Raw genomic sequence first — 72,089 nt, forward strand, 5'->3', positions numbered from 1 at the left:
AAGAAGAAGAAGAAGAAGAAGAAGATGATGATGATGATGATGATGATGATGATGATGATGATGATGATGATGATATTGGATTTATATCCCGCCCTCCACTCCGAAGAGTCTCAGAGCGGCTCACACTCTCCTTTACCTTCCTCCCCCACAACAGACAACCTGTGAGGTAGATGAAGATATTGGATTTATATCCCGCCCTCCACTCCGAAGAGTCTCAGAGCGGCTCACACTCTCCTTTACCTTCCCCTCCCCACAACAGACACCCTGTGAGGTAGATGAAGATATTGGATTTATATCCCGCCCTCCACTCCGAAGAGTCTCAGAGCGGCTCACAATCTCCTTTCCCTTCCTCCCCCACCACAGTCACCCTGTGAGGTAGGTGAAGATACAGGATTTATATCCCGCCCTCCACTCCGAAGAGTCTCAGAGCGGCTCACAATCTCCTTTACCTTCCTCCCCCACAACAGACAACCTGTGAGGTAGATGAAGATATTGGATTTATATCCCGCCCTCCACTCCGAAGAGTCTCAGAGCAGCTCACAATCTCCTTCACCTTCCTCCCCCACAACAGACACCCTGTGAGGTAGATGAAGATATTGGATTTATATCCCGCCCTCCACGCTGAAGAGTCTCAGAGCGGCTCACAATCTCCTTTACCTTCCTCCCCCACAACAGACACCCTGTGAGGTGGGCGGGGCTGGAGAGGGCTCCCACAGCAGCTGCCCTTTCAAGGACAACCTCTGCCAGAGCTATGGCTGACCCAAGGCCATCTCAGCAGGTGCAAGTGGAGGAGCGGGGAATCAAACCCGGTTCTCCCAGATAAGAGTCCGCACACTTCACCACTACACCAAACTGGCTCTCCTATAGACTAGAATACAACATTGGAGGCAAGGGCACATTGTACAGATTAAAGCAGCTATCGGTCCAAGAATGGAATAATGATGATAATAATAAAATAGCATAGTGTTACAGAAAAGGAAGCCCAGCAAATGGAATAGCAGACGGAATAGGACACTCACTACCTCAACCAAAGGGCCGATGGAATGGCTCCGTCTTTCAGGCCCTGTAGCAAGGGTGTTGAACTCATTTGTTATGAGGGCCAAATCTGACATCAATGTTGGGCAAGGTCGCATGTGTACCTGTTTAAAATTAGGTAGCAGAGCTATAACTTTATAAAGGACACAGGCAAAGATTTTTTTAAAAAAAAAACGCATTGAAATAAAACATGGTTAAAACATTAGCACTCGTTGGGAAGAAGAAGAAGGTGATGATGATGATGATTGATGATAATCAATGGTTGATGATTGTAGATTAATGATTGATGATGATGATACTGGATTTATATCCTGCCCTTCACTCTGCATCTCAGAGCAGTCACAATCTCCTTCTACTTTCCTCTCCCACAACAAACACCCTATGATGTGGGTGGGGCTGAGAGAGCTCTCCCAGAAGCTGCCCTTTCAAGGACAACTCCTGTGAGAACTGTGGCTGACCCAAGATCAATCCAGCAGCTGCAAGTGGAGGAGCAGGGAATCAAACCCAGTCCTCCCAGCTAAGAGTCTGCACACTTAACCACTACACCAAACTGGCTCTCAAAGGTTCTTTCTTTGTATTTCTCCTATGGGATCCAGGGGACTGGGCAAAGGACTGGCTGGCTCAGCAAGGGCACCCAATCTGAATGCCGCTGCAAGGAGCCTCTCAAACAATGAGCTTAACTCAAATGGATATTACCGGATTGGCTGGCTCAGCAAGGGCAGCCAATCCAAATGCAGCTGCAAGGAGCCTCTCAAGCAATGGGCTTAATTCAAATGCATATTACTGGATTGGCTGGCTCAGCAAGGGCAGCCAATCCTAATGCAGCTGCAGGGAGCCACTCCAACAAAGGGCCTTCATTTGAAGCTCCCAGAACACTACAACCACTAAGTTTACAACAGTGGTATAATGGATAGAGTGCTGGAATGCGATTTGTGAGACAGGTTTAAATCGCCACTCTGACATGGAAGCTTCTTGGGTGTGGGGGTAGGCACACACTCTCTGCCTGATCAGCCCCATGTGGTTGTTGGGAGGATAACATGAAAAAGGGGAGGAGGTTGTAAGCCACTTTGGGTCCCCAATGGGGGAAAAGGTAGAGTATATATGAAGTAAAAACCAACAATTCGGCTTATCAGTGGGTAGATGGAGATGTATCCAATATGTGTGTTTCTGCGTGTAAATCCATGCTGAACCCCATCAGAAGAACCATTTCCATGGATTTCTGCTCTCAGCTTTGATTTCTTCCTTGCATATTTTTAAAACTGTCTCCAAAGCTGGCTTTAAGTATCTCATAGAGCAGGGGTGTCAAACAGGCGGCCTGGGGGGCAAACGAGGCCCCCAGAGGGCTCCTATCAGGCCCCTGAGCAACTAGCTGTCATCTGCTTCCTTCTCCCTCTCTCTTGGTTCACTGAAATTCACCTGGTGGGGAAGGGAGGCTGGTGAACAGGCAAACTGGGCGTTTGCCTAGGGAGGAGGTGGGAAGGCCGAATTCAGTGCCCCTGCCCTGCCAGAGTCCTAGGCAACCATCTAGTTTGCCTAGTGGGTGAACCAGCTCTGGATATAATTGCTTAACACACCGCATGAGACTGCCAAGAAAAGTTGGGGAAAGCCAGTGGGTGGTTTTTCTCGTGAAATTTCTGAGTGTATGATCCTTACATCACTCAGGAATAAGTGGCAACATCATACAGAAACAAAGAAAAAGGTGTTGGTCTCTGGTTAGTCTACTACTGATTTCACAACTTTTATGTTTCTTATTTTTGTAGGCTTATAGAATCATAGAGTTGGAAGTGACCTAAAGGGTCATCTAGTCCAACCCCTGCACATGCAGGAAACTCACAAACACCTTACCCTAAATTCTGCCCTTTCCCATAGGTGGGCACAGGGCGGATCACAGCGTAAATTAAATAACAATTAAAAACCTACAGAGTAAAACCAGAAATAATACAATGAAATTAACATACGAGGAAACAACAGAATAGAATACATCACAGGTGACAAGGGCACATTCTACAGATTAAAACAGCTATCAGCCCAAGAATGGAATAATGATGATAATCAGGGCTTTTTTTTTTTAGCAGGAACGCACAGGAACGTAGTTCCGGCTGGCTTGGCTAGAGTTCCAGCTGGCTTGGGCAGGGTTCAAAGGGTGTGATGTTTATCCATGTTAGTTGTCACATTTGCATTCCTGCTTGGCTTGAGGACAATGGCATGGCAGAGTGTCTGTCCCAAAGGGCCAGCAAACACTATGCTTCGATGATAAAAAAAAAAATTCAAATGCTTCAACTGGGGGGGGAGGAGGCAGGGGGGAGATTTATAAAAATCCTTGTTTCTAGGGCTTTTTCTGGGCAGGAACGCACAGGAACGTAATTCCAGCTGGCTTGCTGTGAGGGATGTGTATGCTAACATGCAAATGAGTTCCTGCTGGGCGTTTTCTACAAAAAAAGCCCTGATTATAATAATAAAATAGCATATTGTTACAAGAAGAAGAAGATATTGGATTTATATCCCGCCCTCCACTCCGAAGAGTCTCAGAGAGACTCACAATCTCCTTTCCCTTCCTCCCCCACAACAGACACCCTGTGAGGTAAATGAAGATATTGCATTAATATCCTGCCCTCCACTCCAAAGAGTCTCAGAGCAGCTCACAATCTCCTTTCCCTTCCTCCCCCACAACAGACACCCTGCGAGGTGGGTGGGGCTGGAGAGGGCTCTCACAGTAGCTGCCCTTTCAGGGACAACCTCTGCCAGAGCTATGGCTGACCCAAGGCCATTCCAGCAGTTGCGAGTGGAGGAGTGGGGAATCAAACCCGGTTCTCCCAGAGAAGAGAGCTATGGCTGACCCAAGGCCATTCCAGCAGCTGCGAGTGGAGGAGTGGGGAATCAAACCCGGTTCTCCCAGATAAGTGTCCGTACACTTAACCACTACACCAAACTGGCTCTCCAAACATGGCAACCATTATATGGTTGGTTAAAAATGACAGAATAATTTATTCTTAGAGATAGATTATAATAAGGGTAAAATATTTATGTGAAAATAAGAATATGATGGAAATAATAAGGGGAAAGTCCATAATATGGGATATGGGAAAGAACAGAAGATTAGTAGTAAATACACTGTATCATATCATAGATTAATTTAGTTTTATGGTAACAATATTGGGACTAAGGTACTTTAACCATTATTCTACAATATATTGTTATGTCTATTTACTGTATTGTATAGTTTGTTTTTGTTTCTGCATATAGTGGTATTTGATTTGATTGTATTGTCATTTGAATTGATAATAAAACTTTAAAACCTGAAAAAACAAAAAACAAAAAACAAAGTGTGTGTTTCTGTGTATAAATCCATGCTAAACCCCATCAGAAGAACAATTGCCATGTATTTCTGCCCTCAGTTTTGATTTTCTTATTACATATTTTACAACTGTCTTCGAAGCTGGCTTTAAGTACCTCATAGAGCAAGGGTGTCAAACATGTGGCCCGGGGGCCAAATCAGGCCTCCAGAGGGCTCCAGGTTTGATTCCCCACTCCTCCACTTGCAGCTGCTGGGATGGCCTTGGGTCAGCCATAGCTCTGGCAGAGGTTGTCCTTGAAAGGGCAGCTGCTGTGAGAGCCCTCTCCAGCCCCACCCACCTCACAGGGTGTCTGTTGTGGGGGGAGGAAGGGAAAGGAGATTGTGAGCCGCTCTGAGACTCTGTCCTTGAAAGGGCAGCTACTGTGAGAGCCCTCTCCAGCCCCACCCACCTCACAGGCTGTCTGTTGTGGGGGAGGAAGGTAAAGGAGATTGTGAGCCGCTCTGAGACTCTTCGGAGTGGAGGGCAGGATATAAATCCAATATCATCTTCATCTTCCTATCAGGCCCCCGAGCTACTGGCTGTCATCTGCTTCCTTTTCCCTCTCTCTTGCTTCCTTCTGCATCACAGCTTGTTTTGCCGGGCTTGCTCAATCACACGGAAGCTACAGAGCAAAGCCTCTGTTTTCTCCATTGGCTGAGGCTCCTCTGTTGAGGAGGACGGGGGGAGAGAGGGCTTGTTTTTCCAGGCTCTCTCAATTGCACAGCAGGGCTACTAAGTCAAGCCTCTCTTCTTTTTTATTGGCTGAGGCTCCTTCCCCCCAGTCCCCTGGGGAAGGAAGGAAAGAGCCACAGCTTCCTTTGCCCTGTTCCCTGGATTGCATAGGAGAAATACAAAGAAAGCACCTTTAAGACCAATGAGTGCTAATGTTTTAAGCATGTTTTAAGGGGTTTTTTGTTTTTTCTTGACATGCGTTAAGTGTCCTTTATAAAGTTTATCTCTCTGCTACTTAATCTTAAATAGGTATACACATGGCTTGGCTTGGCCTGGCCCAACCTGACATGGCCGGCCCAACAAGGTCTCATTTACGTCAGATCCGGCCCTCATAACAAATGAGTTTGACGCCCCTGCAATGTAGAGCATGAAACTTATGTCAGTGTTTTTAGGATACCAAAGATATCCAGTTTGGAGTAGTGGTGAAGTGTGCGGACTCTTCTCTGGGTAGAACCGGGTTTGATTCCCCACTCCTCCACTTGCACCTGCTAGCATGACCTTGGGTCAGCCATAGCTCTGGCAGAGGTTGTCCTTGAAAGGGCAGCTGCTGGGAGAGCCCTCTCCAGCCCCACCCACCTCACAGGGTGTCTGTTGTGGGGGAGGAAAGGAAAGGAGATTGTAGGCCGCTCTGAGACTCTGTCCTTGAAAGGGCAGCTGCTGGGAGAGCCCTCTCAGCCTCACCCACCTCACAGGGTGTCTGTTGTGCGGGAGGAAGGGAAAGGAGATTGTGAGCCGCTCTGAGACTCTTCCGAGTGGAGGGCGGGATATAAATCCAATATCTTCATCTACCTCACAGGGTGTCTGTTGTGGGGGAGGAAGGGAAAGGAGATTGTGAGCCGCTCTGAGACTCTTCCGAGTGGAGGGCGGGATATAAATCCAATATCTTCATCTACCTCACAGGGTGTCTGTTGTGGGGGAGGAAGGGAAAGGAGATTGTGAGCCGCTCTGAGACTCTTCCGAGTGGAGGGCGGGATATAAATCCAATATCTTCATCTACCTCACAGGGTGTCTGTTGTGGGGGAGGAAGGGGAAGGAGATTGTAGGCCGCTCCGAGACTCTGTCCTTGAAAGGGCAGCTGCTGTGAGAGCCCTCTCAGCCTCACCCACCTCACAGGGTGTCTGTTGTGGGGGAGGAAGGGAAAGGAGATTGTAGGCCGCTCCGAGACTCTGTCCTTGAAAGGGCAGCTGCTGTGAGAGCCCTCTCAGCCTCACCCACCTCACAGGGTGTCTGTTGTGGGGGAGGAAGGGAAAGGAGATTGTGAGCCGCTCTTCGGAGTGGAGGGCGGGATATAAATCCAATATCATCATCAAAGATAACTCATCAAGGGAAGCGAGCCAAAGACTCTTGGAACGATGTATATATAAAATGAAAGGAAAACGCTAAACGACTTTTCTTTTAATGTTTTTTTTTTTATTAAGCTGGGTAGCCATTGCCAAAAAGGAAATAAGCAAGCCGGTTTTGATCTTCAAAAGAACATTCTGTTCTTTCTTGGACCAAATGGAAGAGAGAGGTGTCGATGGAAATCGTCAGAGCAAGACATTGGAGAATTTCTCCCTGCAACAGGGTGCATCCAAGGGTTCACAGGTAGATGGTGTGCACAATAAAGTGGTGACCTTCTTGGATCTTTTCTTTCTTGCTAACTCCAATAAGAGAATGGTTTTTGTGGTATTCCTTCTTGCTCTTGGTAGTTATACTCTGACCCCTCAGGCTTCCCAGAACCACAGCATCCTCCTCGGTTCCTCCCATCAGGGCACCAGGTACTTTGCTTCTCATCGCAGGAAGGTTTCTTTTTCTCCTCCTTGTGCCTGCGAACCGTCTCCTGTCGAGAACTCATCCTTTCTGGTTGCAGATCTGAAGGAAAGAAAGAACTAACATTAACGTGAGCGAGGGTGCATTTCTATCCCACCTTCCTTTGAGGAACTCTCCTACGTTAACCTCACAATGGGGCCGGATCTAGGGGAAGGCAAGTGGGTGTACCTGCCCCGGGCACCGTCGTGGGGGGGGGAGAGGCACCAAATTGGCCACCCCACACAAATCCGGGGAGGAGAAAATGAGGGCGTCCCGGTGGTCTTTGTGCGTCCTCAAAGCCGAGGCATGGCTGGTTCTTGGGAATAGGCAATTGCCTCCAATGGCAACCTTTTATGTTCCGGCCATGGTCACGCAAGGTCTTGTGCGCCTGCACTTCAATGCTTCCTGCTGACTCCCGCCTCCCACTAGGGTTGCCAAGTCCAATTCAAGAAATATCTGGGGACTTTGGGGGTGGAGCCAGGAGACTTTGGGGGTGGAGCCAGGAGCAAGGTTGTGACAAGCACAATTGAACTCCAAAGGGAGGGGTGGTGGCTCAGTGGTAGAGCATCTGCTTGGGAAGCAGAAGGTCCCAGGTTCAATCCCCGGCATCTCCAACTAAAAAAAAAAAAAGTCCAGGCAAATAGCCGTGAAAAACCTCAGCTGGAGACCCTGGAGAGCCGCTGCCAGTCTGAGTAGACAATACTGACTGTGATGGACCGAGGGTCTGATTCAGTAGAAGGTAGCTTCATATGCTCATATGTCCATTGCATTTCAAGGGACTGAACACCTTTTAAATGCCTTCCTTCCATTGGAAATAATGAAGGATAGGGGCACCTTCTTTTGGAGCACATAGAATTGGACCCCCTGGTCCAATCTTTTTGAAACTTGTAAGGTATTTTGGGGAGAGGCACCAGATGCTACACTGCAAATTTGGGGCCTCTATCTCAAAAAACAGCCCTCCCAGAGCCTCAGATACCCGCAGATCCATTCTCCATTATTTCCTATGAGAATACATCTCAATAGGGAATAATAAAGTTCACAGAAGACATTTCCCTCCCCTCCCCCCACTTTCTGATGACCCTGAAGCGGGGGAAGGGCTTCCAAACTAGGGGATCCCCTGCCCCCACCTGGGGATTGGCAACCCTACCCCCCACTGCAATTTGGCTGTGGAGGGGGTAGGCTTGCAATCCCCAGGTCCCAGTGGGAGTTCTTCCGCTTTCCCAGGCTCCTTCCCACCCCCAGTCAGATGGCCAGTGGGGGGAAGCCCCACCCCCAGAGGACCATGTGCATTTCTACCTCCGGAGGCTTCAGTCTCCGATTGAAAGGCTTCCTCTTGGGATGGTGTGTCTGTGTTGCTGTGAAGAAGTTGGCATCAACTTGTGAGTAGAGAGGCCAGTCCCCTGCTTCAGACTCTTCAGAAACTGGGGCGGGGGGAACGTCTGCTGAGCACTTCATTATTCTCTATGTGGAGATTGATTCTCATAGGGTATAATGGGGAATTGATCTGGAGGTTTCAGGGGCTCTGGGGGAGCTGTTTTTTGAGGTGGAGGGACCAAATTTTCAGTATAGTATCTAGTGACTCTCCCCAAAGTACCCCCCAAGTTTGAAAACTATTGGACCAGGGGGTTCCATTCTATGAGCCCCAAAAGAAGGTGCCCCTATCCATTATTTCCTATGGAAGGAAGACATTTAAAAAGGTGTGCTGTCCCTTTAAATGTGATGGCCAGCACTCCCTTGGAGTTCATTTATGCTCGTCACACCCTTGTTCCTGGCTCCGCCCCCAAAGTCCCCAGATATTTCTTGAATTGGACTTGGCAACCCTAGGAGGGGGCGGAGACGGGCGACCTGCAGGCTGTTCCAATCACCTGGCCCTGGAGGAGTCCACTACTGCCTCCTTCTCTTTCTCTTCCTGGAGGGGCTGGGAGGACCAGCTTGAGCTGGGACTACTGCAGCTCAGCCCATGGTGAGTGCCGCTGCTGCTGCTCTCAAGTTGCCTCACCTCCCCAGTGGCAGGTGGGGAGAAAGCACCCAGGCGGGGCGGGAGAACTGGATACCTTTTGTGTCAAGCCGACTATTTCAGTATAAGGTGGCTGAGCAAATGTCAACCCCCATGCTCTCCGGTTCCTCGCCGTTATTTACAACCCATCCACTGTGTCTGCCCTGCCGTCTGACCAAGTATGTTTTTGTTACTGGGAACGGCATGCTGTGTCTGAAGGGCGTACTCCCTAAAATTCACAGGCCTGTTATCAGTTCGCGAGTTAGCGGCGGAATGCTTTTGTAGAGTAAAAGAAAGTTACTGCTGTACCCTTTGAACTTTAGATTTAAAGGAAGCTGCTTTTCTGTAACGGTTTATGATACCCGATATAGCACCATGTAACCTCTGATATCCCATTACCAGATAATGTTACTTCACTGTCATTGGTTCTTAGAAGATATTGAAGAAGATATTGGATTTATATCCTGCCCTCCACTCCGAAGAGTCTCAGAGCGACTCACAATCTCCTTTACCTTCCTCCCCCACAACAGACACCCTGTGAGGTAGATGAAGATATTGGATTTATATCCCGCCCTCCACTCCGAAGAGTCTCAGAGCGGCTCACAATCTCCTTTACCTTCCCCCTCACAACAGACACCCTGTGAGGTAGATGAAGATATTGGATTTATATCCCGCCCTCCACTCCAAAGAGTCCCAGAGCGGCTCATAATCTCCTTTCCCTTCCTCCCCTACAACAGACACCCTGTGAGGTGGGTGGGGCTGAGAGGGCTCTCACAGCAGCTGCCCTTTCAAGGACAACCTCTGCCAGAGCTATGGCTGACCCAAGGCCATTCTAGCAGGTGCAAGTGGAGGAGTGGGGACTCAAACCTGGTTCTCCCAGATAAGAGTCCGCACACTTAACCACTGGCTCTTAAATCTGTACCGTGTTGCATTCTGGGCCACTGCCTACCAGCTATGTATGGCTCTGCTCAGCTACATATGGCTTTGCTCCCTGTGCTGGATTCCTCATCGGATGAAGTGTGCTTAAGAGCACGCGAAAGCTGACGTTCTAAATAAAAATGGGTTGGTCTTAAAGATGAAACTTGACTCCTGCTTTGTTCATCTGATATCTCAGACTTTCCAAGGACCGTGTTCCTTGGGCACCTTTGAGTTCCTGAATAAACTAGTCTATTTGAAACACAACAAAGGACTTCATTATTGGGAATATCGGGGCTTGACACTTTGTCCATGGCTACTTAGTGAGTTCCACATCCTGGAGAGCCATTTGAGCCCAGGTCCTTCTCCTTAGCTTGCCAGCAATCAACCCAACGACAACAAGTTGCAGGGATAATCTCCAAGCAAAAGCTTCAAGAGCCATATTCCCTTGCAAAGTTTTAAACAGTACTTTTTTTCTGGACAATATGGTACACCTAGGGTTCCATGACGCCAGATGTCTCCATGCATTGATATTTTAGCATTTTGAATGGCAGTTAATCCTTTAAATTGCATGGGTTTTTCTAGGCAGAAATTCTGGCATTGCCTTTCTGGATCAGGCTTAAAGTCCATCCAGTCCAGCTTTCTATCTCAAGTAAAGGCCAGCGTAGTGCCTTTGAGATGCTCAGAAGCAGAGCACAACGGTGGGAGACATCTCCTGAGTTTTGTTCTCACTATCATATCATTCATTCAATCTTCAGCCCGTCCAAATAGTTCCCCCCAAACAGACTTGATTCATATGAAGAAGAAGATGAAGATATTGGATTTATATCCCGCCCTATACTCTGGATCTCAGAGCGGCTCACAATCTCCTTTTACCTTCCTGATGTGATACTAGGGGAGGGACGGTGGCTCAGTGGTAGAGCATCTCCTTGGGAAGCAGAATGTCATGGGTGCTGGGGACCCTGCAGAAGAAGCTGAGCCTGCAGAAGAAACTGTGCCCCTGCCACCTGCACCAGTGCCCCTGCCTTCTGCTGGAGAAGATCCAAGCCCCCCTGCCTCGCCCACTCGGGTGGCTCGTGTGCATGACCGCCTTTGTCGGGACCTCAGGGATCGGAGGAGGGCGGCACGCTCACGAGCAAGACGCTCCCTGAGCCCTGAGTTTTAAAAGGATTCTGGCCCTTCTGGGAGTGAGGATGCTTGAGTCTCAGCAGGATCCTGGCCACCTCTCTGGGTTAGCAATCAGCCCAAATAGGCAACAGACAGCAGAGGGCTATATAGGTGTGGGCTTTGGGAGGAGGCTTTGTGGAAGCAACTAGTCACCTACCTGATGTTCTAGCATCCACTGCGGCTTCTGACTTTGACTTCTGGACCCCCTGACTTTGGCATTGACTTCTGGACCCCCTGACTTCGGCTTCTGAACCTCTGACCTGCGGTACCTGGACTGTGATTCGGTTTTGGCGCTTTGGACCCTCTTGTCTCACCAGCTGCAGGCCTTGGGCTGCCCCTGGACTCCACCTGACCTGGCCCCAGCCCGTGACACAGAAGGTCCCAGGTTCAATCCCCGGCATCTCCAACTAAAAAGGGTCCAGGCAAGTAGGTGTGAAAAACCTCAGCTGGAGACCCTGGAGAGCCGCTGCCAGTCTGAGTAGACAATACTGACTTTGATGGACCGAGGGTCTGATTCAGTAGAAGGCAGCGTCATATGTTCATATGTTCACTAAGAACAAAAATCAGCTAATGTTTACCGCTTCTGAGCATCTTAAAGGGATCCCACTCACTATAGCTTGAGACATAAAGCTGGACTGGATGGACTTTAGGCTCGATCCAGAAAGGGAATTCCAGAACTTCCACATAGCATAATCTATGCAATTTAAGGAATTTACTACCATCCAAAATGGTAGTTTTTAGAAGAAGAGGGTGATATTGGATTCATATCTCACCATTCATTCTGAATCTCAGAGCGGAACACAATCTCCTTTCCCTTCCTCCCCCACAACAGACACCCTGTGAGCTGGGTGGGGCTGAGAGGGATCTCCCAGAAGCTGCCCTTTCAGGGACAATTCCTGCAATAGCTGTGGCTAACCAACGTCCATTCCAGCAGCTGCAAGTTGGAGGAGTGGGGAATCAAACTCAGTTCTCCCAGATAAGGATCTGCGCACTTCACCACTACACCAAACTAGCTCTCATTTATTGACAATTATAGAGTCAAGAGGATACACTTACCTGGTTCCTTGAGAAGTACTCTGGAAGAGAAGGAGAGCTGTTCTGAATGTCACACTCCCATCTGGAAGACGTCTTATGCAGTTTTTTTTTTTTTAATTGTGCAACCTTCTCAAAATGCAAAGCAAGCTCCTGCTATATATGTTCATTTACCTTTGCCTTTGTTCATTTACCTATGCCTTTGTTGCTGTTCTGAGTTCTGCAACCTTTGGTATGACTCATAGTACTGGAACCGAGTTGCAAAACTTTCCATCTCTCCCCCTTGGTTCTTCTTCATTCCGTGCTCATTGTATGGATATGATTGCTTGAGGCACCTCATGCAACCGGCAAGAAAAGATGGGGAAAAACAAGTGGGAAGTTTTTCTCATGAAATTTCTGTGTACATGATCCTTGCATCACTCAGGAATAAGTGGCAACGTCATTCTGAACAAAGGAAAATGTGTTGGTCTCTGGTTAGTCTGGGGTAGCGGTTAAGTGTGCGGACTCTTATCTGGGAGAACCGGGTTCGATTCCCCACTCCTCCACTTGCAGCTGCTGGAATGCCCTCGGGTTAGCCATAGCTCTGGCAGGAGAGGAGCCCTCTCAGCCCCATCCGCCTCAAAAGTTGTCTGTTGCAGGGGGAGAAGGTATAGGAGGTTGTAAGCCACTCTGAGTCTGATTCAGAGAGAAGGGAGGGGTATAAATCTGCTCTCGTCTTCTTCTACTGGTTTCACCACTTGTATTTTTATTTATTTATTAATAATAAGGCCCGTTGTGAAGAAAAATGCAATGGGCTCTAGAAAAAGGTTCCGGGTGAGTGCCCCCCGCACGCTTTCAGTCTTCCACCCGCCCAAGTGAAGAAATGCACTTCCCCCACACACATCTGGAAGGGAGCTTATGCCTGTCATCTTTAGAGCAGTAGTAATTCTGAATGATCTCCAGCCAGCCCACACCTGGAGATTGGCAACAATGGTTCCCAAGGAGGAAATGGCATTGTATCTGCCTGAGGTCTCATCCCTCCTCACTCCACCCCTTCAATCTCCAGGTATTTTCTAACCTGGAGCTGGCAACCAGATCTCCTTCCCTTTATCTGCCCTTCTTTCAGCTTTCCATTGCCTTCACCCTCCATTTGATCCACCACTCCTCCACTTGCAGCTTCTGGAATGGCCTTTGGGTCAGCCATAGCTCTCACAGAGTTGTCCTTGAAAGGGCAGTTTGTGGGAGAGCTCTCTTAGCCCCACCTACCTCACAGGATATCTGTTTTGGGGGAGGAAGATAAAGGCGATTATAAGCCGCTGTATGATTCAGAGAGAAGGGTGGGGCATTAATCTGCAGTCTTCTTCTTCATTCAAATAGATATTACCTGATTGGCTGGCTCAGCAAGGGTGGCCAATCTGAATGCAGCTGCAAGGAGCCTCTCCAACAAAGGGTTTTCGTTTGAAGCTCCCAGAACGCTACACCAACCAAGTTTACCACTGTGGTATAATGGATATTACCAGATTGGCTGGCTCAGCAAGGGCAGCCTCCACTCTGACAAGGAAGCTCCCTGGATGACCTGGGACAGTCATACACTCTCAGCTTGATCAGCCTCATATGGTTCTTGGGAGGCTAAAATGAAGAAGGGGAGGAGGTTGTAAGCCACGTTGGGTACCCACTGGGAAAAAAAAAGTAGAGTATATAGGAAGTAAAAATCAACCATTTGGCTTGTCAGAGGTTAGATGGAGAGATATCCAATATGTGTGTTTCTGTGTGTAAATCCACATTGAACCCCATCAGAAGAACAATTTCCATGGATTTCCGCCCTCAGCATTGATTTCCTTGTTACATCCCATTTCAAAGCTGTCTCCAAAGCTGCTTTTAAGTACCTGACAGAGCATGAAACTTGCGTCAGTGTTTATAATATACCAGAGATTCACCCATCGAGTGAAGCGAACCAAAGACTGAGGAATGAGGTGAATATAAGACCAAGGAATGAACCAAAGACCAAGGAATGAGGTGAATATAAATGAAAGGAAAGTGCTAAACGACTTTTTTTTAAAACGGGTTCTTTTATTAAACTGGGTAGCCATTGTCAAGCAGGAAATGAACAGCCGGATTTTGATGATGATGATGATGATGATATTGGATTTCTATCCCGCCCTCCACTCCGAAGAGTCTCAGAGCGGCTCACAATCTCCTTTACCTTCCTCCCCCACAACAGACACCCTGTGAGGTGGGTGGGGCTGGAGAGGGCTCTCACAGCAGCTGCCCTTTCAAGGACAACCTCTGCCAGAGCTATGGCGGACCCAAGGCCATGCTAGCAGGTGCAAGTGGAGGAGTGGGGAATCAAACCCGGTTCTCCCAGATAAGAGTCCGCACACTTAACCATTACACCAAACTGGCTCTCCAAAAGATCGTGGGGTTCTCTCTTGGACCCAGTGGAAGAGAGGAGGTGTAGATGGAAATCCTCAAAGCAAGACATCTGACAATTTCCCTGTGCGACAGGATATGCATTCAAGGGGTGGCAAGTAGACGGTCTGCATGATGAAGTGGTGTCCTGGGAATTGGTGACCTTTTTGGAGCTCTTTGGAGTCTTGCTACTTCAGCTGCTGGCACGGGACCTGGAAGACTTGCTGTTTCTGCTGTTGTTGGTGCTGCTGTGGCAGTTGAGGCTTCCCAGGAGTGCAGCAAGAAGACTCCCGGTTACTGTGGCATCCTCCGCTGTTCCTGCGACCCAGGCAGCAGGAACTTTCCTTCTCATCACAGGAAGGTTTCCGGCGGCTGCAGCAGGAACTGTCCTCTTTCTCTTGCTTGTGGCAGTGGTCCTTCTCCTGACGGGAACACATCCTTTCTGGTTGCAGATCTGAAGGAAAGAAGGAACAATCTAACATTAACTTGAGCTAGGGTGCATTTCTATCCCACCTTTCTCTGACGAACTCTCCTACTTTCACCTCACAATGTTGCTTTGGAGTTGTTTGGACTAAAACAGGGGTTGGTCCATGGCTGCTTAGTGAGTTCCACATCCTGAAGAGCAATCTGAATCCAGGCCTTTCTCCTTAGCATGCCAACGATCAACCCGACAACAACAAATTGCAGGGACTGTCTCCAAGCAAAAGCCCCAAGAGCCAAATTCCCTTGCAAAGTTTTAAACATTACTGTTCTGGGAAACATGGCAGTCTCCCATGATGCCCACAGATGTCGCCACACATCAGTCAAATACAGCATGAATTGATGTCCACCCATCTCTTTCTTATTATCTAATAAGGATCCTGACTTGAGCCAGTTTATACACTTTTAACCGGTGACGGACGTCCCTGTTTCATAAAGTTAGCCATTCATTAGCATATATCTTAGCATTTTGGATGGTAGTAAGATCTTTAAATTGCATAGATATTTGTATGTGACAGTTCTGGAATTGCCTTTTGAATTGTAGTAAATTCTTTAAATCGCATCAATTTTTGTATGTAGAAATTCTGGAATTGCCTTTCTGGATCAGGCTTAAAGTCCATCCAGTCCAGCTTTCTATCTCAAGTAAAGGCCAGCGTAGTGCCTTTGAGATGCTCAGAAGCAGAGCACAATGGTGGGAGACATCTCCTGAGTTTTGTTCTCACTATCAAATCTTCCATCCATCCATCCATCCATCCATCCATCCATCCATCCATCCATCCATCCATTCTTCAACCAGTCCAAATAGGTCCTCCCAAAAAGACTTTTTATATATATATGACAATCTGGTAAAACCAAAAATTATAGAAAATCAGGTATGCTGCCTCTCAGCCGGCAGACACTATGATACTATGAAGGCTAAATGCCACTGAGTGATCTGTCCTTGAAAGCCAACTCCTAAGCAATGTTCCCTCTAAGCTGCAGAAATTCTACTTTGTGAGCTACTGGCATTAAAATTGTGATCTACTCCATAAATTAGTGTGCTCTGGGGTCATCCTTCCTGAGCGAAGACAAAAATGTGTGAGCTGGAGGCTAAAAAGCTGTGAGCTAGCTCACACTAACTCAGCTTAGAGGGAACACTGCTCCTACGTATCAGTGGCACCTACAAGATCCTCAGAAAAGCTACCGAAGGGGGAGAGTTCATGGGGCTTTTGTCTTGATACAAGGCATTTATTAATTGTTTAAAGCTTCTCTACCACTTTTAAATTCGTGTCTGTTAAATAGTTCCACGTACAGAAAAGCAGTCCCATGTCTCTGTCACCAGGTCAAAGAGGTCAAAGAGGTATCTATGTTCTTTCTAGAAAGACAAAAGGCCTCTAAGACTAAGAACAGATCTTCCAGAGTGCATATGTCTTCTAATGCTACCTGAGCACGTCTGGATCTTATAGGTAGCCAAATGAGAATAAACCACCCTTACTCTGAAGACTGAAGGAGCAAAACTCCACATCATATAAAAGGAAGGAGAATGGATACACTTACCTCGTTCCTTGAGGACTCTGGAAGGGAAGCAGAGCTGTTCTGAATATCACACTCCCATCGGGAAGACTTTTTATACAGCCTTTTTGAAAATTGTGCAACCTTCTCAAAGTGTGAATCGTGATCCTGCTATGTCCATTCGTTTATTTTTCCTGTGCCTTTGTCACTATTCCGAGATTTGCAACCTTTGGTTTGACTCACAGTATTGGAACCAAGTTGCAAAACGTTCCATGTCTCCCCCTTGGTTCGTCTTCATTCTATTCTCATTGCATGGATATAATTGCTTGACACGCCTCATGCAACTGGCGAGAAAAGATGGGGACAGCCAGTGGGTGGTTTTCCTCATGAGATTTCTGTGTGTATGATCCATACATCACTCAGGAATAAGTGGGAACGTCACACTGAAACCAAGAAAAAGGTGTTGGTCTCTGGCTAGTCTACGACTGGTTTCGCAACTTCTACTTCAGGCCCACATGGCTGACCTCTGAAACCTCTGAGGATTAATTTGCACAGGAAATTAAAAGGGATAGGTCTAGGAATTTTCAGAAATTCTATTGTTTGATCATAGAGCTTCCAGTGATCCCTAGAGTTACTTGTGTCATTTTTTAAAGAAAAAACTTAAATTAAAAGGGATACAAAAGAAAAGAGGGTAAAGGGAAATATAGATCAAAAAGTTATATAAACGTATTTACACTAATCAAAGACATTCATATTGTATATCATGTATATATCAAAATATAATCTCAAATGCATCATTTTTTAGTTTCCATTTTACAGTTAAAAATAACAATTAAGATGTGCATTAAATCTATTCCAAATATAAATGTGTGTATGCAATCTTACGTTAGGATGGGTGAAACAAAATTCGAACATTACTATTAATAATAATACTATAATAAAAATATTGAAAAGCTATTGTTGATTAATAATTATAATAAATTCCTAATACCAGAGTTGATCTAGGTATAATTGACTGTAATCACAAACTATGTTCAAAGAGGGGGAAAAAATTGTCATAGAGTAAGCATGATCATAGATAATTTAAACATTATACACCCTGTATGTGTAGATCAGAGATCACAGAATCATAGAATCACAGAGTTGGAAGAGACATAAGAGAAGCCATGTTGGATCAGGCCAATGGCCCATCCATTCCAACACTCTGTGTCACATAAGAACATAAGAAAAGCCATGTTGGATCAGGCCAATGGCCCCTCCAGTCCAACACCCTGTGTCACATAAGAACATAAGAGAAGCCATGTTGAATCAGGCCAATGGCCCCTCCAATCCAACACCCTGTGTCACATAAGAACATAAGAGAAGCCATGTTGGATCAGGCCAATAGCCCATCCAGTCCAACACTCTGTGTCACACAGTGGCCAAAAAAAAGGAGGTTTACAAGTGGGGCAAGAAGCCCTTCCACTTTGCCCCACCCCCCAGCACCAAGTACCTCTAGGATCATCTACTCCAAACCCCTGCACAATGCAGGAAACTCACAAACACGTCCCCCTAAATTCTTCATCGCTGTCAGATGGCCATCTAGCCTCTGTTTAAAACCCTCCAAGGAAGGAGAGCCCACCACCTCCCGAGGAAGCCTGTTCCACTGAGGAATCGCTCTAACGGTCAGGAAGTTCTTCCTAATGTTAAGCCAGAAACTCTTTTGATTTAATTTCAACCATTGGTTCTGGTCCTGCCTTCCACAGCCACAGAAAACAATTCCACATCATCCTGTAGATGACAGCCCTTCAAGTACTTGAAGATAGTGATCATATCACCTCTCAGCCACCTCTTCTCCAGGCTAAACATCCCCAGCTCCTTTAACTGTTCCTCATAGGATTTGGTCTCCAGACCCCTTACCATCTTCGTCACCCTCCTCTGAACCCATTCCACTTTGTCTATATCCTTCTTAAAATGTGGTGCCCCAAACTGAACACAATACTCCAGGTGAGGTCTTACCAGAGCAGAGTAAAGTGATACCATCACATCACGTGATCTGGACACTATACTTCTGTTGATACAGCCCAAAATTGCATTTGCCTTTTTAGCCACTGCATCACACTGTTGACTCATGTTCAGCGTATTATCCACTAAGACCCCTAGATCCTTTTCGTACATACTACTGCTAAGACAAGCTGTTTGCTGGGAAATCTAAGAAAGAAGCAAGGACCGACTGTTTAATGATGTGTTCTAAAACTTTTCCAGGTATAGATGTCAAGCTGACAGGTCAGTAGTTACCCAGATCCTCTTTTTTCCCTTACTTGAAGATAGGAACAACATTCGCCCGCCTCCAATCTTCCGGCACCTTTTCTGTTCTCCAAGAATTCTCAAAGATAATAGCTAGAGGCTCAGAAATTACATCAGCAAGCTCTTTTAGAACCCTTGGATGCAATTCATCTGGCCCTGAGGTCTTAGATTCATTTAAAGAAACTAGGTGTTTGTGTACTACTATTATGCTGATCCTAGATTGGAACTTCATACCCTCCTTATATGTTCTGCTTTTGCCATGTTGAGCACCGTTTCCCTCAGAAGAGAAGCCTGAGGAAAAGTAGGAATTGAGCAGTTCCACCCTCTCTTCATTACCTGTTACAATTTCACTTTCTTGCCCTTGCAGTAGGCCTACCATGTCCTTGCTCTTTTTCTTACTCTGAACATAAGAAAAGAACCCTTTTTTATTGTTTTTAGCATCTTTGGCCTGCCTAAGCTCATACCGAGCTTTAGCTTTCCTAACTTTTTCTCTACAAGCACTGGTGATTTGTTTATATTCATCCTTGGTTATAAGGCCCTCCTTCCAATTCCTAAAGGAGTCTTTTTTATTTCTCAAGTCTTTAGAAAGCTGTTTATGGAGCCACTTTGGCTTCTTTAGGCGTTTTCCATTTTTTCTTCTCATTGTGTTTTGTTGTTTTGTTTGTATTTTGTGTGTGTGTAAATATATATATATATATATATATATTTCTGCTGGTATGCTATGCTTATACACAAAGAATGATTGCAGATACAGTCATTGATTGCTTTATTTGTATGTTTATTAAGTTCAATAAAAAGTTTTTGGACAAAAAAAAAAAGAAATCATCTGTGATTGCGCTTTCAGTATTTCGCTTTTAAGAAACTCCCACCCCTCCTGAACCCCCTTCCTCCTAAGTATTTCTGACCATGGGATTTTACCCAGCATAGTTCTAAGTTTATCAAAGTTTGCCTTTCTGAAGTTCAACCTATAAGTCTGACTACATGTAGCTTTTCCCTTCCCTAACACTGTAAATCTCGAAATCACATGGTCACTACTGCCCAGGGTGCCCACTATTTCCACTTCTTCCTTGTTGGTGAGAATCAAATCCAAGATAGCAGATCCCCTTGTTTCCTTCCTCACTTTCTGGAAAAGGAAGTTGTCAGCAAGACAAGTCAGGAATCTATTTGACTTTTCATTTTTAGCAGAGTTGGACTTCCAACAGATGGCCGGTGTCAATATTCAGAAAGAAACGGGTGAAAAGACACAGAAACTGTTCTGTGTCGATATGCAGAAAGAAACAGGTGATGTCACTTCTTAGGGGATGTAGCCTAATATGCATGAGTTCCTGCTAGGCTTTTTTGGTAGAAAAAATATGAACTTCTGTACTCTTCTGTGGCTGTTCTCTGGATACCTCCAGACAGATTAGTTGGCTGGATACCTTAGACAGGCCATTTGTCTGTGACTGGACTCTGTGTATTCCAGAGACATTTTATGGCACCTCAATGGAGGGCCCAAGGCTGAGTGGTAGAGTTGCCAAGTCCCCCGTAGCAGGTGACGTCACCTGCAAGTGATGTCATCGCACCAGTGAGGTTGCATGCCAGCCGCTCTAGGTGTTTCCAGGAAAACGTTATGGTTTTCGCAGACACTCTAGCGATTTGGGAGGGAAAACTCTGTACCATAGAGTTTTCCCTCCCAAATTGCTAGTGTCCAGGAAAAGCAGAGAGTTTTGCCAGAAATGCATAGAGCAGCCAGCACATGACGTCGCCAGAGTGATGACATCACTTGCAGGTGATGTCACTGCACTGGCAACATCAGGGGAGGTTCTTTCTACTGGCCCAATGTGGAATGTGGGCCAGTGGGGTGGGAACCTCCAGGGTGGGAGAACCCCCACCCAGCTAGGGGGCTTGGCAGCCCTGCCAAGTAGTAGAACATCTACATACAGAAGGTCCCAAATTCAAACCCTCTCACCTCCAGTAAGAGGTGATATGAAAGACCTCTGCCAGCCTGAGATCCTGGCAAGCGATGGCCAGTCTGAGTAGACAATACAGACCTCTGCCATCCTGGCAAGCGATGGCCAGTCTGAGTAGACAATACAGACCTCTGCAATCCTGGCAAGCGATGGCCAGTCTGAGTAGACAATACAGACCTCTGCCATCCTGGCAAGTGAAGGCCAGTCTGAGAAGACAATACAGACCTCTGCCATCCTGGAAAGTGAGGGACAGTCTGAGTAGACAATACAGACCTCTGCCATCCTGGCAAGTGAGGGCCAGTCTGAGTAGACCATACAGACCTCTGCCATCCTGGAAAGCGAGGGTCAGTCTGATTAGGCAATACAGACTTCTGTCATCCTGGCAAGTGAGGGCCAGTCTGAGTAGACAATACAGACCTCTGCCATCCTGGCAAGTGAGGGCCAGTCTGAGTAGGCAATACAGACCTTGGCCATCCTGGCAAGTGAGGGCCAGTCTGAGTAGACAATACAAACCTCTGCCATCCTGGCAAGTGAGGGCCAGTCTGAGTAGGCAATACAGACCTCTGCCATCCTGGCAAGTGAGGGCCAGTCTGAGTAGACAATACAGACCTCTGCCATCCTGGCAAGTGAGGGCCAGTCTGAGTAGGCAATACAGACCTCTGCCATCCTGGCAAGTGAGGGCCAGTCTGAGTAGGCAATACAGACTTTGGCCATCCTGGCAAGTGAGGGCCAGTCTGAGTAGACAATACAGACCTCTGCCATCCTGGCAAGTGAGGGCCAGTCTGAGTACACAATAGAGTTCTTGATGGGCTAATGGTCTGATTCTGTAGAAGGCGGATTCCCGCGTTCCTCATCCTTAGTCACTGCATCAATACATTTTTCTTTATTTCAGAATGATGTTGCAGGTATTCCTGAGTGATGTCAGGACCACATGCACATGAATCTCCTAAGGAAAACCCGCCCCCTGGTTTTCCCCATCTTTTCTTGCCAGTGCCATGGAGGTGTGTCGAGCAATCATCTCCGTGCAACGAGAATAGAATGAGGGAGAGCCCAAAGGGAGAGACACGGAATGTTTTGCAACCGGGTTACCATCCTGTGAATCAACCCAAAGGTTACCAAACTCAGAACAGTAACAAATACAAAGGAAAAATGAACAAATGCACATAGCAGGATCATGTTTCACACTTTGAGAGGGTTGCGCAGTTTTTAGGAACTGTATAAAAAGTCTTCCAGATGAGAATCTTTCATTCAGAACAACTCTGCTTCTCTTCCAGAGAACGTCTCAAGGAACCAGGTAAGCGTCTCCATTTTTCTTCCCCCGATACGCTCTGCAGTTTTGTTCCTTCTGTCTTCAGAGTAAGGGTGATCTGTTCTCATTCTACAACATCCAAACATGGAGCACATGCCAGATGGGATGATGTAGGTAAAAAAGGAACACGGAAGATCCATTCTGGAAGAGTAGAGAGGTCTTCTGCCTCTCTAGAAAGAGCATGAAATATTGTTTCTTCACCCAGGTGTCTTAAGACTCTGGGCTGCTTCTCTGTATGTAAAACTGCTCAACAGATGTTAATTGGAAGGTGGAAGAAGGTCTGGGACAAAATATGGCTATTAAAAGAGAGCCAGTTTCCTGTAGTAATTAGGTGCACACTTATCTGGGAGAACCTGGTTTGATTCCCCACCCCTCCACTTGCAGCTGCTGGAATGGCAGTGGATCAGCCACAGTTCTTGCAAAGCTGTCCTTGAAAGGGCAGCTGCTATAAGAGCTCTCTCAGCCCAACCTACCTCACAGGGAGTCTGTTGTGGGGGAGGAAGGTAAAGGAGATTGTGAGCCGCTCTGAGACTCTGAGATTGAATGGCGGGATATAAATCCAATATCACCATCTTCTTCTAAAAACTACCATTTTGGATGGTAGTAAATTCCTTAAATTGTATAGATTATGCTATGTGGAAGTTCTGGAATTCCCTTTCTGGATCGGGCCTAAAGTCCATCCAGTCCAGCTTTTCGTCTCAAGGTATAGTGAGTGTTATGCCTCTAAGATGCTCAGAAGCAAACCACAATGGAGGTAGACATTTGCTGATTTTTGTTCTTTCTTTCTTTCTTTCTTTCTTTCTTTCTTTCTTTCTTTCTTTCTTTCTTTCTTTCTTTCTTTCTTTCTTTCTTTCTTTCTTTCTTTCTTCCTTCCTTCCTTCCCCCAAAGGTTCCCCCAAAGAGACTTGAGTCATTCTACAACATGGCAAAACCAAACAAAGAATAGAGAATAAAATCTTCTGCCTCTAAACCTGGGGGCACTGTGACACTATGAAGGCTAAATGCTACTTACTGATCTGTCCTCCAGTTCCAGGGATGCCTATGAGATCCTCAGAAAAGCTTTAGAAGGGAACGATTTCATGGGGTTCTTGTTCTGATGTAGGCAGCCATGGACCAATCCTTGTTTCAGTCCAACCAACTCCAAAGGAACATTGTGAGGTTAAAGTAGGAGAGTTCCTCAGAGGAAGGAGGGATAGAAATGCACACTTTGTTGTTGTTGTTCAGTCACACAGTCATGTCCAACTCTTTGCGACCCCATGGAAAAAGTCATGCCAGACCCTCCTGTCTTCCACCATCCTCCGGAGTCTACTCAAATTTGTGCTAGTTCCATCAGTAACGCTGTCCAGCCATCTCATCTTTTGCCGTCCCCTTCTTCTTTTGCCTTCTGTCTTTCCCAGCATCAGGATCTTCTCCAGCAAGTGCTCCCTTCTCATTGGGTGGCCAAAGTATTTGAGCTACAGCTTCAGCATCTGACCTTCCAGGGAGCAGTCTGGGTGGATTTCCCTTAGGACTGACTGATTGGATCTTCTTGCAGTCCAAGGGACTCTCAAGATTCTTCTCCAGCACCACATCTCGAAAGCATCTATTCTTCTGTGCTTGGTCTTCCTTATGGTCCAACTCTCACAGCCATACATTACTACTGGGGATACCATAGCACCCTAGCTCAAGTTAATCCTAGATTGTTCCTTCTTTCCTTCAGATCTGCAACCAGAGAGGATGTGTTCCCGTCAGGAGAAGGACCACTGCCACAAGCAGGAGAGAGAGGACAGTTCCTGCTGCAGCCGCCGGAAACCTTCCTGCGATGAGAAGGAAAGTTCCTGCTGCCTGGGCCGGAGGAACAGCGGAGGGTGCCACAGTAACCGGGAGTCTTCTTGCTGTACTCCTGGGAAGCCTCAGCTGCCACAGCAGCACCAACAACAGCAGAAACAACCAGTCTTCCCGGTCCCGTGCCAGAAGCTGAAGTAGCAAGAGCTCCAAGAAGTTCACCGAATACCCAGGGCACCACTGCATCCTAGACATCATCTACTTGTGACCCCTTGAATGCACTCTGTTGCAAGGGGAAATTGTCCAGTGTCTTGCTCTGAGGATTTCCATCGACGCATCTCTCTTCCATCGGCTTCAAGGGAGAACTTGATGTTCTTTTGATGATCGCAATCTGGTCGTTCATTTCCTGTTTGACAACAGCTACCCGGTTTAATAAAAGAATCAATTAAAAGAAAAGTCATTTAGCGCCTTCCTTTCATTTATATATATACCTCATTCCAAGAGTCTTGGCTTGCTTCTCTTGATGAGTCAATCTTTGGTATATTCTAACCACTGACATAGGTTTCGTGGCCTACAAGGTACTTAAGGCAGCTTTAAATATAAGTAACAAGGAAACCAAAGTTGAGGGCAGAGAGCCATGGAGATTGTTCTTCTGTCGGGGTTGAACATATGAACATATGAAGCTGCCTTATACTGAATCAGACCCTCGGTCCATCAAAGTCAGTATTGTCTTCTCAGACTGGCAGCGGCTCTCCAGGGTCTCAAGCTGAGGTTTTTCACACCTATTTGCCTGGACCCTTTTTTGGAGATGCCGGGGATTGAACCTGGGACCTTCTGCTTCCCAAGCAGATGCTCTACCACTGAGCCACAGTCCCTCCCCAAACCCGTACAGGGGTTCCGTACAGATTTACACACAGAAACGCACATACAGGGAACCTCTCCATCTGCCTTCCGACAAGTCAAATTGTGTGCTTTAGCTTCAGATATACTCTGCTTTTCAACCCAGTGGGGAACAAAAGTGGCTCAACGTTCTCCCCTTTTTCCTTTTATCCTCCAAGCAAGCTGCCACAGGAGGTGGTGGTGGCTACATGCAAAGATGGCTTCAAGAGGGGACTGGATAAACTCATGGAGCAGAGGTCCATCAGTGGCTATTAGCCACAGGGTATCAATCAGGGGTGTCAAACTCATTTGTTATGAGGGCCGGATCTGACAGAAATTAGAGCTTGGAGGGCCAGGTCCATGTTGGGCTGGGTCAGGCTGTGTGTATTCCCATTTACGATTAGGCAGCAGAGATAGAAACTTTATAAAGGACACAGACAATCACAATTAAAGATTTTTTTAAAAAAAAACTTAAAACATTAGCACTTACTGAAGGTATTTTCTTTGTATTTCTCCTATGGGATCCAAGGAACTGGGCAAAGGAAGCTCTGGCTTTTTCCTTCCTTCACCAGGGGACCAGAAGGGGGAGGAGCCTCAGCCAACAGAAGAAAGAGAGGCTTGGCTCAGTAGCGCCAATGTGCAGTTGAAAGAACCTGGCAAAGCAAGCTCTGCCTCCCCCTCCTTCCTCCCCAAAGCAGGAGCCTCAGCCAATGCAGAAAATAGGGGTTTTGCTCTGTAGCTCCTATGTGATTGAGCAAGCCTGGACCTTTCAACATTTACATTCAAAGCGCATGCGCCTCAGACCCTAGGTTGCTAGAAACACTTTAAAAAACCCTGTGACATAATCGGGGAGGGACAGTGGCTCAGTGGTAGAGCATCTGCTTGGTAAGCAGAAGGTCCCAGGTTCAATCCCTGGCATCTCCAAAAAAGGGTCCAGGCAAATAGGTGTAGAAAACCTCAGCTTGAGACCCTGGAGAGCCGCTGCCAGTCTGAGTAGATAATACTGACTTTGATGGACCAAAGGTCTGATTCAGTATAAGGCAGCTTCATATGTCCATGTCCAATTGATTGCCTACAACTGTCGTAAAGTTGTAAACAACATGCCCTCCAAGTTGCGGAATCTTGTGAGCAACAATTCTGATTTGTGAGCTACTGGCATTAAAGTTGTAAATTGCTGGCATTTAAGTTGTGAGCTATTTACTGCATAAGTTATTATACTCTGCAGTCATCCTTCCTGAACGAAGACAGGAATCTGTGAGCTGGACGCTAACTCAGCTAAGAGGGAACACTGGTTGTTTATACCTAAAATACTTGGGGATCAGGATAACTGAAGGACCACTAACTTTAGGGCCTTTTTTTAATCGGAATGCCCAGGAACTCACTTCCGGCTGGCTTGGCCAGGGCTCTGGTTCAAAAAAGGGTTTCTGGCATAGGGAAGGCGCTAGAAAGCCATGCAATTCCAGACCACATGCTCCATCCTCTCTGCCACCTCCAGCCTCCAATGGGCTCGCAAAGAGACTGAGAGATGTGGCGGCGCCCATGAATGAGCACTCCTGCGGCACACAGCGCTCTCTCTCTCTGGCTGTGTTTTTCTTTTTTGGGGGGGTGAGGAGGGACAAGGTCTTTCATTGGGCCCCGTGAGAACACTGCTCACTGAATTAATAGAACCGAATCAGAAACATCAGAATGATCACAAGCGTCAACGTGCATCTTTTGGTGTAGTGGTTAAGTGTGCGGACTCTTATCTGGGAGAACCGGGTTTGATTCCCCACTCCTCCACTTGCACCTGCTGGAATGGCCTTGGGTCAGCCATAGCTCTGGCAGAGGTTGTCCATGAAAGGGCAGCTGCTGGGAGAGCCCTCTCAGCCCCACCCACCTCACAGGGTGTCTGTTGTGGGGGAGGAAGGGAAAGGAGATTGTGAGCCGCTCTGAGACTCTTCGGAGTGGAGGGTGGGATATAAATCCAATATCTTCATCTACCTCACAGGGTGTCTGTTGTGGGGGAGGAAGGGAAAGGAGATTGTGAGCCGCTCTGAGACTCTTCGGAGCGGAGGGCAGGATATAAATCCAATATCTTCATCTACCTCACAGGGTGTCTGTTGTGGAGGAGGAAGGGAAAGGAGATTGTGAGCCGCTCTGAGACTCTTCGGAGCGGAGGGCAGGATATAAATCCAATATCTTCATCTACCTCACAGGGTGTCTGTTGTGGGGGAGGAAGGGAAAGGAGATTGTGAGCCGCTCTGAGACTCTTCGGAGTGGAGGGCGGGATATAAATCCAATATCTTCATCTTCTTCATCTTGGTTTCTAATGGTGGCAAAATGTATGAACGATTTTGTTGTATATTTTGTTTTTAATATTCTATGTTGTTTTGCTTTTAGCTGCCCTGAACCCATCAGGGGAGGGCGGGATATGAATGTGATTAATCAAATAAATAAACAAAGTCCATGAAATGCAGCTAATGGCACTACACTGTTCTGTGTCGATTTGCAAAACGTAACCTACTGAACGGGGGATGTCACTTCTTAGGGGTGTGGCCTAATATGCAAATAGGATTTTTTTTTTTTTGCAGAAAGATATGAAACTCCGTAGTCTTCCAAGGCTGTTCTCTGGAGACCTCCAGATAGATTAGTTAGCTGGACACATTAGAGAGGCCATTTTTCTGTGATTGCATTCCACAGACATTTTATGGCACCTCATGGGAGGACCCAAGGATGTGTGGTAGAACATCTGCTTGGCATACAGAAAGTCCCAAATTCAAACCCTGTCACCTCAAGTAAGAGGTGGTATGAAAGACTTCTGCCAGCCTGAGATCCTGGCAAGCAGTGGCCAGTTTGAGTAGACAATACAAACCTCTGCCATTCTGGCAAGAGAGGGCCAGTCTGAATAGACCATACAGACCTCTGCCATCCTGGCAAGCGATGGCCAGTCTGAGTAGACAATACAGACCTCTGCCATCCTGGCATGTGAGGGCCAGTCTGAGTAGACCATACAGACCTCTGCCGTCCTGGCAAGCGAGGGCCAGTCTGAGTAGACAAGACAGACCTCTGCTATCCTGGCAAGCGAGGGCCAGTCTGAGTAGGCAATACAGACCTCTGCCATCCTGGGAAGTGAGGGCCAGTCTGAGTAGGCAATACAGACCTCTGCCATCCTGGCAAGTGAGGGTCAGTCTGAGTAGACAATACAGACCTTTGCCATCATGGGAAGTGAGGGCCAGTCTGAGTAGGCAATACAGACCTCTGCCATCCTGGCAAGTGAGGGCCAGTCTGAGTAGACAATACAGACCTTTGCCATCATGGGAAGTGAGGGCCAGTCTGAGTAGACAATACAGACCTCTGCCATCCTGGCAAGTGAGGGCCAGTCTGAGTAGGCAATACAGACCTCTGCCATCCTGGCAAGTGAGGGCCAGTCTGTGTAGACAATACAGACCTCTGCCATCCTGGCAAGTGAGGGCCAGTCTGAGTAGGCAATACAGACCTTTGCCATCATGGGAAGTGAGGGCCAGTCTGAGTAGACAATACAGACCTCTGCCATCCTGGCAAGCGATGGCCAGTCTGAGTAGGCAATACAGACCTCTGCCATCCTGGCAAGTGAGGGCCAGTCTGAGTAGACAATACAGACCTCTGCCATCCTGGCAAGTGAGGGCCACGTTCCTCATCCTTAGTCACTGCATCAATACATTTTTCTTCATTTCAGAACGATGTTGCAGGTATTCCTGAGTGATGTCAGGACCACGTGCACATGAATCTCCTAAGGGAAACCCGCCCCCTGGTTTTCCCCATCTTTTCTTGCCAGTGCCATGGAGGTGTGTCGAGCAATCATCTCCGTGCAATGAGAATAGAATGAGGGAGAGCCCAAAGGGAGAGACACGGAATGTTTTGCAACCGGGTTACCATCCTGTGAATCAACCCAAAGGTTACCAATCTCAGAACAGTAACAAACACGAAGGAAAAATGAACAAACGGACATAGCAGGATCATGTTTCACACTTTGAGAAGCTGTGGCTCTTTCCTTCCTTCCCCAGGGGACTAGGGGAGGGAGGAGCCTCAGCCAATAGAAGGAAGAAAGGCTTGATTCAGTAGCTCTGCTCTGGGATTGAGAGAGCCTGGCAAAGTAAGCTGCTATGCAGAAGGAAGCAAGAAAGAGGGAGAAGGAAGCAGATGATAGTCAGTTGCTCGGGGGTCTGATAGGGGGCTTGATTTGGCCCCTGAACTGCATGTTTGACACCCCTATCCTAACCGCTGACATAAGTTTCATGCTCTACAAGGAACTTAAAATCAACTGTGCAAGGCTTTAAATATAAGTAACAAGGAAATCAAAGTTGAGGGCAGAGAGCCATGGAGATTGTTCTTCTCTCGGGGTTCCATTCAGATTTACATACAGAAACACACATACAGGAACCCTCTCCATCTACCCTCTGACAAGCCACATTGTTTTAGCTTCATATATACTCTGCTTTTCAACCCAGTGGGGAGGAAAAGTGGCTCAACATTCTCTCCTTTTTCATTTTATCCTCAAAGCAAACTGCCACAGGAGGTGGAGGTGGCTGCAAGCATAGCCAGCTTCAAGAGGGGACTGGATAAATATATGGAGCAGAGGTCCATCAGTGACTATTAGCCACAGGGTATAGATGGAACTCTCTGTCTGGGGCAGCGATGCTCTGTATTCTTGGTGCTTGGGGGAGCAACAGTGGGAGGGCTTCTAGTGCCCTGGCCTCACTGGTGGATCTCCTGATGGCACCTGGGTTTTTTTGGCCACTGTGTGACACAGAGTGTTGGACTAGATGGGCCATAGGCTGAGTCGATCAGAACTGCACAGAAGCTGGCACTTGAAACTTAACACACGCACATACACACTCCATGTTCTTATAAGCAAAGTCAGCTTCAAAAGGAGACTGGATAAACAGATGGAGCAGAGATCCATGATTGGCTATTAGTCACATGGTATAGATGGAACAGTGGTATAGTCTGGAGCAGTGATTCTCTCTGTTCTTGGTGGTTGGAGGCAACAGTGGGAGGGCTTGTGGCCCTGCTGGTGAACCTCCTGACGGCATCATGGTTTTGGCCACTGTGTGACAGAGTGTTGGAGTGGATGGGCCGTTGGCCTGATCCAACATGGCTTCTCTTATGTTCTTATGAGACACAGAGTGTTGGACTGGTTGGACCACTGGCCTGATCCAACATGGCTTCTCTTACCTTCTTATGAGACACAGAGTGTTGGACTGGATGGGACATTGGCCCGATCCAACATGGCTTCTCTTATGTTCTTATGAGACACAAAGTGTTGGACTGGATGGGCCATTGGCCTGATCCAACATGGCTTCTCTTACGTTCTTATGAGACACAAAGTGTTGGATGGGCCACTGGTCCGATCCAACATGGCTTCTCTTACATTCTTATGAGACACAGAGTGTTGGACTGGATGGGCTCTTGGCCCGATCCAACATGGCTTCTCTTATGTTCTTATGAGACACAGAGTGTTGGACTGGATGGACCACTGGTCTGAGCCAACATGGCTTCTCTTATGTTCTTATATTCAATTGGCTTTTCACACATGCAAGTGAGAGCCAGTTTGGTGTAGTGGTTAAGTGTGCGGATTCTTATCTGGGAGAACCGTCTTTGATTCCCCTCCACATTCACCTGCTAATCTGACCTTGTGTCAGCCACAAGTTCTCTCAAGGCTGTTCTGCTCAAGGGCAGTTCCAGGAGAGCTCTCTCAGCCCCACTTACTCCACAGGGTGTCTGTTGTGGGGAAGGGAAGGGAAATGAGATTTCTAAGCTGCTCTGAAACTCCTTTGGCTAGCAAAGGGTGGGGTGTAAATCCCATCTTCTCCAAGTTCTCCCACAACTCCATTGAGATCTTCTAGCTCCCCACCCATGTTGCATAACTCATCAGGCAAGTGCTTAAATAGCCAATGTCATCAATCAAAAATCATATAAATCAGTCAACAAATGCTGGGTTTCAGTAATACTCTACCCTTCAGTGTTTGGCTAAGTAGTCAGTGATGCTAAACCCAGTGCATAACAATTTGGCAGGCGTTCATGGTTGCGCAAAGTGAACCGAACAAAAGGAGCAATCAGCTCACATCTGATTGCTATCTTTGAAAACAGCACATTCAACTGGTAAATGTGTTCACAGCAAAACTTGCAGCATTCCTGGTCTATAGAAGAAGAAGAAGACGACGACAACGACAACGACATTGGATTTATATTCCACCCTCCACCCTGAATCTCAGAGCAGCTCACAATCTCCTTTAACTTCCTCCCCCACAACAGACACCCTGCAAGGTGGGTGGGACTGGAGAGGGCTCTCACCGCAGCTGCCCTTTCAAGGACAGAGTCTCAGAGTGGCCTACAATTTCCTTTACCTTCCTCCCCCACAACAGACACCCTGTGAGGTGGGTGGGGCTGGAGAGGGCTCTCACAGCAGCTGCCCTTTCAAGGACAACCTCTGCCAGAGCTATGGCTGACTCAAGGCCATTGCAGTCGCTGCAAGTGGAGGAGTGGGGAATAAAACCCGGTTCTCCCAGATAAGAGTCTGCACACTTAACCACCACACCAAATTGGCTATGGATGCTCAGAGGCAAGTATATGCCCCCCAAAAAAACTTTCCTCTGCTCCTATGAGAACACCCCATTAGTATCTCATTTAAAACAACTGCAACGGCTAAAATTCTAAAAGTTGCGTTGACTATTCAAAGAGAAATGAAAGTGAACAATAGGACACAATATAAAAAATAAATGTCTTCCAATAACAACGCTAAAATCCAGTCCTGTCTGGGCATAGTGATTTATACCACAGTATTTCCTTGAACTACAACAGAGATCTGAATGCCCTTTGGTGTAGTGGTTAAGTGTGTGGACCGTTACCTGGGAGAACCAGGTTTGATTCCCCACTCCTCCACTTGCACCTGCTAGCATGGCCTTGGGTCAGTCATAGCTCTGGCAGAGGTTGTCCTTGAAAGGGCAGCTGCTGGGAGAGCCCTCTCCAGCCCCACCCACCTCACAGGGTGTCTGTTGTGGGGGAGGAAGGTTCAGGAGATTGTGAGCCACTCTGAGACTCTTCGTAGTGGAGGGCGGGATATAAATCCAATATCTTCTTCTTCTTCTTCTTCCCTTTGATGATAAGGGTGATGCAATGAGCAGCATTCCTTATCATTATTCAGCTATCGCTTCCTTCCTAACATTATTTAGAATCATAGCGTCGGAAGGGACCTCCAGGGTCATCTAGTCCAACCCCCTGCAGGAAATTCACAAATAACTCTCCCCTCCCCCACATCCCCAGTGACCCCTGCTCCATGCCCAGAATGTGGCAAAAAAAAAAAGTCTCCAGGATCCCTTGCAGAATTGGAGAAAACTGTTTCCTGGCCCCAAAGTGGTGGTCAGAATTTCCTTGAGAGCCAGTTTGGTGTCACGGTGAAGTGTGAGGGCTGTTATCTGGGTTTGATTCTCCACTCCTCCACTTGCAGCTGCCAGAATGGCCTTGGGTCTCCCATCGCTCTCGCGGAGCTGTCCTTGAAAGGGCAGCTTCTGGGAGAACTCTCTCAGCCCCACCTACCTCACAGGTAATGTTCCCTCTAAGCTGCAGAGCCCTGTGAGCAAAAAGTCTACTTCGTGAGCTACCGGCATTAAAGTTGTGAGCTACTGGCCTTCAATTTATGAGCTACTGCATGTATTAGTGTGCTCTGGGGTTAACCTTTCCTGAGCTAAGACAAAAATGCGTGAGCTGGAGGCTAAAAATCTGTGAGCTAGCTCATGCCTACTCAGCTTAGAGGGAACACTGCTCACAGGGTGTCTGTTGTGGGGGAAGAAAGGAGTTTGTGAGCCACTCTGAGATTCAGTATGAAGGGCGGGATATAAATCCAATATCTTCTTCTTCTTGGGTGTGTTAAGAAGGAGCCATGAGAAATGAACATTGGTGCAACCCTTCCTGCCCTCTCTCTCGTGATTTGCCCAAGAACATTGCACGGAAGATAGAAAATGCCTGTGGGAAGGAGAGCCATAGCTCAGTGGAACAGCATCTTTGAGCTGTGCGGAAGGTCTCTGGTTCAATTCCTGGCCTCTCCATTCAAAACATTTACATCCCAGGGGATATCAAAGGCCTTGGCCTGAAATCCTAGAGGACTGCTGCCAATCTGAGTCGACAAGAGCAATCTCGACGAATCAGTGATCTGTTTCAATGTGAGACAAATTCATACTTTTACATTTATGCAGAAGAAAATGTGTGTTTGTGGGGGGGGGGGGATTGTTCTAGAGCAAGAGCGGCCAAATTTGCTTAACTTTATAGCCACATAGAATAAACATCAGATGTTGAGAGCCACAAGATATGAATGTCAGAGGTTTGAGAGCTGCAAGGAAGGAACACTTTCCCTATGAAGGAAGGTTAAAACGCTTGGGGCTCTTTAGCTTGGAGAAACTCCGACTGCAGGGTGACATGATCGAGGTTGACAAGATTATGCATGGGATGGAGAAAGTAGAGAAAGAAGTCCCTTTTCTCCCTTTCTCACAGTACAAGAACTCGTGGGCATTCCATGAAATTGCTGAGCAGTCAGGTTAAAATGGAAAAAAGGAAGTACTTCTTCACCCAAAGGGTGATTAACATGTGGAATTCACTGCCACAGGAGGTGATGGCGGCTACAAGCATAGCCAGCTTCAAGAGGATAAAAATATGGAGCAGAGGTCCATCACTGGCTATTAGCCACAGTATATATATGTGTGTGTGTATACACACACACACATATATTGGCCACTGTGTGACAGAGTGTTGGACTGGATGGGACATTGGCCTGATCCAACATGGCTTCTCTTATGTTGGAAGGAAGGAAGGAAGGAAGGAAGGAAGGAAGGAAGGAAGGAAGGAAGGAAGGAAGGAAGGAAGGAAGGAAGGAAGGAAGGAAGGAAGGAAGGAAGGAAAATAGATTTGGAGGTGGAGGTGGGAAGAGAGCACCTTTAACTTTAAATGCATTCTCCAAACTGCTGGCTGGCTTGGCTTGGAGAAGTGGTCTAAAGAGAGAAATGCTGTCTCCGAGTCAGCCAACGGGACAGTGGGGACTTGGAGAGCCACACAATATGCGTGAAAGAGCCAGTTTGCCTTCCCATGCTCTAGAGTTTAAAACGTAATATAGCGTAACATATTACAAATAATTACGTGATTCTAAAGCATGAAAAACAGCTCTTGGATACCAAGAATGGTGGATGGAAATGCCTTCTTTAACAGAAAGGGAGAAGGCATTTCCATCCACCATTCTTGGTATCCAGCTCTGCAAAACACCCTACAGACTACAAATTGCAGAAGGTCACAGAACAACCAGCACATTCCAGAGAACAATCAGCACAGTCAACAACCATCTTCCTTATCTTCACACCCCTTCCAACCCTCCCAGCAATCAACACAGAACAATGGTCACATTCCACAGCCAGTTTCCTTATCACCACCCTTCCAGGAAGCCCCACCAAACAATGGGTACATTCACAAACCAATTGCCCTCTCACCACACCCCCTCCAGCCTTGAAATAGCAGTTCTCCAGCAGCCCTGGCCCCACTCAATGCACAGCAGCCAAGAAGGTCAGAGCGCCTGCTCCGGCTGCAACGCCACTGAGGATGTTCTCCGCAGCTGAGAACGAAACGTCTGGAAGGAAAACTTTCTCCAGTAGAGCACGGCACTTGAGCCCGAAAGATTCTACAAACCCTAATCATTTTTTAGCTTTCCATTTTTGGTGCCAGGCATTAACAATCAGCGAAATACTCACAGTAGAAATTCCCCTCACATGACATGGACATATAAAGCTGCCTTCTACTGAATCAGACCCTTGGTCCATCAAAGTCAGTATTGTCTACTCAAACTGGCAGCAGCTCTCCAGGGTCTCAAGCTGGGGTTTTTCACACCTATTTGTCTGGACCTTTTTAGTTGGAGATGCCGGGGATTGAACCTGGGACCTTCTGCTTCCCAAGCAGATGCTCTACCACTGAGCCACCGTCCCTCCCCAAAGAGAAACAATCTTACTTGACTTTTGGTCACCTTGCACATTAGACTCTCGCAAAAAAAGAGATCACTCTGATCCTAGTTTCCATAGCAAAGACGCAAATTGCTGCTCAGTGAGTTTAAAGAGTAGCTGAAAAATTGTCTATCAAGACTTTTCTCTACTAAATTATTTTTGTTTCAGGAAGGACAAGACAAGGACGGCTGCTGTCGAAGACTGCTTGGGTGTCTGGGAATAAACATCCCATAATGAGGAATCAAATAAGGGCAATGAGGACACAAATGAAGGTGTGGACCGTGTGACTAATTTGCGTGAGGCACCACCGAGCAGACTGCTAGAAGAAGGGAGAAGCATAACGTGGGAGGCTGACAACCGAAACCAGCACAGGAAAACATGTGTGAAAAAAAATCCTTGCTCAAAAGACTTAGGAGGCTTGTTATCTTGAGATAACCTTTTCTCAGGGAAAGTATTTAGATAAAAATATGGAGCAGAGGTCCATCAGTGGCTATTAGCCACAGTGTTCGTGCGTGTGTGTGTGCAGCACTGCTGTTGAAGACGCAGCTGCGCTGGGCAGGGCATGTTTCTAGGATGGAAAACCACCGCCTTCCCAAGATTGCCCTGTATGGCGAACTCTCCACCGGCCATCGAAATAGAGGCGCACCAAAGAAGAGGTACAAGGACTCCTTGAAGAAATCCCTTGGCACCTGTCGCATCAACCATCACCAGTGGTCTGACCTAGCCTCAGATCGCAAAGCATGGAGGCACACCATCCACCAGGCTGTCTCTTCCTTTGAGAACGCACGCATGGCTGGTCTTGAGGACAAAAGGAGATTGAGGAAGAATCGCACTGCTACAGCACCAACCCTAAATCAGACTTTTCCCTGCAGCCACTGTGGCCGGACCATCACACCCTCAGGGGGTTTTTTGAGCAGGAATGCACAGGAACACAGTTCCAGCTGGCTTTTTGTTAGGAAGTGTGACAAATCAGTTCCCACTGGGCTTTTCTGTAGAAAAAGCCCTGTGTGAAATGAAGAAGCAGAAGAAGAATTGCAGATTTATACCCCGTCCTTCTCTCTGAATCAGAGTCGCAGAGCGGCTTACAATCTCCTTTATCTTCTTCCCCCACAACAGACACCCTGTGAGGTGGGTGGGGCTGAGAGAGCTCTTACAGCAGCTGCCCTTTAAAGGACAGTCTCAGAGCGGCCTACAATCTCCTATATCTTCTTCCCCCACAACAGACACCCTGTGAGGTGGGTGGGGCTGAGAGAGCTCTTACAGCAGCTGCCCTTTCAAGGACAGTCTCAGAGCGGCCTACAATCTCCTTTATCTCCTTCCCTCACAACAGACACCCTGTGAGGTGGGTGGGGCTGAGAGAGCTCTTACAGCAGCTGCCCTTTCAAGGACAGAGTCTCAGAGCGGCCTACAATCTCCTATATCTTCTTCCCCCACAACAGACACCCTGTGAGGTGGGTGGGGCTGAGAGAGCTCTTACAGCAGCTGCCCTTTCAATGACAGTCTCAGAGCGGCCTACAATCTCCTTTATCTCCTTCCCTCACAACAGACACCCTGTGAGGTGGGTGGGGCTGAGAGAGCTCTTACAGCAGCTGCCCTTTCAAGGACAGTCTCAGAGCGGCCTACAATCTCCTTTATCATCTTCCCCCACAACAGACACCCTGTGAGGTGGGTGGGGCTGAAGAGGGGTCTCACAGCAGCTGCCCTTTCAAGGAAAAACTCTGCAAGACCTATATGGCTGACCCAAGGCCATTCCAGCAGGTCCAAGCGGAGGAGTGGGGAATCAACCCCGGTTGTCCCAGATGAGTCCACACACTTAACCACTACACCAAACTGGCTCTGAAAGAAATTTTGATCACTGCTTTCAAACCAGGAAGCAGTTTTCTCCAATTTTGCAAGAGATTCTGGAGGGGGGTTTTTAGCCACTACATCAAACTGGCTCTCTGTATGAACCAATGCGGATGTCAGGGGGTGCGGCCTAATATGCAAATCCTGCTAGGATTTTTTTATGGGGGGGAACCCTGCACAACCTAATAGTTAATCTTAGCAAAGGAACTGATTCAAATGACTTTTCCTCTGTCATTTGAATCAACTTGACAAACTGTGGCCATCCTTCTGTTGGTTTCGCAGATCAGAAGATGTATGTCTGACAGACGCACCATCCAACCAGACCATTTAGCCCATATTCACACCACACAACATCTTCCTTTATTGGCATTTCTGTGCATAGTGTCCCCCCCAAATCGCTGAATTGGGAATTATTCTCATTCTTTATAATCGGGGGTGTTCTGCGTCTGAACGGTTCCAGCGAGGGAGGTTATTGTGATGGTGGAAGCAGTTATGTAGGAGGAGGCAGTGTGGCATTAAGCTGAGTAAAGACAGTATTTTATGGCTATAAGCAGACCTCATTTTGGGCAGGAGCTCACAGGAACGGACCTCCGGAACCTCTAAATATTATTGTGCTCTTTCTTCTGAAGAGCCAGTTTGGTGTAGTTGTTAAATGTGCGGACTCTTATCTGGGAGAACAGGCCTTGATTCCCCACTCCTCCACCTACAGCTGCTGGAATGGCCTTGGGTTAGCCATAGCTCTGGCAGAGGTTGTTCTTGAAAGGGCAGCTGCTGTGAGAGCTCCCTCAGCCCCACCCACCTCGCAGAGTGTCTGTTGTGGGGGGAGAAGATATAGGAGATTGTGAGCCGCTCTGAGACTCTGTCCTTGAAAGGGCAGCTGCTGTAAGAGCTCTCTCAGCCCCACCCACCTCACAGGGTGTCTGTTGTGGGGGGAGAAGATATAGGAGATTGTGAGCAACTCTGAGACTCTGTCCTTGAAAGGGCAGCTTCTGGGGAGCTCTCTCAGCCCCTTCCACCTCACAGGCTGTCTGTTGTGGGGTGGGAAGATATAGGAGACTGTGAGCCGCTCTGAGACTCTGTCCTCGAAAGGGCAGCTTCTGGGAGGGCTCTCTCAGCCCCACCTACATCACAGGGTGTCTGATGTGGGGGGAGAAGACATAGCAGATTGTAAGCCACTCTGAGTCTCTGATTCAGAGAGAAGGGCAGGGTATAAATCTGCAATTCTTCTTCTTCTTCCCCCCCCCAAAAAAAAAACAAACTTGCTTCTGGGCTCCATTGTTCAAACCCTCTGTGAGAATTTTGCTGAACTCTAAGATTTGATAAACTTTCTAATTTTTTTCCACACCAAAACTGGGAAAGCAACTAAAGCACACAAAGCAGACCGATGGAAATCTTCCTCATGCCACAGTGGCCACAGAGGAGAAAGTCATTTTAAAAGTATGATGGGAGGAAGGCTTTATGAGGAAAACTGTAATTTGAGAAGCATTTTAAGGTGAATGCTGAGCTGATAGAATTTAGTACAGAAGGATGAATCGTCATCATCGTCGTTGTTGTTGTTGTATTGCATTGTGTGCAGCATAGCTAGGAGATCCTAAGGTTGTCTGGCAGCCAGGGGTTCGAGCTGTTGTAGCATTATGCACCACTAGCTGGCGAGCAAGACTTGCTTTTCAGAAAACATGTTTCAGAGGTTGTTTGCCATTCCCTGCCCTTGGAGGTGGAGAACATAAGAATATAAGAGAAGCCAACATGATAGAGGTTGATTATTCTATAGGACATGATTATTCTATAGGGCCTCGAGCAGGGGTGCTGAACGTCTGTCCCGAGCGCCGTTTATGGCCCTCGAGATAACGTGGTCTGGCCCTTGGGGATTGCTGAGCCAAGCCAAGTCATATGGCAGCCTCCCTGGGGCCTGGCTGGCCGGCTGGGATCACGGGGACCAGCCGCTCTGTGTGGTGGCTTCCCTGAGGCCTGGCTGGCTGGCCAAGATCGCAGTGAGGCCTGGAAAAGTCACTGTCACCATTCAGGTAAGTTTCCCCCTCATTGCTTTATTTCCCTTTCTTTCTATTCCCCCCCCTCCCCGTTTCTTTGTTTCCCTTAATTCCCCTTTCTTTCCCCCTTTCTTTCTTTCCCTTTCTTTCCCCCCTTTCTTTCTTTTTCTTTCTTTCAATTTCTTCCCCCCATTTCTTTCTTTCCCTTTCTTTCAATTTCTTCCCCCCATTTCTTTCCCTTTCTTCCCCCATTTATTTCCCCCATTTCTTTATTTCTCTTTCTTTATTTCTCTTTCTTCCCTCCCATTTCTTTATTTCCCTTTCTTTCCCTTTCTCCCTTCTTTCCTTCCCCTCTCTCCCACTCTCTCTTTCTCTCTGTGGAGCCTGTGTGGTGGGCATTGTGAAGGACTGCTACCAGGGTATGTGGGTACCTTTAAAGGTCTGCTGGGAGCAGCTGCAGTTTCCTCTTGAAGGAAGGGAGGGAGGGAGGGGCGGAAGCCAGCTACCACCTGTTCAATTTGCACTTGATTATTCCAGATCCACATCATCTCCTGGAACATTGCTGGGTGGAAGAGTAAAGCGAATGACTCAGATTTTTTGGACTTTTTGAAATCCTTTGATTGTGTCTTCCTTCAGGAAACATGGGCAGAAGACAGTTTTAGACTGACGGATTTTAAAGTTTTTAATCTCCCCGCTTATAGAACTCACTCTAAAGGTCGCAGTAAAGCAGGCATGGCTGCTTTGGTGAAATCCAGCTTACCATTTAAGGTGATCCTCCTGGATCCTTGCCCGCCAATTGCCCAGGCTTTATTGCTGTCCTCCCCAGCACTGACCCTAATCATGATTAATGTTTATTTAGCCCCTTCTAATGGTGAGCTGGAGTTAGATGCTGTCTGGGAGAAATTTTTTGACTATGTGACGTCTTTGTCTAGGAAATTCCATACTGCTCAGCTCAGGATTTTTGGTGATTTTAATGCTCGGATAGGCAGTAACAATCAGAAATGGATCTCTCATTTTGGCTTTGAAGCGGTTGAATCCCCTCCACTACAACTATGTTTACCCCGTTGTTCTAAAGATACTTTAACCAATAAGGCGGGTCTTAGATTAATTGAATTCTGCATAGCGCACAATGTTATAATATTTAATGGTCTCTCCAAATTTCCAGCTGCAAATGACTTTACTTTTTTTTCCACAAGGGGTTGCAGTGTGATAGATTTTTGTGTGGGCTCACCCAACCTTCTGTCATCTATCGATAACTTTTACATCGATCCGCGCACAGAAAGTGACCACCTGCCCCTAACTCTATCCCTACGATTGGATCTGGAGGTTAATATGGTATCACCTTCCCAATCCATGAAGGCCCCTGAGAATGTTCTAAAAAAAATCAAGTGGTCCCCGGCCCTAGAAAGGGAGTTTTCTTCCCTCTTTGGCTCTGAAGCGCTATGCAGATTAAGGGATTCAATCATAAATTCCAATTCAGATGATTCAATCCTTTCAGGATTTTCATTATTAATTGATTATTGTAGTGCCAAAGCTAAACCGGTGATCTTGTCTAGGTCTAGTTTCTCCAGCTGGTTCGATACAGATTGTTTAGCTTGGAAACAAGAACTGAGAGCTCATTTTAAAGAGGCTTGTCACTCCAAAGACCAATCAAAAATTAAGGCCTACATTGCTTACAAGACAGCCTACCTGGAGCTTACTACATCCAAAAAGAAAGCTTTCTTTCAGAATAAATGGGACCAACTTTACCACTCGATAAAATCTAACGATAATAAGGCCTTCTGGAGAATCATTTCAGGTAATCTAAAAAACAATTCTGTTACTGACCCAAATATCTCTGAGCAAACATGGGTTGATTACTTCTCTAACATTTTTGCTGCCCCATGTGTATCCCCTCCTATCTTAGCAAACCCCTCAGTTACTGATATGCCGGTCTGGCCTCCAGTAACTCTAGAGGAAATCAGTGAGTTATTGAAGGATTTAAAAGCGGGTAAAGCACCTGGCCCTGATGGCCTTCCCGCTGAGGTATTCACAAAGTTTGCCGATTGGTGGCTCTTGCCCCTTGCAAAATTGTTCTCTTTTATCGATCTGCATGGCTCCATCCCTGACTCTTGGCTTGACTCTATAATTATCCCAATATACAAAAAGGGGGGGTTGGAGTTACCAGAAAACTTCCGCCCCATTAGTTTATTATCTATAGTGGGCAAATTGTATGCAAAACATTTAGAACTCCGATTAACTGACTGGATGCGCCTAGGCAACATCATAGGTCCTGAACAGATTGGCTTCTCCAAAGGCAAATCTGCTATGGATCACTGCTGCACTCTGGCCTTCCTTGCTGAAAAATATATGCATACCGGGTCAAAAAAATTATATGCTGCCTTCATCGATTTGAAGGGTGCTTTTGATTCAATAGATAGAGCCCAACTATGGATCAAGCTTGGTTACCTGGGAATGGACCCTCGTTTGCTGTTTCTCTTGAGGAAACTTCATTCTAATACCTTTTGCCAAGTGAAATTTTCTTCTAGCGGTGACTTGACTAGTAAAATCCCAGTGTTAAAGGGGGTAAAACAAGGTTGTGTGCTGGCCCCACATCTTTTTAATTTATTTTTAACTGACCTGGCACAATTTTTGACCCCTATCAATGGTCATCCGCCTAAACTTGCAGGCCGAGCGGTCCCCTTATTACTTTATGCCGATGACACTACCATCCTCTCTTGTACAAGAGTGGGCCTGCAAAGGTATTTGAACGCCTTTTATGACTACTGTAATTGTAATTCACTTACTATCAATTATACCAAATCTAAAGTAGTTGTCTTTTCAAATTGCTGGGGCCCACAGAGATGGTTTATTGGCAATTCAACAATCGAGCAAACAAAAATTTTTAAATACTTGGGGATCACTTTTAACCACAAGTTAAGCTGGGTTTCACATCGTAACAACACCATCAACTTGGCTAAGTGTTCAGCTGCTCAAATTAAACAGTTTTTCTTTGCAAGGGGCAACCAATTAGTTCCAGCAGCTATTAAAGTATTCAAAGCCAAAACGCTTGCCCAAATCCTCTATGGTATCCCTATATGGATCTCAGCTTTTACCAGGAAAGTGGAGGGCATTCAAGCCTCATTCTTTAGACAAATTCTTGGTTTGCCAAAATGTGTGTCCTACTTTGCTCTCTGCTCTGAAGTGGGTCAGTCTTTGGTGGAGACAAAAGCCTGGATTGCAGTGTTTAAATTCTGGCTCAAAATTCATTTTAGAACAGATCCCAACAGCCTTCTTGATTGTATGAAAAGAGACCCATATATTTCGTCCTGGACAGCAGTGCTTCTGTCTAAACTCAATCAATTGGGGTTAGAGGTAGATGATTTTTCTACCTCTGAAGAGTCATATATCTTCAGATGTATTAAACTGAGACTGTGGGAATTGGAGGAAACGAAATTACGGCCAACTCTCCCTTATACTTGCTCTCCAGCTTCCTTAGGTCTTTATGCTTTTTGTGGCAAAATGCCCAATTATCTATCAGACCTAACCACTCCAAGTCATCGCAGGGCATTTATGTTGGCCAGACTAAACGCGTTTCCCTCCAAAGTTTTACAAGGGAGATATCAGCGAGTCCCTTTAGCCGACAGACTTTGCTCCTGTGGAGCGAATACCCCTGACTCAATCCAGCATATATTGCTTGATTGTTCTTTTTACCATAACCTCCGTAAAGATTTATTTGGCAAGCTTTCTTTTTCTCCAGATTTGTCTATTCTGCCACCCTGTTATTATTTATTGAGTGATACTGAGGGGGTGGTTAGTGAGGCTGTGGCAAAATTTCTGGCTGACATCCTTAAATTTAATCCTGAGCATGTTTGAATGTATCTGTAAGCTCGGTTTTATTTTGATTTTATCTCCAATGTTTAAATTTTTATATTCTGTGTATTTTTATCTGAATCTATTATGCCATTAAAGGTTTGGTATGGTATGTTCTTATGTGACACAGAGTGTTGGACTGGATGGGCCACTGGCCTGATCCAACATGGCTTCTCTTATGTTCTTATGTGACACAGAGTGTTCGAATTGATGGGCCACTGGCCTGATCCAACATGGCTTCTCTTATGTTCTTGTGTTCTTAAAACTGGTATTTATTTGTTGCCAAAATTTTCTCTCCAGAAACACACAGGTTTCTTTCTTTCTTTCTTTCTTTCTTTCTTTCTTTCTTTCTTTCTTTCTTTCTTTCTTTCTTTCTTTCTTTCTTTCTTTCTTTCTTTCTTTCTTTCTTTCTTTCTTTCTTTCTTTCTTTCTATGACGTAGTCATTGCTAAAGCGTACAACTAATGCCCGAAGTATATATAAAGGGCTTTTTAAAAATGCAAGCAACATTTTACATTGTAAAAAATATAGAAAGGGGAATATAAAGTTACGATTGTTCAAAGAAACACAACACACAGTGGATATCTTTATTTTATCTCTGTCCCTTTCCAGTCTTGTACTTGTGGTACTGTATGTTTTTATGGAATGTTGTTAGCCGCCCTGAGCCTGCCGAGGTGGGGGAGGGCGGGATATAAATGAAATTAATAAATAAATAATAAATAAATTGTATATGCTTGTGTTAGTGAATAGGGCTGGATAGGAACCATGTTGTCATTTGGGTTTATTTATTTATTTGTATGTATGTATTTGTATGTATTGGTTAAAATAAGGATTTGGGGAGGGACGGTGGCTCAGTGGTAGAGCATCTGCTTGGGAAGCAGAAGGTCCCAGGTTCAATCCCTGGCATCTCCAAAAAAGGGTCCAGGCAAATAGGTGTGGAAAACCTCAGCTTGAGACCCTGGAGAGCAGCTGCCAGTCTGAGTAGACAAGACTGACTTTGATGGACCGAGGGTCTGATTCAGTAGAAGGCAGCTTCATATGTTCATATGTTCATAACCCTAGCCTTACAAATGTAGGGAAATTAAGGCTGCAGTAAATGCTGAGACCACTAGGTGGCACATATCACCAGCTAGTAAACTCAAGAAAACCGGAGTCTAGTAGCTCTTCAGGGTTGATAAAAATAAACAACATTCCAGAATATTTTGGGGGAGTCAAAGGCCACTTTATCACAAAAATTAATCTTGGAATAAATCCTGTTAAAATCTTAGAAGTACCAATGGACTCCTGGTTTTTGATGATGATGATGATGATGATGATGATGTTGATGATGATGATGATGATGATGATGATGATGATGATGATGATGATGATGATGATGATGATGATGGAGGATCTGGAATCCTGATGGCGGTTGAATAGTTTTACCGGGTCTTCCTCTTAGGTGGGAGATCATCTGCTTGGAGATCTCCATGGAGCAGCAAGATCAAAATGGTGGATGGGGAGTAACGTTGTGCCAATGTTATAATGTCCATTCCTGTAAGAACCACAAATTAAAGATATTGGATTTATATCCCGCCCTCCACTCCGAAGAGTCTCAGAGTGGCTCACAATCTCCTTTCCCTTCCTCCCCCACAACAGACACCCCTGTGAGGCGGGTGGGGCTGGAGAGGGCTCTCCCAGCAGCTGCCCTTTCAAGGACAACCTCTGCCAGAGCTACGGCTGACCCAAGGCCGTTCCAGCAGGCGCAAGTGGAGGAGTGGGGAATCAAACCCGGTTCTCCCAGATAAGAGTCCGCACACTTAACCACTACACCAAACTGGCTCTCTATGATGTCATCATATCAGCATGACACTCTAGGATTCACTCCATGGTTAAACCATAGAGTTGTCAGTGAATCCTGGAATGTTGTGCCATCACGATGGTACCACTTCTGGTTTATGCGAGAAGTGATGTCATGTGACACTGATTAGATAGGTGCTTGACCTCTGCAAACTGCTGCTGGTCTGGCAACACTATTGACTGACCGCAGACCTATCCTCATTAAGAGTTGTAGCAACGCAAGAAGAAGAAGCGAATGGATTTATACCTCACCGTTCACTGGGAGTCTCAGAGCAGCTTACAATCTCCTTTCCTTTCCGGAGAACCTGGAAGTCGAACAGACATGTTCTGAACTTTGTTGGTCTTCTATGAATGTATTGTAAAGTCTGGGATCCCTGTAAATAGATGAGACCGTGACTGACTGACTGACTCAAGTTCTCCTCCCAAGCATCAAGGTCGACTGGGGGTTTGAGTCAAGATTCCAATGTCTGAAGTCCCACGCACAAAATACTACATCACGCTGGCTCTTTATGGCCCCCCTCCCACGTTGCAACACCCTTTTAAAGAAACGGCAGTGAAATTGTCTGGCGTACGATAACAAATTTCAAGATTACAGTGTCCAAAGGCAAACGCTTGTCCTATTTCCCCTCGCCCCCCTGTACTCTGAAGCAATGAAGCTACCGGGAGACAACGACCGGGCTGCGGAAGCGCTTCCTTCCCTGCCTTCCCCAAATCCAGACTCTGCTGGTAATTTGTTTTCGTAATTTAAATTTGTACAATTATAGCAACAAAAGAGTTAGATTTCTTAGGCAGCAAAGGGAAATGTCTTCTGTGTAATAAACGTAGCCAAAGATGAAAAACAAAAAAAAAACCAATCTCCTTTCCTTTCCCCTCCGCACAACAGACAGACACCCTGTGAGGTAGGTGGGGATGAGAGAGCTCTGAGAGGACTGTGACTGACCCAAGTTCTCTGAGCTGGCTGCATGTGGAGGAGAAGAAGAAGAAGAATTGCAGATTTATACCCCGCCCTTCTCCCTGAATCAGAGACTCAGAGCAGCTTACAATCTCCTATATCTTCTCCCCCCACAACAGACACCCTGTGAGGTGGGTGGGGGCTGGAGAGGGCTCTCACAGCAGCTGCCCTTTCAAGGACCACCTCTGCCAGAGCTATGGTTGACCCAAGGCTATGCTAGCAGGTGCAAGTGGAGGAGTGGGGAATCAAACCCGGTTCTCCCAGATAAGAGTCCGCACATTTAACCACTACACCAAACTGGCACTGGTTAAAGGGACTCACTCCCCCTTCATTCTTTCTGAGTCAGTTCCCGCACACACACACACACACACCAGAGGGGAAAAAAATTCTCATCCCGAGAAGAAGCCAAGATTGCATCTTTGAGTCTGGAAGTGTCAGAAGGTTCTCTGAGCGCCAAGATGACTTGTGAGAACCCAGAACTGCACCCATCTGTCAGAGGGTCACTCCTGGCAATGGTTCCCCAGGAGGAAGTGGCTGATTTGGCAGGTGGAGTCTATGGCATTGTGCCTGTCTGAGGTCCCACCGCTGATCCGAAGAGCAGCCTGTGGGAGTGGGGACCTCAGTTTGCTGGCCAACTCGCTTTTATTTAGGGTTGCCAAGTCCAATTCCAGAAATATCTGGGGACTTTGGAGGTGGAGCCAGGAGACTTTGGGGGTGGAGCCAGGAGACTTTGGGGGTGGAGCCAGGAGCACGGGTGTGACAAGTATAATTGAATTCCGAAGAGAGTTCTGGTCATCACTTTTCAAAGGGCCGTACCCCTTTAAAATGCCTTCCCTCCGTTGGAAACAACGACCCAAGCCACGTATAATGGAGCTCTTTAATCCAAAAGGGCTCCCCCCACCCCAATCCATACTGTTAATCAAGCTGTAGCCTCTTATTTAGCACAACAGTATTAAGTTTGGCCTCCCTATAGGGTTGCCAAGTCCAATTCAAGAAATATGTGGGGACTTTGGGGGTGGAGCCAGGAAACTTTGGGGGCGGAGCCAGGAGCAAGGTTTTGACAAGCATCATTGAACTCCGAACGGAGTTCTGGCCATCACTTTTAAAGGGACCACACACCTTTAAAATGCCTTCCCTCCTCCATTGGAAACAATGAAGAATAGGGGCACCTCCTTTTGGGGCTCATCGAATTGGACCCCCTGGTCCAATCCTTTTGAAACTTGGAGGATCTTTTGAGAGGCATCGGATGCGATGCCGCAAATTTGGTGCCTCTACCTCAAAAAAAACAGCCCCCTCCAAGCCCCCAATACCTGTGGATTAATTCTCCATTATACCCTATGGGAATTGATCTCCATAGGGAATAATGGAGCACCCAGCAGACATTTCCCTCCCCACCCCCGCTTTCTGATGACCCTGAAGCGGGGAGAGAGCCTCCAAACCGGGGGGATCCCCTGCCCCCACCTGGGGATTGGCAACTCTACTTTTAATTACTATTTCTCAATTGCCCATAATCCTGCCTTGGTTTTTTTTTTACGACCGCTGAGGGAATGCACCTTCACTGTCTGTTGTTGTTTCCAAGCTCTTATGTCACCTTGTCTTAAGGTTCATTGTCTCCTGTGCCCCAGCTGCTGTTTTCAAGCGACATCGATGCGGTTGTAAAACAAGGAGGGAGCTCCTGAATTTCTGGCCCATCCCTCTATGCCGGGGGAGATTCCATTCCACCCTGCCCAAATTATTGAAGGCAGATAAGTATCGCACTCCATCTTGGCCCTACCTGCCCTCTGCAATTATCCCTAATCCTTCTCCGATGTTTTTTTTTTTTTTTGAAGCCCTGCCCATGGGGAGCACCTCTTCTTTAACCTGTGCCAGGAAGTCTTTCGTCTTGCCAGCTGGTTTTGCAACCGTGCTGCGTTTAGGGTGGAGGCAGCATTTGTATGTGGGAGGAGCAGAACTTGGAAAACTCAGACTCAAGGAACAAACAGGAATGGGGTGAGGGAATGCCTCAGGAATTCTGCTAAGGAATTTTGGCAACAGGTGAGCGTGTCATAACGACGGGCCGTGAACTTCAGACCTTCCGAAGCGCAAATGCCGCCCTCGGTATTAGATTACTTTTGTACACTGGCTGGCTCAGTTGGAATAGCCCCGTTTTTTCATCTTCAGAGCCAGTGTGGTGTATGCATCTATGCATTTATGTATGCACTAGCCCGAAACCCGTGCTTCAAAGTCTGGAGACTTTGGGGGTGGAGCCAGGATAATTTGGGGGTGGAGCCAAGAGACTTTAGGGGTGGAGGCAGGAGCAAGGGTGTGACAAGCATCATTGAACTCTGAAGGGAGTTCTGGCCATCACATTTAAAGGGACGGCACACCTTTTAAATGCCCTCCCTCCATAGGCAATAACGAAGGATAGGGGCACCTTCTTTGGGGGTTCATAGAAATGGACCCCGCGGTTCACTCTTTTTGAAGCTTGGAGGATATTTTGGGGAGAGCCTCTGGATGCTATGCTAAAAATTTGGTGCCTCTATCTCCAAAAACAGCCCCCCCCAACGCCCCAGACACCCACAGATCAATTCTCCATTATATCCTACAGAAATGGGTCTCCATAGGGAATAATGGAGTGCCCAGCAGACATCCCCCCCCCCGCTTTCTGATGAACCTGAAACGGGGGGAGGGCCTCCAAACTGGGTGATCCCCTGCCCCCACCTGGGGATTGGCAACCCTAGTTAGGACACTTCCTGTTGTGTATATATATATATAGTGTATATACATACATACAGATTCCATGATGTAACATTCATGTGAATGAACTATACTCATGGCATCCGGGACATGTAACTTAAGTGACTAATTGCAAATCAGTTGATGACATCACAAAAATAGCTTCAGTGGAATTCTAATAGTGAATATGGTTTCCCCAGACATCTATGTCTCAGACTTAGGGGGAAGGGAGAAAGGAAGCCTATTCGTTGGTGAAATTTCTCCTGTGGTTTTCTATAATCTCCACTGTTCAGGTAAAGGTTCTAAGGTTCGGGTCTGGTCTTCCAGTGTTGGGATGAGCTTAGCAATTTTAATTTCCCCCTGCAAAGTATCATTTTGAAGTGACTAGGTGGACAGGCCAGTTTATAGAGCCTTCCTAAATTTGCCACTTCTTCACTGCTGAAGGCACCAGGGATAGACTGAACCACAAAGCAAAATATGTAATGAATTTTCTCCTATTTGTGGTTCACAAGTTGAAGTTTGTAGTTCGCGAACCAAAGTTCTCTACCATCATGAATTTCCACGAATCTTTAAAGCAGTTTATGGCAGTTCGTGGATACAGCAGAAAATGGGTTTCAAGAGACTCTGAGTCTCTTTAAACTCCCGCTTCCTGTGAAGGTTGCAAAAACAGCTGAGTGGCGAGGACCAGCCTGCTGCTCAGCTGTTTTCTGGGGCATTCCTGTTTAAAGGGACTGTGGTTACTTTCAGTGGGCTATGAATCACGAGCTGATTCAGTTGGCAAATGAACCTCGCATTTGGTTCAGTTTGTGGTTCAGCCACAAACCATGAACTGACACAAACTGCATTTTTCCACTTTGTGCCCATCCCTAGAAGGCACTCAGGTAGGGTTGCCATTCAAGAAATATCTGGGGATTTTGGGGGTGGAGCCAGGAGACATTGGGGGTGGAGCCATAAGCAAAGTTGTGCCAAGCACATTTGAATTCCAAAGGGAGTTCTGGCCATCACATTGAAAGGAACCGCAGACCTTTTAAATGCCTTCCCTACATTAGAAATAATGGATAGGGACACCTTCTTTCGAGGCTCATAGAATTGTACTGCCTGGTGCAGTCTTTTTGAAACTTGGAGAGCATTTTGAGAAGAGTCATCAGATGCTATGCTGAACATTTGGTGCCTCTACCTCAAAAAACAGCTCCTCCAGAGCCCCAGATACCCCCAGATCAATTCTCCATTATACCCTATGAGGATCGATCTCCGTAGGGAATAATGAAGTGCCCAGTAGACATTTCCCTCTCCCCCCACCCCGTTTCTGATGACTCTGATGACTCTGAAGCGGGGGATTGGCATCTCTACTCACGAGCTGCTGAACTTCCAACTTCTTCAAGTAACTCAGAGCAGCCAAAGGTTCAAGTTTGCCTTTCCTATGCAAACGACCTCTGAAAATGGAGGGTTTGGGAGGGTCTTGGCTGCTTTCACAGCCACTGGGAGCCGCCACGTTGTTCTCCACCTGCTCCCGCCACCCCCCTTCAGCCTTAAAGACACAGACACACCATCCCAAGAGGAAGCCTTTCCAAGTGGAGTTGGAAGCCTCTGGAGGTGGAAAGTCACATGATGGCTGTGGGGGCGGGGCTTCTCCCCCACCGGCCAGTTGACTGGGAGCAGAAAGGAGCCTGGGAAAGCGGAAGAACCCCCACTGGGACCTGGGGATTGGCAAGCCTACACTCAGGTCAGTCCCTCTTCCTTTGGAGGCTCCTATCTCTCTCTCTCAGGAGCTCACAGGGGAAAAGCTCCGGAAGTGCTAAATTTTATTGTGCTCTTTCTTTCTTTCTCTCCCCACCTCCACCCCGAGTAATTGCTTCCAGGCTCCGTTGTTCAAACCCCCTGTAAGAATTTTGCAGAACTCTAAGATTTGACAAACTTTCTAATATTTTTTTTTCTCACAAAAAAGTGGGGGAATAACCAAAACATGCAAAGCAGACAGATGGAAATTTTCATCATTACACTGCGGCCCCATAGGAGAAAGAAATTTTAAAAGTACAGTGAGACTGTTCCTTCTAAGCTGCAGAGTCTTGTGAGCAAAAATTCTACTTTGTGAGCTACTGGCATTAAAGTTATGATTTCCATCCCAGATCTGCTGGACCTGCATGATAGGCCATTTCTGTGAGGCAGAACCTGCCATTTTAGTCTCTATTGTCATTCTGTAGTTTTTGATTTTATATATTTTAAATTGGACTTTTATTTCTTTTTTACTGGTGATTGTTTTTATGATGTAACCCGCCCTGAGCCTGTCCTACAGGGAAAGGGAAAAGGAAAGGTCCCCTGTACAAGCACCAGTCATTTCCAACTCTGGGGTGACGTTGCTTTCACAACGGGCGTTTTCGCACTCACCTTAATCAGCAGCGACCCCCTCTTCACCGCGCAGGATCTGTGCGGATTTCGCACTAATTGCCGCGGAGCACCTGGAAGAGCCGGAAAGTCCCAGCGTTTTTGCGGCGCAAACGGAAACCGCCAAAACCCAGTTTCCGTTTGCACCGCAAAAGCGCCGGGACTTTCCGGCTCTTCCGGGTGCTCCGCGGCAATTAGTGCGAAATCCGCACAGATCCTGCGCGGTGAAGAGGGGCGTCGTTGCTGATTAAGGTGAGTGTGAAAACGCCCTCACGTTTTCACAGCCGACTTTTTATGGGGCGGTTTGCTATTGCCTTCCCCAGTCATCTACACTTTCCCCCCCAGCAAGCTGGGTCCTCATTTGACCGACCTCGGAAGGATGGAAGGCTGAGTCAACCTCAAGCCGGCTACCTGAAAACCCAGCTTTCGCCGGGGATCGAACTCAGTCATGAGCAGAGCTTAGGACTGCAGTACTGCAGCTTTAACATTCTGTGCCACGGGGTTCCTTGTCCTACAGGAAGAGCGGGCTAAAAATCGAATCAAATAAATAAAAATACTGCATAAATTATTGTGCTCTGAGATCATCCTTCCTGAGCTAAGACAAAAATGTGTGAGCTGGAGGCTAAAAATCTGTGAGCTAGCTCACACTAACTCAGCTTAGAGGGAACACTGGATGTGAGTCAGGTTTTATTACGACAATTCTAATTCAAGAAGCATTTTAAGGTAGATGCTTAGCTGATATAATTTAGTACATCTTTTGGTGATGTCGGAGTGTGTGGCATGTGCCTATGAATTATGCAAATGAGTTATGCTAATGAACTCCAGCATCTCTTTTTCTATGAAATGGCCCCTGCCTATCTCCATTCAACACTCTGTGTCACATAAGAACATAAGTGAAGCCATGTTGGATCAGGCCAATGGCCCATCCAGTCCAGCACACTGTGTCACATAAGAACAGAAGAGACGCCACATTGGATCAGGCCAATGGCCCCTCCAATTCAACACTCTGTGTCACATAAGAACAGAAGAGAAGCCATGTTGGATCAGGCCAATGGCCCCTCCAATTCAACACTCTGTGTCACATAAGAACAGAAGAGAAGCCATGTTGGATCAGGCCAATGGCCCATCCAGTCCAACACTCTGTGTCACATAAGAGAAGCCATGTTGGATCAGGCCAATGGCCCATCCGGTACAACACTCTGTGTCACGTAAGAACAGAAGAGAAGCCACGTTGGATCAGGCCAATGGCCCATCCAGTCCAACACTCTGGGTCACACAGTGGCCAAAAAATTTATATATATATATATATATATATATATATATATATATATATATATATATATATATATATATATATATGCACACTGTGGCTAATAGCCACTGATGGACCTCTGCTCCATATTTTTATCTAATCCCCTCTTCAAGCTGGCTATGCTTGTAGCTGCTACCACCTCCTGTGGCAGTGAATTCCAAATGTTAATCACCCTTTGGGTGAAGAAGTACCTCCTTTTATCCATTCTAACCCGACTGCTCAGCAATTTCATTTAATGCCCATGAGTTCTTGTATTGTGAGAAAGGGAGAAAAGGACTTCTTTCTCTACTTTCTCCATCCCGTGCATAATCTTGTAAACCTCTATCATGTCACCCCGCAGTCAACATTTCTCCAAGATAAAGAGCCCCAAGCGTTTTAACCTTTCTTCATAGGGAAAGTGTTCCAAACCTTTAATTATTCTAGTTGCCCTTTTCTGCACTTTTTCCAATGCTATAATATCCTTTTTGAGGTGCAGTGACCACATTTGCACACAGTATTCCAAATGAGATCGCACCATCGATTTATACAGGGGCATTATGATACTGGCTGATTTGTTTTCATTTCCCTTCCTAATAATTCCCAGCATGGCATTGGCCTTTTTTATTGCAATCGCACACTGTCTTGACATTTTCAGTGAGTTATCTACCACGACCCCAAGATCTCTCTCTTGGTCAGTCTCTGCCAGTTCACACCCCATCAACTTGTATTTGTAGCTGGGATTCTTGGCCCCAATGTGCATTACTTTGCACTTGGCCACATTGAACCGCATCTGCCACGTTGACGCCCACTCACGCAGCCTCAACAGATCCCTTTGGAGTGCCTCACAATCCTCTCTGGTTCTCACCACCCTGAACAATTTAGTGTCATCCGCAAACTTGTTCACCTATCGTAAAGGCACTGCTATTCCTGTCATTCCTAGGGATAAGCAGCAGGGGGAAACTGTCTCCCAGATACATATTTGGGCTTTTATGTAGGCTAGGGAAAACATTCCTGAATATGCTTTCATCGTCCACAAAGTAACCAACCAGTATGAGGTGCAGTGTTTTTAGTTGGGCAAAAGCACCTGAACTAACATATCAGAAGCAGAAAGAACAATACAGTTACACTGTTAACCTGAATGAACAAAATAAGACAATTTTAACCAAAGGACAGAATTTATTATTCTTACAAAATGACAGTGATGCAACCAACATGTTTTCAAAGCATTACAGAAGATTAAAACACTAATTATTATTGTTGTTGTTGTTGTTTGATGGATTGACCCATCCTGGCCAAGTCAAGTTTTAGGCAATGTACAAAAATATATAAATCGATCAATAAAACCCATTAAATTCAAAAAACAGATAGCAAACTCCAATGGCATCATATTAAAGTGTTTTCTGGATGCTGCATCATGGAAGGATTTGTAATTAGAAGTAAATATGTCAAAAAATTCTGGCTTCTGGTAAAAAGCTATCCCCTATAGTGTCACTCTAGGAACCAGCAGAAACTCTATGGTTTTGAAATAGTTTCTGATTATTCCTAGAGCTACCTATGTCGTTTCTGGTTTTGTTTCTTTTAGCTTTGTCACTGCCTGGCAACCCGAGCTTTCAATACTGCTTTCCGATTTTGTCTTCTGTGAATTCAGGATGAGCGACAATGCCGTTTGCATCTTTTTGTTTCTGTTGTGAGCCTTTTCATTTCAGCCATTTTCATCACTGGGCTTCCAGCTGTCTCGTTTCTTGGATGACATTTTTTTTTATAATTTTCAAAGACGATTTTGTTTTTATGGTATTACCATTTTTTAGGCCACTGCTAGATTGTGCAACATTTACAGATAAATAATGAAGAAAGATTGCTAACGTTGTGCCGTTTAATGACAAAACATTTAGCACGAGAAAGCAGAAGTTGTGAAAAATATAGACATGGATGTTCTGTCCACACAACAGAGATGCAGAGTTGACATGGGGAATTGGAGTCCAATGGTGGAATTATTATTATTATTAAATTTTATTTACAGTATATCCCACCCTCCCCGCCTACGCAGGCTCAGGGCGGCTAACAGCATTCAATAAAACATTATACAAAATACAATAATTAAAACCACATTAAAATTATACATAGTTAATACATATCCTAAAACTAATCCAGCATATATAATCTGTAACTTAACAGCAGCAGAGATGTTCCGGGAATTGTGAATTTTGGTAGCATTCCTACCTCTAGCAAGAGGGTGGAAGGACTATTCCTTCTTCTCTATTTCCAATTGAGAACTTGAATCAGATTTTGAACGTTCAATGCGTGGTCTTGAGAGAGGGGCTTCTTCTACACTTCCTATGGACCATATTAGGCACCAGTAGAAGTCAACTACATTTAGGTAAGTTTAGGAAGATTAGTGTAACTATTTGCTTAATTGTTACCTTTTTTTTCAATTTAAAAGTACTTCAGATTCAGCAATCTTCTCCTTTCTAGTGAACATCAGCTCTTTTCTTCTATGATTGAATTTGTTGTTTTGTATTTTTTGCATTTTATAATTAGTTCTTTTCTTGGGGGCTGAATTTGTTGTTTTTTGTGTTTTTTAAAATGATTTTTTTGTTAGTTACTTACTGCAAAGTCCGCATCTGGGAAAAAAGGGAGTAGAAAACAGTCCATAAATAACGCTCATTTTCGGGCACTGTTGCTTGACGTAACAGGATCATCAAGGATCTTGGATTGATACAAAGAAAATTTCCCTAACATTCCCCACAGGATGATTTCTTGGATCTTCGGAACTTTCTAAAAAACCTGCCACAGCCACATCCTCCTGGCTCAGAACACACTCCTCTTCTTCTGCCACATCCTTCAGACTCAGAACATACCCCTCTTCCTCCAGCGCCGCATCCTCCTGGCTCAGAGCACACCCCTCTTCCTCCAGCACAACATCCTCCTGGCTCAGAGTACATGCCTTTTCCTCCAGTGCCGCATACTCCTGGTTCAAAGCACACACCTTTTCCTCCAGTGCCGCATCCTCCTAACTCAGAGCACACACCTTTTCCTCCAGTGCCGTATCCTCCTAACTCAGAGCACACACCTTTTCCTCCAGTGCCACGTCCTCCTGGCTCAGAGTACACGCCTTTTCCTCCAGTGCTGCATACTCCTGGCTCAAAGCACACACCTTTTCCTCCAGTGCCGCATCCTCCTAACTCAGAGCACACGCCTTTTCCTCCAGTGCCACATCCTCCTGGCTCAGAGCACACGCCTGCTCCTCCAGTGCCGCATCCCACTGATGTAAAACATGGCTGAGAGCAAGCCCCTGTTCCTCCGCTGCCACATCCTCCTGAAGACCCACAACATCCCTCTGCAGAGAATGACTCTTCGTTCGAATAATATCCACCTGTATTGCCATTGCACGAGTCACCAATTGGCCGCCCCCAATAGTCTCGGGGCCCTCCTGAGGGGTTATGGACACAACATCTCACTCTCGGGTTACCCCCTGATCTACAGGTGGACCGACGATAGCCGTAGCATCGATAATCATGGCCTCCTCTTCTGGGGATGTCGTCTCTGCGGTTGCAACCGGTTATGCAGCAAGTGTTGTGAGCATAGTGGAATGGTTTGCGGCGAGTATCCAGCCACGATCCCGCGGGCCCATACCAAGTGGAGTTCAAATTGAAATACGGTTCCCTCCCTGAAGAGTAGATTCTTTCTTCTGGCATTCTTGATAGATCTGAAAGACAGGAACCGATGATTAAAAATACATACCAACTGTTTGTACCAAACTGTCACTTCTTTCTCTTTCTGAAGAAGACTGCAGATTTATACCCCGCCCTTCTCTCTGAATCAGAGACTCAGAGCAGCTAACAGTCTCCTATTTCTTCTCCCCCCACAACAGACGCTCTGCAAGGAGGGTGGGGCTGAGGGCTCTCACAGAAGCTGCGCTTTCAAGGACAACTCCTAAAATACCTATGGCTAACTCAAGGCCATTCCAGCAGCTGTAAGTGGAGGACTGGGGAATCAAACCCGGTTCTCCCAGATAAGAGTCCGCACACTTAACCACTACACCAAATCTCTCTCTCTCTGCCTCGTTTATGACCATGCTAATAATTGAAAAAAGGCAAGATCAATCAATAACCTTTATTGGCATGATATCCAACATAGCAAGGAACCAATCCATCCATCAAATGGCAGTTTGCAAATACATTAAGCGCCTCCTAGATGCTAAATATAAAAATTTTGCAACAGTTTCAATTACCAATTATTTCTGAGTTGATAGCAGGAAATCAATTTTATATTTCTCGGGCTTTGCTGTCTGCTCACTCAGACAGGGGTCAATGAGTATGGAGCGCTGGTCAGAGTAAAAAGCACAGTTTAGGAACACCTGTTCTAAAGTTTCTATCTCTGGACATGCACAAGTGCACAGTCTGTTAGTGTACGGAGTTTTATGGAATCTTCCAAGAAGTAGCACAGAGGGTAGCACATTGAACCGAGCTAGCAAATAGGTTCTGCCGTTAGGGGCCACTAGGCAGGTGAGATATTCAGCCCTATACTCAGGAGGTAAAAACCCCAAACTCAAGGGTGAACATCTGCCTTTAGCAAGGCTTTTGAGAACCTGCAATTCAATATCAATCAAGCTTTGTCTGATCAATAAGAAAGCTGATTTTTCTGTATGCAGAAATAGATCTCCAATATTAATCCCTATCGAATTTGGGCACCACATTTTAAGAAGGCTATAGACAAGCTGGAACAGGTCCAGAGGCGGGCAACAAAGATGGTGAGGGTCTGGAGATCAAGTCCTATGAGGAAAGGTTGAAGGAGCTGGGGATGTTTAGCCTGGAGAGGAGGCGGCTGAGAGGTGATATGATCACCATCTTCAAGTACTTGAAGGGCTGTCCTATAGAGGATGGGGTGGAATTGTTTTCTGTGGCCCCGGAAGGTAGGACCAGAACCAGTGGGTTGAAATTAAATCAAAAGAGTTTCTGGCTCAACATTAGGAAGAACTTCCTGACCATTACAGCAGTTCCTCAGTGGAACAGACTCCCTCAGGAGGTGGTGGGCTCTCCTTCCTTGGAGGTTTTTAAACAGAGGCTAGATGACCATCTGACAGCTATGAAGATTCTGTGAATTTAAAGGGTGGTGTTTGTGAGTATTCTGCATTGTGCGGGAGGGTTGGACAAGATGACCCTGGAGGTCTTTTCCAACTTTATGATTCTATGAATTGATTTTATCGTGTATGTGAAAAAAAGCCAGGGATAAAGTGGCAGTCCTAATTAAGCCTGTAATTGAGAATGGGGGAGGGGAAGATAGAATTTGGTGGCAATGTAGACAATGAAATATCTCTCTCTCTCTCCTGACCTAAATAGCCCAGGCTACCCTAATCTCATCAGATACTGAAAACTAAGGAGGGTCAGTCTTGGTCAATATTTGCATGGGGTACCACCGAGGAATACTGTGTTACTATGCAGAGGCGTGCACTGTCAAACCACCTCTAAATGTCTCTTGTCTTGGAAACCATAGGGGTTGTCGTAAGTCAATTGGGGAGGGACGGTGGCTCAGTGGTAGAGTATCTGCTTGGGAAGCAGAAGGTCCCAGGTTCAATCCCTGGCATCCCCAAAAAAGGGTCCAGGCAAATAGGTGTGAAAAACCTCAGCCTGAGACCCTGGAGAGCCGCTGCCAGTCTGAGAAGACAATACTGACTTTGATGGACCCAGGGTCCGATTCAGTAGAAGGCAGCTTCATATGTTCATGTACAATTTGACAGCGAGGGGGAGGAATTGAGCCTCCTATTGACTCATACTGCAACAGTCTTTCAAAAATCATTTGTTAGGCATTAATCCAGGGGGTAGAAAAAAGCCCGGCAGGTACTCATTTTACATATTAGGCCACCCCCCCCCCTAACATCACCATTGTTTTGCACAGGGCTTTTCTGTAGAAAAAGCCCAGCAGGAATTTGTTTGCATCTTAGACCACACCCCCTGACACAACACCAACCAGAACTACCTTCCTCTGCATTCCTAAAAAACCCTGCATCTACAACCAAACTTGGATTGGCTATTGAGCACTCTGGAATGACAGAACCCTTTTCTCAAGGAGTTTACTTCAGGCTTCTTTGGCCGGGGATCCTGGAGGGCTTTTTGCCATCTTCTGGGCATGGAGCAGGGATCACAGGGGTGGGGTGGGGGAGGTATCTGTGAAGTTCCTGCATTGCGTAGGGGGATGGACTAGATGGGGTTCCCTTCCAACTCTATGATTCTAAGATTCTTCTACTCAAAAGCACAACTGTTCTTAAACCTTGGTGATGTTATGTATTCCAACCAGTCACTGGAGCTACATGTAGCTCATTAAAGATAAATTTATCAGTAGAATCCAATCTTCTGAGCCCGACGTCTCTGGGTTTTAAGAACATAAGAGACGCCATGTTGTCAAAGATTTCAGGTTTTCACGGCTGGTAACATCATTAGGGTTTGTAGAATCTTTCGGGATCAAGTGCCGTGTTCTACAGAACACGGCACTTGATCCCGAAAGATTCTACAAACCCTAATGAAGCCATGTTGGATCAGGCCAATGGCTCATCCAGTCCAACACTCTGTGTCACTGAAGAACATAAGAGAAGCCATGTTGGATCAGGCCAATGGCTCATCCAGTCCAACACTCTGTGTCACAGAAGAACATAAGAGAAGCCATGTTGGATCAGGCCAATGGCTCATCCAGTCCAGCATTCTGTGTCACAAAGTGCCAAAAAATCCAGGCCCCATTAGGAGGTCCATCAGTGGGGCCAGGACACTAGAAGCCCTCCCACTGTCCCCCCACCTCAAGCACCAAGAATACGGAGCATCACTGCCCCAGACAGAGAGTTTTCATTCTGTGCAAGATGGTGCTATAAATGACTGGAATTTGCAGCAAGTTTTTACAAATAAAAAAATAAAAAAAATCCACCTTTCTGCCCAGTTAGGACCATCAGGGTACATACCAATAAAAAGCACAACAATATAAAACACATCATAAAAACCAATTTAAAACTAAAAGTAATGCTTTAACACCGCAGCACCTTACTCAAAGGCTATTAGCACTGGGAGTATCCCAAGAAATAGTTGGCATAGAAGACTGTAGCTAGCCTATGGACTTTTACAACAGGTCATGACGACATAAAGCGCATATACTCCATGGAAAGGAAAGCTATAAAGTTTGGCTTACCTTACTGAGGAAAGAGGACAGCTAAAGGAGGGTAATGATCCACTGAATGAAAAGTCCTAGGAAGAAAGGCTGTTTTTATACGGTTCCAAGTCCTCCTCCTCTTCCGGGTGATACAGAACTTTTGGAATGATGGATCAGTTCAAAACCATGGTCCCAAGACTGTATCTATACAGGATATTGATCTTTTGATGCCTGATTCACAATGGAATGGTTGTTCAGTGAACCAAGACTTATCTAATTAGCAGTCACACTTGAGCTGTGTGACACATATGATAAGGAATGACTCTCTTTGAAAGATCAAAGGACTCTATTGGACGCCACTGAGAAAGGATCAGACGTGAAATCAATGAATCAGGGACAAAGGTATGATAACATGCCTCAGAGTCAGCCAGATCCATGCTAAGCTGTTCTCCAAAACCTTTTATGGCGCCCGATGACATGAAAGATGAGTCATCCCAGCTCATGTAAACAAACAATAGAGTACATGGATTTGAAGGACAGAAATGTTTTAAATGGGCATGATCAAGTTTGGTATTCTTGGTTTTCAAGACAAGAAGAAGAAGAAGAAGAAGAAGAAGAAGAAGAAGAAGAAGAAGAAGAAGAAGAAGAAGAAGAAGAAGAAGAAGAAGAAGAAGAAGAAGAAGAAGAAGAAGAAGAAGAAGAAGAAGAAGAAGAAGAAGAAATGATTATATGATGATATTAGATTTATACCCCACCCTTCACTCTGAATCTCAGAGTCTCAGAGCAGCTTGCAATCTCCTTTCACCTTCCTCCCCTACAATGGACACCTTGTGAGGTAGGTGGGGTTGAGAGGGCTCTCACAGCTGCCCTTTCAAGGACAACTCCTACGAAAGCTATGGCTGACCCAAGGCCATTCCGGCAGCTATGAGCGGAGGAGTGGGGAATCAAACCCGGTTCTCCCAGATAAGAGTCCGCACACTTAACGACTGCACCAAACTGGTGAGTTTTCCATTGACAGCGGAGCAGAGTCATAAATTTAGTTTACCACATAGGTCGTGGTAATGATGAATTTGTTATCATTTGCGGTAAAACCATCCCAGTTATACTCCTCAGTAATGAAGCTGTAAGCTTCAAAAAAGATGTGTTCCAGAATCAAACTTGCCATGATCATAAAGCTTAATTTTATTTGTGCGTCTCATGCATTTCAAAAATGGTTGGTTCACAGTTTCCATATTGATTATGGTTGGGAGGGGCTGTGGCTCAGTGGTAGAATATCTGTTTGGCATGCAGAAGGTCCCAGGTTCAATCCCCGGCATCTCCAGTTAAAAGATCTGGCAGTAGGTGATGTGAAAGACCTCTGCCTGATACCTTGGAGAGCCACTGCCAGTCTGAGAGCCAGTTTGGTGTAGTGGTTAAGTGTGCGGACTCTTATCAGGGAAAACGGGGTTTCATTCCCCACTCCTCCACTTGCACCTGGTGGAATGGCCTTTGCGTCAGCCATAGCTCTCGCAGAGGTAGTCCTTGAAAGGGCAGCTGCTGTGAGAGCCAGTTTGGTGTAGTGGTTAAGTGTGTGGACTGCTATCTAAGAAAACAAGGTTTAATTCCCCACTCCTCCACTTGCACCTGCTGGAATGGCCTTGGGTCAGCCATAGCTCTCGCTGGAGTTGTCCTTGAAAGGGAAGCTGCTTGTAAGAGCTCTCTCAGCCCCACCCACCTCACAGGGTGTCTGTTGTGGGGGAGGAAGATAAAGGAGATTGTAAGCAGCTCTGAGTGTCAGGACTTGTAACTTTTGCTTGCTTGCTTTAGCCACACTGACTCCATGTTGTAATTTAGAGTACTTAACAACGGTCATTAACCCTGGCCCCACTGCTATGCCAACTATTTAGGGCGGCGGGGTAGGCGACAGATAGTCTCTGCTTCACATCCACAGGTGCCCTTTGAAGACAGGCCGTTTGGCCTTCGCACCAAGGGAGCATCCTCCCTTCTGATAACGAACTCTGGGAATACAGACAACTGCTTGAGACCGTGTGAATAATTGCTTTATTGTGCTTTGCTGCGGGCATAAGATGTAACCAACTGCCAGGAGTCGCCATTACTGTTGTTTCGTTACTCTGGTACTGTAGTTCCTTCAATAAAAGTCTTAACTTGTAACAAGTATTGGACACGACTGAAGTTCATCCAAGTCCTGACACTGAGACTCTGAGATTTAGAGTGGAGGGCGGGATATAAATCCAATATCATCTTCTTCTTCTTCTGAGTAGACAATACTGACTTTGATGGACCAAGGGTCTGATTCAGTATAAGGCAATTTTGTGTGTTGATGGTGTGTGTAGATTTCCATCTGGACAGCTGGTTGCATTCATTCTGACCTAAGCAGTTGACCAGTTTTAGACCTTCCAAGGTTGTTAGGGTTAATGGATATTGTAGTTTTCTCAACTGTCTGATTTAACTCAGTAGCCTCTAAGAATCAACTGTTCCTCCCCCTGGAAGCCATGCTGAGAAGACTGAGGAAAAACAGCTTGGCAGAAACCATCAGTCCCACCTGGGGACTCTTTTAATGTAGTGGTTTGGTGTAGTGATTAAGTGTGTAGACACTTATCTGAGAGAACCTGGTTTGATTCCCCACTCCTCCACATGCAGCTGCTGGAATGGCCTTGGGTTAGCCATAGCTCTCTTAGAGCTGTCCTTGAAAGGGCAGCTTTTGGGAGAGCTCTTTCAGCCCCACCCACCTCACAGGGTGTCTGTTGTGGGGGAGGAAGATATAGCATATTGTAAACCGCTCTGATTCAGAGAGACAGACAGGGTATAAATCTGAAGTCTTCTTTTCCTTCATGATAGGTTACACACTCACCATTTGAAAAGGTAGGCAATGAGGCATGGGAAGACCATTTTAAGGGAGGGAACATGTTTTGGGCATCACATTTAAAGAAGGATATAGAAAAGTTGGAACAGGTCCAGAGGAGGGCAACAAGGATGGTGGGTCTGGAGACCAAGTCCTATGAGGAAAGGTTGAAGGAGCTGGGGATGTTTAGCCTGGAGAGGAGGCGGCTGAGAGGTGATAGGATCACCATCTTCAAGTACTTGAAGGGCTGTCATATAGAGGATTATGTGGAATTGTTTTCTGTGGCCCTGGAAGGTAGGACCAGAACCAATGGTTGAAATTAAATCAAAAGAGTTTTCGGCTCAATATTAGGAAGAACTTCCTGACTGTTAGAGCGATTCCTCAGTGGGTCAGGCTTCCTCAGGAGGTGGTGGGGTCTCCTTCCTTGGAGGTTTTTAAACAGAGGCTAGATGGCCATCTGACAGCAATGAAGATCCTGTGAATTTAGGGGGAGGTGTTGGTGAGTTTCCTGCATTGTGCAGGGGTTGAACTAGATGCCCCTAGAGGTCCCTTCCAACTCTGTGATTCTGTGTGCTAATTTTGTGAGTTTCCTGCTGAACTCTATCAAGGAATCCATGGCCCTCAGCTTGCAAGAAGTGGGCAAGGCTGTTAGCAATAGACTTGTTGGAGATCATTAGGGGTGGAATTCTAGCAGGAGCTCCTTTGCATATTAGGCCACACCTCTGATGTAGCCAACCCTCCAAGAGCTTACAAAAAGAACCTTGTAAGCTCTTGGAGGATTGGCTACATCAGGGAATGTGGCCTAATATGCAAAGGAGCTCCTGCTAGAATTCCACCCTTGGAGATCATTAATCCATAGGATGTGACTAGACAGTATTTAACACATACATGCACTGAGCATTATAAATATAGGGCTGTTCAACAGGAGTGTTCATACAGAATCATGAGGCCTTTTGAGTCAAGCATGGTTCTGAGGCCTACCATTACACAAGCAAACGTATCTAAAATCTCTTTATTTCTGTAGAGTTTTCTGTAGTTTTTGTCTCTCGTCTGTGGCCTTGGCTTATATTATATAGTGAATTCAGCCAGCGTAAGGTAAGCAAGAACGTTTATTGAACAAGAGCAGAAGTGAACCCAAATAGGCAACCCCACTCCTTATATCCATTTCACCTGAGTTAAACCCGCCCCCTTCTGTGAGCAGCAATCCACCCTATTGGTCTCTCCAGGACCCTTTATTTGCATTTCCTGAGAGTAATGCCTCGTGTTCCAATTGGCTGGTTCTAAAAGAACAGCCAATCGGGATGTAAGCATCAGGATCCTAGAGGGCAATGAAGTATGCTTCAAGGTCAACTAACAGAGATAATAAACTAGCAGTCAAAACAACCAATGCACAACAGTTTATGTACAGAAATGATGCATAGTGTCTCAGCTATCCTTATTTTTTTAGAAACTGGCAGGGCTTTTTTTGCAGCAGGAACTCCTTTGTATATTAGGCCACACCCCCTGATGTAGCTAATCCTCCAAGAGCTTACAGAGCTCTTAGTACAGGGCCTGCTGTAAGCTCCAGGAGGATTGGCTACATCAGAGGGTGTGGCCTAATATACAAAGGAGCTCCTTCTAGAATTCCACCCCTGTAGCCAATCCTCCAAGAGCTTACAGGGCTCTTAGTACAGGGCCTACTGTAAGCTCCAGGAGGATTGGCTGCATCAGGGAGGCGTGGCCTAATATGCAAAGGAGCTCCTTCTAGAATTCCACCCCTGTAGCCAATCCTCCAAGAGCTTACGGGGCTCTTAGTACAGGGCCTACTGTAAGCTCTAGGAGGATTGGCTGCATCAGGGAGGTGTGGCGTAAAATCAAAGGAGCTCCTGCTAGAATTCCATCCCTGGGCCACACACCCCTGATGTAGCCAATCCTCCAAGAGCTTACAGGGCTCTTCGTACAGGGCCTACTGTAAACTCCAGGAGGATTGGCTACATCAGGGAGGCATGGCCTAATATGCAAAGGAGCTCCGCTAGAATTCCATCTCTGGGCCACACACCCCTGATGTAGCCAATCCTCCAAGAGTTTACAGGGCTCTTCGTACAGGGCCTACTGTAAACTCCAGGAGAACTGGCTACATCAGGGGGAATGGCCTAATATGCAAAGGAGCTCCTGCTAGAATTCCATCCCTGGGCCACACACCCCTGATGTAGCCAATCCTCCAAGAGCTTACAGGGCTCTTCGTACAGGGCCTACTGTAAACTCCAGGAGGATAGGCTACATCAGGGAGGCGTGGCATAATATGCAAAGGAGCTCTGCTAGAATTCCATCCCTGGGTCACACACCCCTGATGTAGCCAATCCTCCAAGAGCTTACAGGGCTCTTCGTACAGGGCCTACTGTAAGCTCCAGGAGGACTGGCTACATCAGGGGGCGTGGCCTAATATGCAAAGGAGTCCCTGCTACAAAAAAAAAAGCCCTGCCCTTTCCTATGTGCATGTTACATACAAAATACAAATTCTTTATCTACGTCTTGGTACCCAAAATGATGCACAAAAGAAGACGATTGATTTCTTTTTGTGAAAAACATGTCGTTATTGTTCCGATGGGGAAAGCATGCAACTAATAGTTCAGTTCACATTGATCCAAAACAGCTGGGATGGCCCAGATCTGAATCTGTAAGAACAGTTTATCAGTTAGCCAATAGTTAAATATCTTTAGTTTTGGGGTTCCCCTCCCCCCCAGAATCCTGTGTAGGTCAACGGAGAACAGCTTCCTTTGGGAAGTAAATAACCTAAGGCTGTCATGATGAAGTCTGATGAAAAGGAAGGCAGATATGCTGTGAAGGAAGAAATAATCCTTGGAGAAGATCAGTTTTTCCTAAAGTTTCCTTCCCATTGTTGTTATTGTTGTTGCGATTGACATAGCTATTTCATGGGCCAAAGATCGTGGACTTTTTGAATACGTGGAAAGCCAGAATTGTGCCACACCGCAGGTGATCAGCGTTTCTGTAGTACTCTTGACTCTGCATATGGTTGTTTGGAAGATCTCCCTCCAACATTTGGCACAACATAGATTGACTCTCCACTGTGACTGCATGGCTTGTTACTAATTGTTCTCCTACGTCAGGGGTGGCCAACGGTAGCTCTCCAAATGTTTTTTTGCCTACAACTCCCATCAGCCCCAGCCATTGACCATGCTGGCTGGGGCTGATGGGAGTAGTAGGAAAAAAAACATCTGGAGAGCTACCATTGCCCCCCCCCCCGTCCTACGTGTTGAACCTGCTCCTGAAGACCTACCAAAAGGTTCAGCTACAAAAAGAGCCCTGACAATAACAGTAACAACAACAATCCAAAGAAGAATTAACACATGGAACTCATTGTCACAAGAAATGGTGGCAGCTACAAGCATAGACAGCTTCAAGAAGAAGAAGATGATGATGATTGTATTGGATTTATACCCCACCCTTCACTCTGAATCTCAAAGCAGCTCGCAATCTCCTTTACCTTCCTCCCCCACAACAGACACTCTGTGAGGCAGGTGGGGCTGAGAGAACTTTCAAGGATAGCTCTGCGAGAGCTATGGATGACCCAAGGCCATTCCAGCAGCTGCAAGTGAAGGAGTGAGGAATCAAACCTGGTTCTCCCGGATAACAGTCCATACACTTAACCACCACACCAACTGGCTCAAGAGGGGATTTGATAAACATATGGAGCAGAGGTCCATCAGTGACAAGGTATAGATGGAACATTATGCCTGGGGCAGTGACGCTCCATATTCTTGTTGCTTGGGGGGCAACAGAGGGAGGTCTTCTGGAGTTTTGGCCCCTCTGGTGGACCTCCTGATGGAACCTGAGCTTTGGCCACTGTGACACAGAGTATTGAACTGGATGGGGCCATTGGCCTGATCCAACAGAGCTTCTCTTCTGTTTCTCTACACGACTGAGACACAATCAGCCAACGTTTACGAATCAATACAAAGAAGAGTTCTTTAACATCCTCCACAGGCTGGTCTTTGAGGTCTTTGGAACTTCCTCAAAACTCTGCCACATGGCTCGGAACACAGTCCTCTTCTACTGTCACATCCTCCTGGCTCCGAATATGCCCCCTTTCTGCCACCTCTTCCACATCCTCCTGGATTAGAACAAACCCCTTTTCCGGCATTCCCACCGCTTCCACATCCCCCTGGTTTAGAACATACACCTTTTCCTGCACTCCAACTGCTCCCACATCCCCCTGGTGTAGGACAAAACCCCTTTTCCTACACTCCAACCGCTTCCACATCCCCCTGGCTTGCAACATACACCTTTTCCTACACTTCCACCATTGCCGCATCCTCCTAGCTCAGAACATACCCCTTTTCCTACACTCCCACCGCTGCTATATCCTCCTGAGGTAGAACATACCCCTTTTCCTACACTCCCGCTACTGCTCCATCTCCCTGGCTTGGAACCATATCCTTTCGCTACACTCCCACCGCTTCCACCTCCTCCAGGCTCGCAGCATACTCCGCTTTCGCCGCTGCTGCATCCCGCCGATGTAAAACGTGGCTGAGAGCAAGCCCCTGTTCCTCCGCGGCCGCATCCTCCTGAAGACCCACAACAAGCCTCTGCAGAGAATGACTCTTCGTTCGAATAATGTCCGCCTGTGTTGCCATCGCACGCATCACCAATTGGCCGTCCCCAATAGTCTCGGGGCCCTCCTGAAGGGTTGAGGACACAGCTTTTCACTCTTGGGTTATCCACTGGCTTACAGGTGGATTGACGATAGCCGTAGCATCGGTAATTATGGCCTCCTCTTCTGGGGATGTCGTCTCTGCGGTTGCAGCTGGTTATGCAGCAGGTCTTGTCCGCATAGTGGAATGGTTTGCGGCGAGTATCCAGCCACGAACCTGCAGGATCGTACCACGTGGAGTTCAAATTGAAATATGGCTCCCTTCCAGAAGAGTAGATTCTTTCTTCTGGCATTCTTGATAGATCTGAAAGACAGAAGCACAAATACACATTATGACATTTCCCCCCCTTTTCACTCAATGTCATTTCTTCTTGACTTGGGAATCACGGATGCAATGACTGTCACGATTCAACCTCTAAATCGGGGGTGTCAAACTCATTTGCTATGAGAACCAGATCTGACATAAATGAGACCTTGTCGGGCCGGGCCATATAGATTTAGATTTATTGGATTTATATCCCACCCTCCCCGCCGGAGCTGGCTGAGGACGGCTCACAGCATGTCAAAATAGAACAGTTCACATTACGTTATTAAAACCATTAAAATAGTTAAAACATTCTGGTGCTAATATCAGTTGACACTATTACATTTCAGGTGGCGTTGAGGATATAAAATATCATTCCCTTCTCCCATATCAGTCATTCCGGATTAAAGGCCAGCCAGAATACTGTGGTTTTACAGGCCTTGTGGAATGGGGTGAGGTCCAACAAGGCCCTAACTTCTTCCAGCAACTGATTCCACCAAAAGGGGCAGCAACCGAGAAGGCTCTCTCTCGAGTTGACTTTCTTTCTTTCTTTCTTTCTTTCTTTCTTTCTTTCTTTCTTTCTTTCTTTCTTTCTTTCTTTCTTTCTTTCTTTCTTTCTTTCTTTCTTTCTTTCTTTCTTTCTTTCTTTCTTTCTTTCTTTCTTTCCTTCTTTCTTTCTTGGTTTTCAAAAAGTTTTATTGGTTTTTGTCTCCACCGCTCAGAATCCATTTTCAAATGTTATAGTATAAACCTTTTGTTAAAATTGTCTAATAATTTTGACAACTCCAGTATGGATACATTTTATAATATAAAATACAGGGGAAAAAGAAAAAAAATAAGTTCCCATCAGAGAATCTTAAGAGTCTTGGTTCTCTAACCAGGCATAAAATTTCCTCCAATATTGTCTTGCTTCTTATTTAATCTTGCCTCCTCAGCCCAGGGTTCACTAATAGATGTTGTGTCCCAGATCTAAGTATCATAAGCTGTCATAAAATGTAATGCCAGGTCTCTCTCTCTCTCTCGGCTTGGCTTCGCGAACGAAGATTTAAGAAGAGTGCAATAGTCCACGCCTGCTGCAGGCTCGCTGGTGGCTGAAAAGACCAATGCGGGACAGGCAGGTCCGGCCACAGTGGCTGCAGGGAAAAGTCTGATTTAGGGTTGGTGCTGTAGCAGTGTGATTCTTCCTCAATCTCCTTTTGTCCTCAAGACCAGCTATGCGTGCGTTCTCAAAAGAAGAGACAGCCTGGTGGATGGTGTGCCTCCATGCTTTGCGATCTGAGGCTAGGTCAGACCACTGGTGATGGTTGATGTGACAGGTGCTAAGGGATTTCTTCAAGGAGTCCTTGTACCTCTTCTTTGGTGCCCCTCTATTTCGATGGCCGGTGGAGAGTTCGCCATACAGAGCAATCTTGGGAAGGCGGTGGTTTTCCATCCTAGAAATATGCCCTGCCCAGCGCAGCTGCGTCTTCAACAGCAGTGCCTCGATGCTGGTAACCTCCGCCCGCTTGAGAACTTCAGTGTTGGTCACAAAGTCACTCCAGTGGATGTTGAGGATGGTGCGAAGGCAGCGCTGATGAAAGCGCTCAAGGAGTCGCAGGTGATGACGGTATAAAACCCACGATTCGGAGCCGTAGATGAGGGTTGTCATCACAACCGCTTTGTAAACATTGATCTTTGTGCCTTTTTTCAGATGCTTGTTGCTCCACACTTTTTTGTGCAGTCGGCCAAATGCACGGTTTGCCTTTGCCAGCCTGTTGTCAATCTCCTTGTCGATCTTAGCATCTGAGGAGATGATGCACCCCAGGTAGCTGAACTGCTGGACTGTCTTCAGAACTGATTCACCCACAGTGATGCAGGGAGGGTGATAATCTTCCTGGGGTGCAGGCTGGTGGAGAACTTCTGTCTTCTTCAGACTAACTTCTAGGCCGAATAGCTTGGCAGCCTCTGCAAAGCAGGACGTCATATGCTGCAGAGCTGATACCGAGTGGGAGACGAGTGCAGCATCATCAGCAAACAGTAGCTCTCGGATGAGTTTTTCCATTGTCTTGGAGTGGGCCTTTAGTCGCCTCAGGTTGAACAGGCTGCCATCGGTGTGATAGCGGATGTAGACACCATCGTCATCATCTAGATCTACTGCGGCTCTTTGAAGCATCATGCTAAAGAAGTTCGTAAAGAGAGTTAGCGCGAGAACGCAGCCTTGCTTTACACCTGTGCCTATTGGGAAGGGCTCCGAGAGGTCGTTGCAGTGTCTGACTTGGCCTCGCTGGTCTTCGTGTAGCTGGATGATCATGCTGAGGAACCTTGGGGGACATCCTAAATATTCCAAGATTTGCCACAGGCCTTTCCTGCTAACGGTATCGAAAGCTTTGGTAAGGTCGACAAAAGTCACATACAGAGCCTTGTTCTGTTCCCTGCATTTCTCTTGGAGCTGCCTGAGAACAAATACCATGTCGGTGGTGCTCCTGTTAGCTCTGAAGCCGCACTAGCTCTCTGGGAGGAGTTCTTCTGCAATGGTGGGCACAAGTCTGTTCAGGAGTATTCTGGCAAGGATTTTGCCTGCGATGGAGAGCAGGGTTATCCCCCGGTAGTTGGAGCAGTCTGACTTTTCCCCTTTGTTCTTGTATAGGGTGATGATGATTGCATCGCGAAAGTCCTGTGGTAATTTGCCTTGTTCCCAGGAGGTGACAAGTACTTTGTGAAGTGAGCTATGTAGTACTGTGCCCCCATGCTTCCAGATCTCTGGTGGAATTCCATCAACTCCTGCTGCCTTGCCACTTTTCAGTTGCTTGATGGCTTTAACAGTCTCTTCTAGAGTGGGGATCTCATCCAACCCTGTTTTCACTGGTTGAAGTGGGGTGAGGTGGATTGCTGAATCTTGAACTACGCGGTTGGCACAGAAGAGAACCTGAAAATACTCCGACCACCGGTTCAATATGGATGCCTTGTCTGTGAGGAGCACTTGGCCGTCTGCACTACGCAAGGGACTCTGAGTCTGATATGATGGACCATATACTGCCTTCAGGGCTTCGTAGAACCCTCTTAAATCACCAGTGTCTGCACACAGCTGGGTTCTCTCTGCAAGCTTGGTCCACCAATCGTTCTGAATGTCTCGAAGCTTGCGCTGGAGGTTGCTACATACAGCACGAAAGGTTGCTTTTTTCCCAGGACAGGAGGGCTGAGCAAGGTGTGCTTGGTAGGCAGATCTCTTTTTCGCCAGTAAATCTTGGATCTCTTGATTGTTCTCATCAAACCAGTCCTTGTTCTTCCTTGTGGAGAACCCGAGGACTTCTTCAGAGATCTGCAGGACGGTAGTTTTTAGGTGTTCCCAGAGTGCTTCTGGAGAAGGGTCTGTGGGGCAACTGAGGTCCTCAATTCTTGACTGGAGTTTTGCCTGGAAGGCAGCTTTAACTTCGGCTGACTGAAGGCTGCCAACCTGAAACTTCCTCCGAGGGATACCTCCTCTCCTGGGTGTGGGTTTAAAGTGAAGACGGAGATTGCAGCGTACAAAACGATGATCCGTATGACATTCTGCGCTGGGCATTACTCGGGTGTGTAAGACATCTCGAAGGTCTCTCTGGCGCACCAGAATGTAGTCGATAAGGTGCCAATGCTTGGACCGTGGGTGCATCCAGGTTGTCTTCAGACTGTTCTTCTGCTGGAAGATAGTGTTGGTGATGGTGAGCTGGTGCTCCATGCAGAATTCTAGCAGGAGGCGCCCGTTGTCATTGCAGTTGCCAATGCCGTGTTTGCCAAGTACTCCTTTCCAGGCTTCCGAGTCTTTACCTACTCTGGCATTGAAGTCGCCAAGGATGATCACCTTGTCCTCTGTAGGGGTCTTCCGTACGAGGTTGCGTAGATCAGCATAGAACTTGTTCTTTTCTGCAGGATCTGCTTGAAGGGTTGGGGCATACACACTGAAGAGTGTTGCATGCTGCTTGTTTTGAAGTGGGAGGCGCATGGACATGATGCGATCTGAGTGACCTGTTGGCAGGTTTTCGAGTTTGGAGGCAATGGAGTTCCTGACAATGAAGCCAACGCCAGAAAGGCGGCTCTCAGCCTTTGACTTACCTGACCAGTAGAGGGTATAGCCAGCACCGTGTTCTTGAAGACTACCTTCCTCAGGGAAACGGACCTCACTGAGAGCTGCTATGTCGATATTCAACCTGAGAAGTTCGTGGGCAACTAGAGCAGAGCGTCGTTCAGGGCGACCACTGTCTACTGTGTCAAGCATGGTTCTGATGTTCCAACACACAAGCTTTAGTCTTTGAACACTTTGTGAGGCAGGTGCATGCCTTTTCTTTGTTGTTATTTTTTGACCGCAAGTAAGGATGCCTGTTGACCGCGGCTAGCCAACTGGGGTGGAGGAGACGAGCTTTGTTTAGGCCACCTTTTCTAGGCCCCTCTCCGTGTGGAGCAAGCAGTTCTGTCCCTAGATAAGGCTGCTTGGTCGTTCAGGGTGCTGCTGAAAAATGCTTTCGTCTCCGGGTTAGCATCAGGCGACCAATACCCTGAACCGCCTACATGCAGGATCGGGACTGCGGCTTCCAGTGGCACCTTCCACCTGCCGTTTCTCCCCTTGCCCATCGCTGCAGGACTTGATGCGTTGTGGGTTGTGTGTGTGGATATGCCCTTCAGGCCTGCGCAGAGGAATTTTTTAGGTGAAGCACAGTGTGCGCGGTACTGGCTCCACCCTTTCACCTGGGGGTCATCTGCCATGGCCCAGTAAGCCGGGATGCCGGCAGCGAGTCCTCCAGGTGGTAGGTGTTACATTAACGAGCTCTATCTGCCCGGGTTTGATGTTAGAGTTTTCCTTCTCGTAGGCTGGCGAGGTTGGTGGGCCCAGCCTGCCCATCCGGTTATACCGCCGGACAATTCGGTCGCACCATGACGTAGCAAACTCTGTGAAAAACGGGGGGGACCATCGAGAAGGTGTTGCTACGGATGCAGTAATGCAGGAGAGGCCATTGCAGTGACCATCTGCCAGGCATAGCCAGACAGTGACCACGCGGCGTTCACTACACCGGGAGAGGAGAGGCTATGTATTGCGCATACACTTTCCCTGGGGGGGGGGGGTAGGATACCCAAAGGGAGCCCACCCACCCCCACCCTCTCAATGCCAGGTAGCACAGATATAAAAGACACAGACAAACACAAACACAATTAAAGAATTTAAAAACAAAAACTAAAACATGCTTAAAAGTTTAGCACTCTTGCAACATTTTGCTTATTGATGATGATGATGAAAGAGAAGGAGAAGATGATTTATATCCCACCCTTCACTCTGGATTTATATCCCACCCTCCACTCTGAATCTCAGAGTGGCTTACAATCTCCTTTACCTTCCTCCCCCACAACAGACACCCTGTGAGGTGGGTGAGGCTGACAGAGCTCTCACAGAAGCTGCCCTTTCAAGGACAGGTCTGTGGGAGCTATGGCTGATGCAAGGCCATTCCAGCAGCTGCAAGTGGGGAATCAAACCCAGTTCTCCCAAATAAAAATCTGCACACTTAACCATTACACCAAACTGGCTCCCTGACACCTCTTGCTCTGAATTATTGCATCCAAATCTGAAGACAATGTCTGCGCTGTGGCAATCTTGAATATGCTGTTCATGTGTTGTTCTGGTGTGTATCTGTAAGTTGCAAACCTACTTTTGATGTTCTGACATTCATTACAGAAATCTCATGGTCAATGCTTTGAGCCTAAGACCCAGAGGAAAACATGAAACGGCTGGGCATTGAGAGCTTTTGTACATAAGTT

The 72,089-nt window shown here is 46.6% G+C and overlaps 1 protein-coding gene across 1 annotated transcript; it reads right to left on the minus strand.

Moving 5' to 3' along the window:
• Positions 1-23,914: 23,914 nt before the first annotated feature.
• LOC132583291 (keratin, ultra high-sulfur matrix protein-like) lies at positions 23,915-58,607 on the minus strand. Its single transcript, XM_060254989.1, has 3 exons — positions 58,572-58,607; positions 54,430-55,107; positions 23,915-24,087 (listed from the first exon to the last, which is right to left on the minus strand). Exons 2-3 carry the CDS (start codon positions 55,094-55,096, stop codon positions 23,915-23,917), a joined length of 840 nt encoding a protein of 279 aa, XP_060110972.1. The 5' UTR covers positions 55,097-55,107; positions 58,572-58,607.
• Between the last annotated feature and the right edge of the window lie 13,482 nt (positions 58,608-72,089).

The sequence above is a fragment of the Heteronotia binoei genome, chromosome 1 (assembly GCF_032191835.1).
Source record: "Heteronotia binoei isolate CCM8104 ecotype False Entrance Well chromosome 1, APGP_CSIRO_Hbin_v1, whole genome shotgun sequence".
In the NCBI taxonomy this organism is placed as follows: Eukaryota; Metazoa; Chordata; class Lepidosauria; order Squamata; family Gekkonidae; genus Heteronotia; species Heteronotia binoei.

What these genes read in the sequence shown, in the direction of transcription:
- LOC132583291 (XM_060254989.1), bottom strand. Translation starts at nt 55,096, where the DNA reads ATGCCAGAAGAAAGAATCTACTCTTCAGGGAGGGAACCGTATTTCAAT. An exon ending in ATACGGCACTGGAGGAAAAG is followed by an intron (nt 24,088 to 54,429) that starts GTGTGTGCTCTG and finishes TAAACCGGGTAG; the next exon opens with CTGTTGTCAAACAGGAAATG.